Raw genomic sequence first — 60,948 nt, 5'->3', positions numbered from 1 at the left:
TCCTTGTGCACTGTTAGTGGGAATGTAAACTGGTATAGCCAATATGGGAAACAATATGAAGATTCATTAAAAAATTAAAAATAGAACTACCATATGATCCAGGAATTCTGCTTCTGGATATTTATCCACAGAAAACAAAAACACTAACTTGAAAAGATGCACCCCCCATGTTCACAACCAAGCTATGGAAACAACCTAAATGTCCATCAATGGATGACTGGATAAAGAAGATGTGGTATATATATTTTTCAGCAGTAAAAAAGAATGAAATGTTACCATTTGCAATAACATGGGTAAACCTTGAGGACATTGTGCTAAGTGAAATAAATCAGACGGAGAAAGACAAATACCACAGAATCTCTCTTATATGTGGAATCTAAACAAACAAAACTCCAAGCTCATAAATACAGAGAATGGATTGGTGGTTGCCAGAGGCTGAGAGTGGGGGATGAGTGGAATGAGTGAAGGGGGATAAAAGATATAAACTTCAGGTTAAAATAAATAAATCATGGAAATGTAATGCACAGCATAAAATCTATAGTTAATAATACTATCTCACATATTTGAAAGTTGCTAAGAGAACAGATCTTAAAAGGATCATCACAAGAAAAAAGATTCCACAATTATGTATGGCGATGGATGTTAACTAGACTTATTGTGGTGATCATTTTGCAATGCATGCAAATATCAAATAATTATTTTGTACACCTGAAACTTGTATTAGTTTACATTACATTATGTTGTATGTCAATTACACTTAAAAGAAAATACTTAAAAAAATTTTTTTTAAAGATCAAATTTTGAGCTGCTAGGTTGGTGGACATGTGGAAATTTGGAGAAAGTGGTGCAGGAAAGTTCTGCACCCTTTCCTCATACCTCGTCTTAGGCATCAATTGTATCTCTCTGTTCCTGAGATACATCCTTTTATAATAAACCAGTGATCTCACAAGTAAAAAAAAAAAAATTAAATTTTAATCTAGGTTGTTTAACCTTCTGTAAGAAATGGGTTCACCATATGACATGCCCGTCAAAATCCAGTATTCAGAAGCCCAATGGCCTGACCACCTAGCAGGTCCAACACTAAAGTCCCATGAATCTATTTGCTTCAGTCAATATCACTTTGTGTGCTCTATGGCCAATCGACATTAACCTTAACTGGTCAGAATCTCCAGTGCTATGGGCTGTCAGCAGTTTACCATCAAACAGTGGACGGGTGCAGCACTCCTTTGGATTTGCCACAATGGAACAGATGAGCTGTTCCATCAGTGACCCATGCTTCATTACCAGGCAGCATATCTGTTCTCATGTCCTAATGGCCAATGGTTTGGGTAAAGCAGCAGATGAGCACATCTTCTGCCCACCATCTCTTCATGCAGTTTACTGAGGCCTCTGCATCCAGGCTTGGCCCTCAAGTAGATGTGCCATTTCCATTTCACATGGGCACCTTTCCTACCTCTTACAATTTTGGCTCAGAGAATATCTCTTAGGAATGAGAAGTCATAACTTTTTCTTGGGCATGATAATTGTTATTCGTTAGGATTTGATAACACCAATGCAGTTACATCTGAAGGGGCTTCTATTCCTCAGAGTTGGAGGAAAGCCTTAAGTCAAAAAGCCCAGAGCCCACTGAATAATGGGAGAGTCACACTGTCCAAGGCCACAAGCAGCTGTCAGATTGGCAAGAGACACCTGTAATTTCATGGTTCTGAGGAGGATGGAGGACAAAGGCAGAGCTTGTTTCAGACTTAACAGAACTGCTTCCAAGGCCTCATTCAAATTTAGCTGTATTTTTGGAGACTTGAATCAAAGAATGTAAGAAAATTCTCAGGTGCATAACGCGTTGTCTCCAACACTAAAGAAGCAATCAGATGGAGGACGTCCTTCTCTGTCGCTGTGGGTTGTATAAAGTCAGTGATTCCCCTGAGGAGTTTGTGTGCCCAGACCCCAGGCCTAATCGTATTTCAGTTTGAGAAAACTGAATAGGGAATCTCTGGTGCCTGATCCATATTAGTCTCACAAGACCAAATCATGGGCTGTGACTTTTTCTCCCCCAAATCCTCTTTCAGGTGGGACTTCTGGTAATGGCAGTATGAGGAGGTTGGGCAAGTCTTCCCACAGAAGATAATTATGAAAACTGGACAAAAATATTGAAAGCAAATATTGAAGTCACTGAAACAAAGGCAGGCAGAAATACGAGAAGAACTTCAATCTCGAATAATTACTACTATAACGTGTAAGAACTGCAGGTTTGTAGCCTCCTTACCTGTGGATGCTTCCAATCCCCCAGCAGATGCCCCAGTGGCTCAAGGGGGCAGTTGATAGAACTCAGAGTGCAAAATGAGCTGGAAATTTAAAGGAGAAAACTTTGAAAGTCGAGCACAACAGCAGGATTGAGATACCAGATCTAAATATAAGCTCTGTCAAAACCCCTGATTGATCACTAAACGATGCATAGGTGTGGGACACTATAGAGAAACTGCTAAAAATCAGGGAGAACCTAGAGGAATGTCAACCTCTGACAGAAAGGCTGATCCTGGTGAAGTCTGCAAGTCTGCACATTTGACTGATGAATCCTCCAATCAGCACAAAGATCAGGCAACAAAAACCAAAAATCTTACTGGATTAAGGTATCAAAGGTCAGAATTTGTGGCTGGCAGTGCATTTGGAAATTTGGGGAAAATACCAGAAACAAGGCAAGCACAGAGAAGGTGAGTGCCAAAATCTGAATAGAAATGGCCCAAATCCTGTGTTGACCACTAAATCACAAGAGATGCAGGGTAGATCCCTCAAGACCCAGGATAAAATGCAGCAACTGGATACTGGAAAATGGAGTAGAGACATCAACTCTTGCACACTGCAGGGGTTCAGATTTCACAGAGTGGTCCATGTAGGTAACCACCTTCTACAAAAAAAAAAAAAAAAAAAAAAAAAAAAACAGTCTTCAGAAAAATAAAATAGATTCCAGATTTTCTAAAACATAATATCTTCAATGCCCAGTTTTAACTTAAATACTACCAGATATGAAAAGAAACATAAATGTGTGAGTATAATGAGAAAATCAACAGAAATGTATTCCCAGTGTGCCCTGATGTTAGATTTAGCACCCAAATAATTCTACACAGCTATAAGAAATATATTCAAAGAAATACATGAAAATATGTTGAAGGAATTAAAGGAAATCTTGATATTAAAGAGTAAACAGACAGGAAATCTGAATAAAGAAATGGAAAATATAAAAAGGACCAAACAGAAATTCTGTAACTGAAAATTAAAAAATGAAATAAAAGTTCGATGGAAGGTCTGGGAAGGCAGAATAAAGAATCAATGAGATTGAATGTAAATTCTTAGAAATTACCCAATCAAAAAAAAACAGAAAAAAGATTGAATAAAACTAATGAGCCTCAGAAACCCATAAGAGAATGCAAAAAAGATGAATAGACAGAGTCCAAAAATTATAAGAAGGAGAAAAAGAACACAAAAACGATTTGAAGAAATGTTTGAAAGTTCCCCAAATTTGGTGAAAAACTTTAGCATATAAATCCAAGAAGCTCAACATACACCAAAAGACAGAACCACAAAGAAGACCACATCCAGGCTCATCAATGTCCAACTGATGAAAACCAAAAATGAGAAAGAATATTGAAAGCAGCAAGTGGTAATCACACATTACATACAGACTGTGGTGTTTTTAAAAATGTTCACAAATTCTTTATATTCCTCCTTTCAAGTGGTAGAACTAATTCCCCTCCTCTTGAGTGTGTGGACTGAACTCAGTGACTCACTTTTTTTTTTGGGGGGGGGGGCGTGGAGGAAGATCAGCCCTGAGCTAACATCCATGCCAATCCTCCTCTTTTTGCTGAAGACCAGCTCTGAGCTAACATCTATTGCCAATCCTCCTCCTTTTTTTTCCCAAAGCCCCAGTAGATAGTTGTGTGTCATAGTTGCACATCCTTCTAGTTGCTGTATGTGGGACGTGGCCTCAGCATGGCGAGAGAAGCGGTGCGGCGGTGCGCGCCCGAAATCCGAACCCCAGGCTGCCAGTAGCGTAGCGCGTGCACTTAACCACTAAGCCACGGGCCCCAGTGACTCACTTCTAATGAATAGAATTAAGCTGAAGTGATGTTATGTGACTTCAGAGATTAGATGACAATGGGGATTGTGGCTTTCTGCTTTCTCTTCCTCTCTCCGTCTCTCAGATCATTTGTTTTGGAAGAAGCCAGGTGCCATGTCATAAAGATCCTCACTTGTGGGCCGGCCAGTGGCTTTGGCGGTTGGGTGCACGCGCTCCGCTGCTGGCGCCCAGGTTCGGATCCCGGGGCGCGCTGACGCGCGGCTTCTCCGGCCATGCTGGGGCCGCGTCCCGCGTGCAGCAGCTGGAGGGATGTGCAGCTGTGGCATACAGCTGTCTGCTGGGGCTTTGGGGGGAAAAATAAATAAATAAAATCTTTATTAAAAAAAAAAAAATCCTCACTTGTGGAAAGGCCCATGCAGTGAGGAGCTGAAGCTTCAGCTGAGTCAGAAGGAACTGAAGCCTCTGACCAATAGCCACATGTGTGAGCTTGAACACAGATCCTCCAGCCCTAGTCAAGCCTTCACATTATTGCAGGTTCAGTTGACACCTTGATTCCAACCTAATGAGAAACCTTTAGCAGAACTACCCAGCTAAGTTGCTCCTAGGGTTGTGATCCTCAGAAATTTACTCACATAATAAATATTTGTTGCTCCTAAATTTTATTATAATTAGGTACACAGCAATGGTTAACTATTACAGGCATTGGTGTCTGGAAATGGGTTGCTATTAATAGAAACTTTGAAATGAGGGAGCAGATTTGGATCTGGGCAGTGGGTGGAAGCTGGAAGGACTTTGAGATGACTTTTTAGGAGAATTAGATTAGCAGAAACACTGCAAATTTCCAATGAAAGGGGGAGAGAGAATATAAAATGCAAAGCGGCCTATAGAGCCCTAAAATTCTACTGGTAAGATGCAGGCTGAAAAATCATGCAACTGCAAACTCAGGCTGCCCTTCATGGAAAAAGATGGATCACTAAGAGTGTAGAACCAGGATCCCAAGTGTATAGCCAAGAGCCATAGAGAATTCCTCCTGGGCAGTAGAAGGACTGAGTCCAATCAAGAAACCTCCAGCATTTGCCTGGCTGGATGTAAACATTGCTATGCACCAGTGACTCTTTTGTGCCTCCTATTTCCCCCTCAATAGTGGTTATCCCATACCTGCCCCATAACTGTATGTGAGGTCTGTTGGAGGAAGGGAGGAGATAACTTGGCTCTTTAGTTCACAGGTCTTCAGACCATGAGGAACTCTACGTGAAGAGCTTCACTTACATAAATACACTCAGTGAGCCTCAACTGCACCTGGACCTGATGCAGAAGATGACATTCTGGACTTTGCACTGATTCTGTAAGGGAATGAGAGTTTTGGAAGCTCGGATGGGAGGGACTTTGTTTTGCATGTGGGAAGTAACAAAGATTCTCTCCTTAACAAACTTTAGTTAGGCTCCCCTGAGCCTTCTGTGTGACTTGGGGTTCCATGTCCATCTTTACATCACCCAGTTTTAGGAGAAATCCTGTCAAGTTGGTTTAGCAAGTATCCTCCACCCTTGATATCTGGTTAAATTTTTCATTCCCACCATCCCCCAGGTAATATCTGATCATCATGGTCTGCCTTCAGCAAGAATCCTGTTAGATCAGCCCCGGCTCCTTGGCTATAAATGCCCACTTTTCCTTGCTGTATTCAAAGTTGAGCCTGATATCTCTCCCCTACTGCAAAACCCCCATGGCAGTAGTCCTTTGAATAAAGTCTTTCTTTTTTCTTTCTTTTTTTTTTTTTGTGAGGAAGATCAGCCCTGAGCTAACCAATCCTTCTCTTTTTGCTGAGGAAGACCGGCCCTGAGCTAACATTCATTGCCAATCCTCTTCCTTTTTTTCCCCAAAGCCCCAGTAGATAGTGGATAGTAGTATGTTATAGTTGCACATCCTTCTAGTTGCTGTATGTGGGACGCTGCCTCAGCATGGCCGGACAAGCAGTGCCTCGGTGTGCGCCCAGAATCCGAAGCCAGGCCGCTAGCAGCGGAGCACGCCACTCAACCACTAAGCCACAGGGCCAGCTTGCTGAATAAAGTCTTTCTAACTGTTCTTTACAAAGTGTCAGAATGATTCTTATTTCTTTGACAGAGTAACATAAATAATTAGTGGCCAGAAGGTTGATTGTGGTAGTTTTCAAATGTCCACAAATTCTTTGATACTCAAGAGGTGGAGACTAATTCCCCTCCCTATGAGCGTTGGCTGGACTTATTGGCTCACTCCTAATGAATAGAAGAAAACAGAAGTGATGGTGTACAACTTCAGAGACTAGGTCTCAAAGGCACTGTGATTTCCTGCCTGCTTTACTCTCCTGGTCACTCTTTTTGAAGTAAGTTATCTGCCACGTTGTGTGGACACTTTGCTGTGAGACACCCACACAGCAAGGAACTGAGGATTTTGTCAACAAACACATGAATGAGCTTTGAAATGGATTCTTCCATGCCAATCAAGCCGTTCAGTTCTGGCTGACGTCTTGATTGCAACCTTATGAGAGACCCAGAACTAGAACCACCAAGCTAAGCCACTCCTTGTTCCTTCACCCACTGGAAACATGTGAGGTAATAAATCTTTGTTGTTTTAACTGCTCTGTTGTTTTAAATTTTGGAATATTTTGTTACAAACCATTAGATGACTACTGTACAGGGAAGCAACAATGTAATCAATGGCTGGTTTCTCGTTAAAAATAATGGAGGCCAAAAGAAATTGGAGTCACATATTCAAAGTCCCTATAAAAACACCTGCCAAACAGACTTCTTTATGTACCAAAACTGTCTTTCAAAATAAAGATGATCTTTTAAAGTATTCATATTTTCTTTATTTTTTTTAATTTTCATAGTAGATTTTGTTCCATTATTTTTATTTTTATAGTGATTGTCTGAGAGGTTACAATATACATTCTTAACGTTTCACAGTCTACATCCAGTTAATAATCTCCAATTCAAAGTATAGATATCTTGCAACCATTTAGACCTCTATACCATGCCCATCTTTTATGTTATTGGTGTGATATATGATACATCAATGTAGGTTGCAAACTCCAAAAGAAAATGTTATAATTTTAGTTTTAAAGAGTTACGTGTTTATTAAGTAACAGGAAAAGGGTAAAAAAAAAGCAGAGATAGACTTTTGCATTTAGCCAAATATATGACATTTCTGATACTCTTCATCTTTTCTGAGAGTCTGAGTCTCCTTCTGATGTCATTTGCTCTCAGCCTGAAGAACTTCACTTGCCATTTCTTATAGTACAGGTCTGATGGTGACAAATTCTGCTCATTTCCTTTACCTAAAAATCTCTTCATTTTGCCTTCATTCTTGAAGGACCTTTTTGGTGGGTATAGAATTCTGGGTTGACAATATTTTCCTTTTAGGACATTAAAGGTGTTGTTCCACTTTCTTCTGGCTCTAAGGTTTCTGATGAGAAGTCATCAGACAGGAAAGGAGAGACAGAAGAACCCAAAACAGAAAAAAATGTCACATTAGAGTTAATATCTATCGTATCAACAACTACAATAAACCTTACAGATCACCACTCCAATTAAAAGGCGGAAATTGTCAGAATAGGTTAAGAAGCAAAACCCAACTATGTGCTGCTTACAAGAGATGCACATTCAATATAAAGACACAGCTTGAAAGTAAATTGATCAAAAAAGATACATCATGTAAAGAGTAACCATAAGGAGGCTAAAGTGGCTGTATTAATATCAGGATAAAAACCAGACTTCAAAATAGAATCCATTGCTAGAGATAAAAAGAGACACTTCATAATGATAAAATCTAATAGATTGAGAAATTACACGATTACAAATAGAAAGGTAATCAGTAGTTGTCTAGGCCTGGGGGTAGGGAGAGAGGATCAAATACAAAGAGGCATGCAGATGCTTTGTAGAATAAGAAAATTTTTTAGAATGTGAGATGACATGTTCTATATGTTCATCATGATAGCAGTTCCATGATTCTAAACAATTACTGATATTCATGTAACTGTACATCTAAAATTGGTGAATTTCATTTTATGTAAAGACTCTAAGAAGTTTCTAAAAATGGGGATAAAAAAGGCAAAGATACTTTTAGATAAATAAAACAGAGAAATCATTGCTAGCAGTCCTGCACTGAAGTAATTTTAAAGGAAGTCCTCCAGGATGAAGGAAAATTACACTAGATGATAACTCCTACATACAGAAAGGAATAACTAATGACAGAAATTGTACATAATATTCTGTTTCTGTACATTTTTGTTAATTTCTTTAAAAGATATATGACTTTAAATAAAAAAAAGTATTACACTGCATTATTGTGCTTATAATGTATATTGATGTAATATATATGACAACAATAGCATAAAGGTGGTTAAACAGAACTATATTGCTGCAAGTTTCCTATTTTTTCCTAGTTGTAATTCAATGTCACTTTAAGTAGACTGTGAAAAGTTAAAAATGCAGGTTTCGGGCCGGCCCTGTGGCTTAGCGGTTAAGTGCACACGCTCTGCTACTGGCGGCCCTGGTTCGGAGCCCGGGCGCGCACTGACGCACCGCTTCTCCGGCCATGCTGAGGCCGCGTCCCACATACAGCAACTAGAAGAATGTGCAACTGTGACATACAACTATCTACTGGGGCTTTGGGGAAAAAAAGGAGGAGGATTGGCAATGGATGTTAGCTCAGAGCTGGTCTTACTCAGCAAAAAGAGGAGGATTAGCATGGATGTTAGCTCAGGGCTGATCTTCCTCACAAAAAAAAAATTGCAGGTTTCAATTCTTACAACAACAATAAAAAATCAATGAAAATAAATATAGCTAAAAAGCCATGGGAAGAATTATAATCATGAACAAGAAGTATTTGCCTGAAATAAAGGAAGGTAGGAAAGGAGGAATAGAAATGAAAGAGAGATGAGAAAATTCAAAAACAAATACAAAATGATAGACCAAAATCCTACCATATCAATAATGATATTAAAGGCAAATTGACTAAAATTCCAACCAAAAGATTGAGATTATCAGACTGTATAAATATCAAGATGGACTATACGCTATGTATAATAGAAAAACTTTAATACAAAACCAAAAATAGGTTAAAAGTTAAAGAATGGAAGAATATGCCATATAAATAGAAAGTAAAGAAAACTGCAATGGCTGTATTACTATGAAGCAAATAGACAAGGAATATTGCTAAAGACAAAGAGGCACTTTTTATAATGATAATAAGTCAGTATTACAGCAAGACAAGAGTAATGAATGTATAAGTACCTAATACAGAGCTCCAAAATAGATGAAGCATAAAGCAGCAGAAGTGAAAAAGAAATAGATAAAATAACAATTATATTTAGAGATCAGTACTCCTATCTCATTCATAGAACAAGTAAACAGAAAACAAGCAAGGATATAGAAGACAAACCATATCGTGGGCTAACTTGACCTGATTCACATGTATTGAGTACCACATCCAACAAGAACAGAGATTTTTTCAAATGCCCATTAAACATTCACAAAAATAGACCATATTATGGCCCTAAAACAAATCTCAATAAAATTTAAAGGGATTGAAATTGTAGAGTATATTCTCTGACCACAATAGCATTACATTAGAAATCTGTAACATGAAGATATCTGGAAAATTCCCAACTATTTGAAAAACACACTTCAAACCCATGATTTAGCATGGCTTAAAGAAGAAATTACAAGGGAAATTAGAATTCTTTTTAACTGGATGAAAATGTAACCAAAATTTGTGGGTGACAGCCAAAACAGTGTTTAAGGGAAATTTATAACATTAAATGGATAATAAGAGACTATTATAAACAACTTAAGCAAAGAGATTTGATAACTGATATGAAATGGACAAATTCCTTCACTTTTTTGAGTTATAATTGACATATAACATTATATTAGTTTCAGGTGAACAACATAATGATTTGATATTTTTATGTATTGTGAAATAATAACCACAAAAGTCTAGTTAACACCCAACACCATAGGTAGTAAAAGAATTTCTTTTTTTCTTGTGGTGAGAACTTTTAAGATCTACTCTCTTAGCAACTTTCAAATATACAATACAGTATTAGTAACTATAATTGCCATGCTGTACATTACATCCCCATGACTTATTTGTTTTATAAGTGGAAGTTTGTACCTTTTCACCACCTTCACCAATTTTGCCCATCACCATCCCCTCCCGTCCGTTGCCTCTGGGAACCACCAAACCACCAATCCGTTCTCTGTATCTATGAGCTTAGATTTTTTGTTTGTTTCTTTGTTTTTTAGATTCCACAAATAAGTGAAATCATACAGCATTTATCTTCCTCTGACTATTTCACTTACTATAATGCTCTCAAGGTGCATTCATGTTGTTTCAAATGGCAAGATTTCATCCTTTTTTATAACTGAATAATATTCCATTATGTGTGTACACATATATATATGTATATCATATCACATCTTCTTTATCCATTCATCCATCAATGGACATTTAGGTTGTTTCCATATCTTGGCTATTGTAAATACTGCTTCAATAAACATAGGGGTGCATATCTCTTCTCAAGTTAATGTATTTGTTTTCTTTGGATAAATACCCACAAATGGAATTGCTGGATCATCTAATAGTTCTATTTTTAATTTTTTGGGAAACTCCATACTGTTTTTCATAGTGGCTGCACCAATTTATATTCCCACAAAGAGTGCACAAGGTTTCCTTTTCTCCACATTCTTGCCAACACTTGTTATTTCTTCCCTTTTTGATAATAGCCGTTCTAACAGCTGTGAGGTCATACCTCATTTTGGTTTTGATTGCATTTCCCTGATGATTAGTGATGTTGAGCATCTTTTCATAAATCTATTGGCCATCTGTATGTCTTCTTTGGAAAAATATCTATTCAGATCCTTTGCCCAATTTTTTTCCTTCCTCCTCCCTTTTCCTCTAGTAACCATCAACCTATTCTCTGTGTCTATTTGTTTTTTTGTTCTTGTTTTCCTTATCTTCCACTTATGAGTGAAATTACACACTATATGACTTTCTCCACCTGACTTATTTGGCTTAGCATTATACCTTCAAGATCCATCCATGCTGTCGCAAATGGCAAGATTTCATCTTTTTTATGGCTAGTATTCCATTGTGTATATATACCACATCTTCTTTATCCATTCGTCTATTGATGGGCACTTAGGTTGTTTCCAAGTCTTGGCTATAGTGAATAATGCTACAATGAACATAAGGGTGCAAATATCTTTTCACATTTGTGTTTTCATGTTCTTTGGATAAAAAATCAGAAGAGGAATAGCTGGATCATATGGCAGTTTTATTCTTAATTTTTTGAGGACTCTCCATACTGTTTTCCATTGTGGCTGCACCAGTTTGCATTCCCACCAGCAGTGTATGAGGGTTCCCTTCTCTCCATATCCTCTCCAACACTTGTTATTTCTTTTTTTTTTTTTTATCTTTTAAAATTCTTTTTTTATTGATGTCTTAATAGTTTATAACATTGTGAAATTTTAGTTATACATTATTGTTTGTCAGTCACCATATAAATGCATCTCTTCACCCCTTGTGTCCACCTCCCAAACCCCCTTGCCCCTGGTAACCACCAAACAGTTCTCTCTGTCTGTGTGTTAATTATCTTCCACATATGAGTGAAATCATGCTGTGTTTGTCTTTCTCTCTCTGGCTTATTTCGCTTAACATAATACCCTCCAGGTCCATCCACGTTGTTGCAAATGGGACAATTTTGTCTTTTTTATGGCTGAGTAGTATTCCATTGTATATATATGTATATACCACATCTTCTTTTTTTTTTTTTTTTTATGGAAGTAAATCTGAGATTTAATGGTATATTGGTTTTTTTGGGTTTTTTTTTTTTTCTAATTGAATTTTTTTTTTTAATTTTTTGTTTATTGCAGTAACATTGGTTTATAACATTGTAAAAATTTCAGGTGTACATCATTGTACTTCTATTTCTGCATAGATTACATCATGTTCACCACCCAAATACTAATTACAACCCATCACCACACACATGTACCGAATTATCCCTTTCACCCTCCTCCCTCCCCCCTTCCCCTCTGGTAACCACCAATCCAATCTCCGTCCCTATGTGTTTGTTTATTGTTGTTATTATCTACTACTTAATGAAGGAAATCATACGGTATTTGACCTTCTCCCTCTGACTTATTTCACTTTGCATTATACCCTCAATGTCCATCCATGTTGTCACAAATGGCTGGTATATATACACAATGGAATACTACTCAGCCATAAGAAACGATGAAATCCAACACTTGTTATTTCTTGTCTTGTTAATTATAGCCATTCTGACAGGCATGAGGTGATATCTCATTGTAGTTTGGATTTGCATTTCCCTAATAATTAGTGATGTTGAACATTTTTTCATGTGCCTGTTGGCCATCTGTATATCTTCTTTGGAAAGATGTCTGTTCAGAGCCTCTGCCCATTTCTTAATTAGGTTGTTTGTATTTTTGTTGTTGAGTTGTATGGACTCTTTCTATATTTTAGATATTAACTTCTTATTAGTTGTATGTTTGCAAATATCTTTTCCCAATTGTTATGCTGTGTTTTCATTTTGTTTATGGTTTCTTCTGCTGTGCATAAGTTTTTAGTTTGATGTAATCCTATTTGTTTATTTTTTACTTTTTTTCTCTTGTCTAGTGAGACACGGTATTAAAAAACATACTGCTAAGACCAATGTCAAAGACCTTACTGCCTATGTTTTCTTCTAGAAGTTTTATGGTTTCAGGTCTTACATTCAAGTCTTTAATCCATTTTGAGTTAATTTTTGTGTGTGTGTCCAGTTTCATTCTTTTTCCTGTGGCTGTCCACTTTTCCCAACACCATTTATTGAAGAGACTGTCCTTTCCTCATTGTATGTTCTTGGCTCCTTTGGCATAAACTAATTGACCATATACATGGGTTTATTTCTGGGCCCTTTATTCTGTTCCATTGTTCTATGTGTCTGTTTTTATGCCAATACCATACTGTTTTGACTACTATAGCTTTGTAATATAGTTTTAAATTGGGGAGCATGATGCCTCCAGCTTGTTTCAAGATTGCTTTGGCTATTGGAGGTCTTTTGTGGTTCCATACAAATTTTAGGATTGTTTGTTCTATTTCTGTGAAAAATGCCATTGAAATTTTGATAGAGATTCCATTAAATCTGTAGATTGCTTTGGGTTGTATGGACATTTTAACAATATTAATTCTTCCAATCCATGAACACAGAATATCTTTCCATTTATTTTGTCTTCTTCAATTTCTTTCATCAATGTCCTATAGTCTCCAGTATAGGACACTTAGACCTTAGATGTCTTAGGTGCTTTATAGGTCTTCCATCTCCTTGGTTAAATAATTTCCTATGTATTTTATTCTTTTTGATGCAATTATAAATGGATTTCTTTTCCTAATTTGTCTTATAGTTTGTTATTAGTGTATAGAAATACAACATATTTTTGTACACTGATTTTGTACCTGAAAATTTACTGAATTTGCCTACTAGTTCCAAAAATTTTTTGGTAGATTCTTTAGGGTTTCTATATATAACATCATGTGATCTGCAGATAGCAACAGTTTTACTTCTTCCTTTCCAATTTGGATGCCTTTTATTTATTTTTCTTGCCTAATTGCCATGGCTAGGACTTCTAATACTATGTTGAATAAAAGTGGTGAGATTGGGCATCCTTGTCTTGTTCCTGATCTTAGAGGAAAAGCTTCCAGCTTTTCACCATTGAGTATGATTTTAGCTATGGGCTTGTCATATATGGCCTTTATTATTTTGAGGTATCTTCCCTTTATAGTCACTTTGTTAGAGTTTTTATCACAAGTTGATGTTGAATTTTGTCAAATGCTTTCTCTGCATCTATTGAGATGATCATATGATTTTTATTTTTTATTTTGTTAACATGCTGTACCACATTCATTGATTTGTAAATGTTGAACCATCCTTGCATCCCTGGAATAAATGCCACTTCATCATGGTGTATGATTCTTTTTATGTACTGTTGAATTCAATTTATTAATATTTTGTTGAGAATTTTTCCATCTATGTTCATGGGAGATATTGGCCTATAATTTTCTTTTTTGTGGTGTCCTTGTATGGTTTTGATATCAGGGTAATTATGGCTTCATAAAATGAGTTTGGAAGTGTTCTCTCCTCTTTTATTTTTTGGAAGAATTTGAGAAGGATTGGTATTAATTTTTCTTTCAATGTTTGGTAGAATTCACCAGTGAAGCCGTCTGGTCCTGGACATTTGTTTGTTGGAGGTTTTTGATTGCTAATTCAATCTCCTTACTAATCACCAGTGTGTTCAGATGTTCTATTTCTTAAGGATTCAGTTTTGGAATATTGTGCATTTCCTGGAATTTATCTATTTCTTCTAGGTTGTCCAATTTGTTGGTGTATAATTGTTTGTAGCAGTCTCTTGTGATCCTTTTTACTTCTGTGGTATCAGTTATAACATCTCCTCTTTCATTTCTGATTTTGAGTCCTCTTTTTTTTTTTCTGAGGAAGATCGGCCCTGAGCTAACATCTGCCAATCCTCCTCTTTTTTTGCTGAGGAAGACTGGCCCTGTGCTAACATCCATGCCCATCTTCCTCTACTTTATATGTGATGCTGCCACAGCATGGCTTGGCAGTGCGTTGGTGCGTGCCCGGGATCCGAACCGGTGAACCCTGGGCCGCCATGGCAGAGAACACTCACTTAACTGCTTGCGCCACCAGGCCGGCCCCTTGAGTCCTCTTTTTTTCATGATGAGCATAGCTAAGTGTTTATTTAATTTTGTTTATCTTTTCAAAGAATCAGCTCTTGGTTTCATTGATCTTTTCTTTTTTTTTTTTTTTTTGCTTTTTTTTTTTTTTTTTTGGTCTGTATTTCATTTATTTCTGCTCTGATTTTTGTTATTTCCTTCCTTCTACTAATTTTGGGTGTCTTTTGCTCTTTTGCTAGTTCTTTGAGGTGTAATGTTAGGTTGTTTCAGACTTTTCTTGTTTCTTAAGGTAGTTATTTATCGCTATGAACTTCCCTCTTAGAACTGCTTTCCCGCATTTCATAAGTTTTTGTATACTTTATTTCCATTTTCATATGTCTCAAGGTATTTTTCAATTTTTCCATTATTTCTTCATTGGCCCATTGTTTAGTAGCATGTTGTTTAACCTCCACAATTTTGTGAATTTTCCAGTTTTCTTCTTGTAACTGATTTCCCGTTTCATAGCGCTGTGGTTGGAAAAATGCTTGATATGATTTCAATCCTTTTAATTTTATTAAGACTTGTTTTATGTTCTTACACATGATCTATCCTTGAGAATGTTTCATGAGCACTTGAGAAGAATGTGTATATTCTGTTGCTTTTGGATGAAATGTTCTGTATATATCTGTTCAGTCTATCTGGCACAATGTGTCATTTAAAGCCGATGTTTCGCTATTGATTTTCCCTCTGGAAGATCTATCCTTTGATGTAAGTGGGGTATTAAAGTCCCCTTTAAGTCTGTTAATATTTATTTTATATATTTAGGTGCTCCTATGTTGGGTGGATAAATATTTACAAATGTTATATCCTCTTGTTGTATTGACCCCTTTATCATTATGTAATGACCTTCTTTGTCTTTTATTACAGTCTTTGTTTTAAAGACTATTTTTTCTGATATAAGTATAGCAACCCCAGCTTTCTTTTGGTTTCCTTTTGCATGGAATATCTTTTTCCACCTCTTCGCTTTCAGTGTGTTTGTCCTTACCTCCAAAGTGAGTCTCTTATAGGAGGCAGCATGTAGATGGGTCTTGTGTTTCTATCCATTCATCCACTCATGCCTTTTGATTGGAGAATTTAGTCCTTTCACGCTTAAAGTATTATTGATAGGTATGTACTTTTGCCTTTTTAAAATCGTTTTCTGGCTTTTTTTTTTAGTTCCTCTCTGTTCCTTTCTTCTCTTATTCTCTGCCTTTGTGGTTTGATGAATGTCTTTAGTGGTATGCTTAGATTACTTTCTCATTATCTTTTGGGTATCTACTATAGGTTTTGCTTTGTGGTTAACACAAGGATTACATATAATAACTTATATTCATACAAGTCTATTTTAAGTTAATAACAACTTAAGTTTGAATGCATTCTAAGGCTCTATATTATTAGTCCCCCCCTCAAAAGGTTTTAGGTATTTTATGTCACATTTTACAGCTTTTTGTTTTGTGTATCTATTAACAAATTATTATAGTTACAGTTATTTTTACTACTTTGTCTTTTACCCTTCATGTTAACTTTATAAGTGATTAATCCACTAATTTTACTATATATTTATCTTTATTAGTGAGATTTACACTTCCATATGTTTTCTTGTTACTAATTAGTGCCCTTTATATTCAGGTTAAAGAAATCCCTTTAACATTTCTTGTAAGGCTGGTTTAGTGGTATAAACTCCTGTAGCTTTTGCTTGTCTGGTGTTGAACCCCTCTAGTGTATTTTTCAATGCAGTTATTGTATTCTTCAGCTCTGTGACTTCTATCTGGTACTTTCTTATTTTCTGTCTCTTTGTTGAAGTTCTCACTATGTTCATCCATTCTTCTCTAGTGTTCGATGAGCATCTTTATGACCATTACTTGGAACTCTTTATCAAGTAAATTACTTATCTCCATTTCCTTAAGGTTGTTTTCTGATATTTTGTCTTGTCCTTTTGTTTGGAACACATACCTCTGTTTCTTCATTTTATTTGACTCTCTGTGTTGGTTTCTATGTGTTAGATGAAACATCCACCTCTCTCAGTCTTGAAGGGTTGGCCTTGTGTAGGAGATAAAACTTATCATTCAACCTTGCCATAGCTCTTGTTTATCTATCTCTCAAACCTTTATGACTGTCAAGCAGCCTATTTTATTTTTCTTAGCTCTCAGTAGTTGAAAATGTCTCAAGACCTACCACTGTCCCAAAGGGGAGGATCTCAGTCAGCACCTAGATTCAGGTTGATTGGAAGCCAAATCCTCAGGCAGCAGCTTTTAAAGAATGCAAATATATACAGTCCTGTGGGACCACAAGCATAAGGCTATGCTATCAGAGCCAGGCAATCTGGAGGTGTCTCCTGGATGACAGTCACAAAAATTCAGGGCGCCACATGAGTGTATAAGCTCCTTTTTGGGAGACACCAGTGAGCTGGAGCAAGGCAGAGAGAGAGTGCAAAGATGGCATCCCCCAGCCTATGCTCCCTTAGAGCACCTCTCTAGCCCACAGATGTGTACCAAACCTGAAGCCTACCCCTCAAACCAAAGTTCCAGGACAAGCAAGTAGGCCTCTTTCACAGAAAGACTGGGAGAGTGTTTCAGTCTGCTGTCTGTGCAGCACCCTGGGGGTCATAGCCTGCCAAGAACTGTCTCTCCAGATGTTACAGTCCTGTGGGACCCTGGAGTGCAAGTCCCCCTGTCCATCAGAGCCAGGCAATCAAGGGGTATCTCCTGGGAAGCAGCTGCAAACATCAAGGCACCAGACATAAAAAAATGGCACACAGACATGTATAAGAGTGCCCATCTGAGAGATGCTGGCACTCTGGAACATGGTAGAGAGAAAGCACAAAGGTAGTGCCCACCCTCCAAGGTCTCAGGAAAGGTTAACAGTCAGCCCTTAGATAGGTGTTTATTAGAAGTATGCCTCTCAGGCTACAGCTATGATGATAAGCTTAAAGCCCTTTTTCACAGAAAGACTAAGCTCCTGGGTCTGTTGGGTCTTGCTGTGCCCTGGGGGTCATAGCTGCTTAAAAACTTTCTCCATTGGTTATAATCTTGTGGGACCTGCAAACTTAAGCCCAGTTGGCCACCACAGCCAGGCAATATAGAAGTGTCAGCTGAAAAAATCAAGGAGCCAGACAAGGGTATAAGCTCCTTTCTGGAAGACACTAGCCTGCTGGAGCCAGGCAGAGGGAGAGCGCAAAGATTGTATCCACCAGCCTCCATTCCCTGAGAGCACCTCCATAGGCCCCTAGATGTGGGCCAATCCAGAAGCCTGCACTTCAGACCAAAGCTATAGGACAAGCAAAGAGGCCTATTTCTTACAAAGACTGGGGGTGTGGTCCCAGCTGCTATCTGTGTAGTGCCCCAGGAGTGGTAGTCTGTCAAGAACTGTCTTTCCAGTTGTCAAAGTCCCTTGGGGCCCAGCAACACAAGCCCCCTTGGCCTCCAGAGCCAATCAAGTGGCGTCCCTTGGGTGGCAGCCATTAAAACCAGGGTACCAGATATGTGTAGAAGCTCCCCACCAGTGGATACTGCTGCTCTGGAGCACAGCAGAGTGAGCATGAAGATGGCACCCACTGGCTGTAGTGAGGCAGAGAGGGAATGCAAAGATGGCACTCCCCCAAAAAAGGACAAAAAAGAAGAAAAAGATGGCACTCATTGGCTTTAGCAAGGGAGAGGGAGAGCACCAAGATGGCTTCCACCCGCCTTCATCCCTGGAGAGTATGCCAGCATGCCCCTACCTCTGAGACCAATACTTTAAAATTATCAAGAGTCTCCATCACACAAAGACTGGGCTCTTTTCAAAGGCTGCTTCTGCGCTGGGCCCTGGGGCAAGTGAATACACAGGCCAGCCCTTTAAGAACCATTTCTGGGCTCGCCACAGCCCTGCGGCCTCGTTGGTACGAGCCCCATTGGTTTTCAAAGCCAGATGTTTTGGGTGCTCGTCTCTCAAATGCTGGTCTTAAAAGTTGGGGTGCCTGATGTAAGGTACAAACCCTTCGCTCCTCAGGGAGAAGCTCCCGATTTTGATTTCTCTCCTAATTGTGGGTCTATATGCTGGGGATGGGATTTATGGTAAGACTTGTCTCAGCCTTTTCTGCCAACTTCAATGTGTTTTTTTCTCATTTTCCCAATGTGAAGGTCTCCCTCCACTAGTTTTTAGGACTTTTTCAGAGGAAATTGTTCCATATGTAGCTGTAGACTTGGTGTGTCCCTAGAAGGACGTGAGTTTGAGATCCTACGTTGCCATCTTGAACCTGAACCCAACAAATTCGTTTAAAGACACAAATTACCAAACTGAATTAAGAAGAAATAGGAAACCTAAGTAATCTTGTATGAATTAAAGGCATTAAATTCACAATTGAAAAATATTCCACAAAGAAAACTCCTGGTTCAGATGGATGCATTGGTGAATTCCATCAAGCATGTAAGTACTGACACCAGTCCTACACAAATTCTCGGAGAACAGAGAGGAGGAAGAAATACTTTCCAAATCATTTTGTGAAGCTAGTGTTATGCTGATAGCAAAACCAGAACAAAGATATCAAAAGGCAACTTCACACCAATGTCTCACGATTCCTAAAGTAAATAGCAGCAAATTGAATCAAACACATTCTGACCCAGTAAGTTTTATCTCAGGATGCAAGTTTGGATGAATATATAGACATAAATCTAATATATCATATTCACAGAAGAAAGAACAATAACCATAGGTTCATCTTTGAAAAAGGCATTTTAAAAATTCAACACCCATTTACGACAAAAATCTCTCGGCATACTAAGAATAAAAGGCCAGTTCTTCAATTTGATAAAGGGCATCTATGAAAAACTTACAGCTGATATCATACTTTATGGTGAAAGACTGAATACATGCTACTTAACAGTATACATTAATGCATACATATATTTTTCTGGGAAGAAAAATGAGAAATTTTTAACTGTAGTGGTTTCTGGATAGGGGACGTGGGTGACTGGGAGATGAAGGTGGTGATGTGACATTTATTTTTGTATATTCTTCAGTATAATTTGAATTCTCTTATGTGTGCAAGAATAATATTTTCAAAAATAAATTACATTAAAACCCCTTACACTTATAAAACACATGACAGATCACCCTCAGATGATGTGTGAGGACTCAGATTCTGATCCTCTACTCAAGGACCAATCGGCTTTTCAAGGAACTATTTTGCCTTAGAATTTCCATTTCTTAAAAAGGTGGGCTAGATTGTACAGACCAATCCTCCCACTGAAAATATCTAAAAATGCCGTGTTAACTACAAAAACCATCTTCTTAAAAGCATCAAAGAGCTGACAAGATACTAATAAATGACCACGTCCCAAAAAGAAGGGAAAGATCCTGCTTGGCCTCCACAGAGAACTGCATCCTGAGAAACGGAGAAAAGGCTCTGTGAGTTCATTGCCCAGACATGGAGCCCAGCACTTCCAGCCCTGTGCCCCGAGCTCTGGACTTTTTCTACCTATATGTTTCCCTTTTAAAATTTAAACAGAGCTTTTAAATTCTGATTTTGATGTATATGTAGAATGTAGAAGATATATGATATAATATATATTCACTGTAGGAAAATTATAAAATGTTAAAAGTTACACATGACAAAGTGAAAATAACTGTAATCTTCACACTTGCAGATATTTTGTTGCATTTCCTCCTAGTCTATTATATATCCTCCTGCTGCTGCCCCAGTGCTGGAACTCTCTCTCTAAGTTGATGAGCACAGAGCTCAGTGGCCCCAGTCCTGCTCTCTCCAGATGCCATTTCCCAGGCAGTTCACTCTCACTCCACCTGAGAGGGCTGTTTCTCACTTTCTCCTCCCTCCTCAATCCCCTCCACTCTCCACTTTTAAGTGATGAACTTATTTCTTTTTTCATTCAGAAAAAAAGAAGGATTCAGGTGAGAACTGCACCATCATCCCCTCACACCCCACATCTGTACCTGTATCCTCTGCCTTCACAGCAGTGATGTAGGATGGTCCTCCTCCTGTCTAAGGCCACCCCTCAGCTTGGGCACAGGATAAAGTCCCCTCCATCCCCTGCATCATCAGCTTCCAACTCTCTACTGGCTCATTCATTCCTACATACAAATATGCTGTAATATCTCCCTTTAAAAAACAAAAACAACAAAAAAATGAAACTGAATAAACCAAAACAAAATACTCCCATAAAAATCCACCAATCAGGGGTCAGCCCCATGGCATAGCGGTTAAGTGCACACGCTCTGCTGCTGGCGGCCCTAGTTCGGATCCCGGGCAGGCACCAACGCACCGCTTGTCAGGCCACGCTGTGGCGGCATCCCACGTAAAGTGGAGGAATATGGGCATGGATGTTAGCTCAGGGCCAGTCTTCCTCAGCAAAAAGAGGAGGATTGGCATGGATCAGCTCAGGGCAAATCTTCTTCACAAAAAAAAAAGGAAAAAAAAAATCCACCAATCAATCCCATGTCTCCCTCCAACTACTGCTCCATTTCTATGACACTCCTTATAGGACAATTCCTGAGTCCATTCTCTCACTACCATGTTGTCTTTTTATTTTTATCAAATGGATAATGTACATAGTTTAAAAAGTCCAATACTTCGACAAGGCTTGTTATGAAGACAGATGTCCCCTCCCATTTCCTGAATCTCAGAGACCACCTGTATAGTTCTTTTAGCTGACTCTCCAATTGTTACTTCTATGCTTCTAAATGTCATGCTTAATAATGAGTGTAACTCCTTTGTTTCTCAGTTTTAGTGAATTGGCTCTTCATTCACACACCCCCATCCTCCCAACATAATTACTTTACAATTGTGATAAGCTCAACGTGCAGTGTTTGCATTATTATGACCATGTAAACACTAGTCACAACTGAGCATTTACTAAGTTATGAGTATTTTTCCTTTCTTGAGTCAACTTTTTATGTTCCCTGGAGTTAGTAAATATTTTATTTCTTCATGTGCCTAGTTTCTGTTGTATTCATCACTAAATCATTCCCTTGCTGCCCCCAGAGTCTAAATGTTCGTGAATGTATTTGAGCACATCTGACGTTCTACCAGCTTCATCTTTGTGAAGACACCTGTCCCACAGCCCTCAGTCCTGCCACATGTGGACTGGTTCCCTGCACACCTGGGGCAGGGCTGACATCCCGTATCTCCTTCACCTCATCCTGGGAGCCCTTTGCCTCTCTCGTTCTGGCTCCCCTGTTGCCTGGATCCCATTTTTCCCTTTTTTGGTTTTCTCGGTCATTGTTCCCCACTTTGCTAGCAGTATCCCGAGGAAGGGAACATGGAAAATAAAACATTGAAACCCTAAACATCTGAAATGTCTTTAGGCTGCCCCAGCCCTTACTCACATCTTGACTTGGTATAGAATTCTATGTTGGAATATTGTTTCCTCAGAATTTGGAAGGCATTGCTGTAATGTCTTCTAGGCTTCAGGACTATGTTTGTTGCCTCTTGAAGTTTTCAAGGTTTCTTCCTTTCCACCCTCTTTCTGAAATTTCATGATTGTCATGGTGTGGGTCTGTTTTCGTCTACTGTACTAAGAACTTGGTTAGGCCATTCAAAATGAAAATTTTTATCTGTAAATTTGAGAAGTTTGCTTGATTTATATTTTTCTCATTTCTTACTCTCCATTTTTTTTTGAAACTGATATTATTAACGTGTTGGAATCCCTTGATTGATACACTAATATTCTTATATGTCTTCTCTCCTTCTTGCCATGACTTTTCCATCTGTACTACTTACTAGGAGTATAACTTTAATCTTCCAGTTCATCTACTGAAGTATTCATTTCTATTATCATATTTTTAATTTCCAAGAGCTCTTTCTTAATCTATGATTGTACACAATTGTATATAATTGCTTTTTGTTTCATATGCCATATATGATTCACATCTCTTAGATATTATTGATAGTAGTGGTGGGGGACCTGTCAGGTCTCCTGGTTGTCTGCTTTCATGTCATCATGAACTTTTTCCTCACAGCACTTGGCTCAGTAGTGATTTCATTTAACTTTGTCATTTCTGCTAAATGTCCATCTCTCTCAGGACAATGCAAGCTCCATGTCACCAGGGTCTTATTTTCCTCTTCACTGTACCTTCAGAGTCTAGCTGATCTGGATCCACCAGAGGCCTTGAAATATACTCTGGATGATGGACTTTACTGTGGTTTGGGCAGTTAAGTCACACTACCCCTTGATGTCCTTCTGAGCTCTGAGCCTAGTGGCCTCGTGTCATAAAAGATTCTGGAACATCGAAACAGTTCAGTTGCATGGGGTGCAGAGTCATCCTACCACCAACATTGGCCAGGGAAACCAATGGAAGACGAGTCAACAAAGCTCTGAGAGAAACTCCATGGGTTCCACCCTGGCTCCTTCCCCTCCTAAACCTCTCTGAGTCTCCCTATGCCTGTTCATACAAAGGGATCACATGTTGGGAGCCTCACAGGTTTGCTTTGAGGATTAAATTTGGCCCTCTATGTAAATGATGGCATCATAGCCTGATAGCATTTAGATAAGTTCCATTCTTTTGCTTGTATAAACCACAATTCAAGAAACATCCTGAACACATATTTTTGAGAACATGTATGATTATCTTCTTAGGATAAATTCCTGAAAGAGAAATTTCTGCATCAAAATGTAAGCACACCTAAATTGCTGTGGTGTTTTGCAAAAGTGCCATTTAGAAGTCTCATATTCCTTTTCTGTACTTCAGAGCTGAAGAAAGCCTAACACTTTATTAACATTTAATGTAATCATTAATTCTAGTATTTTTTCCTTCAAGTTTTCATACTTCAGGATAGAGATGAGCAAAAGACTCTGGGCTTTAGAAAACTTTCTCTGAGTGATTAAGAAAGTCAGCTTTGTGCTTGGCACACTTAAAAATAATTTTATATTATATAATCTTTTGGTAACAATATTTAGACCATGTCCAGGGAATCTAATATTCAATTACTAAATTGTGTCCTCTTTACTACTTATTTTGTAACCTTATAATATTGTGAGAGTAAATACAAATTGATAAAGTGCTAAGAAGAGGGGAAAAAAAGAAATTTTGTATTCCACTTTTCAATCCCATCAAGCTTTCAGACAGTATATTTTCCCTATAGTCTGGTCAAATTCCTCACCATTTCCTTTCATCTTTGCCAAGCTGATAAATTTTCATTTTTGTTCCCATTTGTTATTCCACATTCTCATTTTCGTTTACATTTATTGCCAATATATTTGTTTGACATTTACATTTCTCCTTTTCCAACTTGCTTTCAATATATTTAATTACTTTCTGATTGAGATGTGCATATTTAAAAATATTGAATTTAAGTAAGAAGAAAAGCAGCTCCTGACATCCGGGAACTGGTCTGACGCTTAAAACTAGACATCAGTGCCGTCAAAATGCGGCCTGGTGCTCACAGCTAAGCTATGTTGTTCTCCTGTTGGACAAACCATCTTATAAAACACTCACATGAGACAAGGACACTCTGAGACCATGACAAAATGAGACAAAACAAGACCACTACATCATTTTATTAAAGCACAGACAAAAACAAGGCACCGTGCAACTCACAAAATACCAAACGTCTCCCTGTAATGGCTCCTGTGAGCGACTGCTGCTTCTTTCCAGCTAGAGTTTTGTCCTTGCTCTAGTCAGCCCTGTCTACAGAGAAGATTTATTGAGATGCCCGGTCATAGAATTACTCCCATTTCCAGACAATATCCAATCTAGAGTGAGCCCCTGCTTCCAATGACCCTCCCCCAAATCACCCAACCAAAGCCCAAATCCTGTAATATATTCTTTCTAACAGCCTGATCCTAAGACTCCACACATTATCGCATGGTGCATGCTCCCCTCTCTACATTGAGTAATAAACCCAAAGTGTTCAACTACAGGTATGTTCCTGGTGGGCTTGGCTCAAGCATATTGACACATGTTACCCTTTTCTCTGTCAAATTTTTGTGTGTTTTTTAATTTGATTATGGGCATGTATTTGAATATCTGTGAGTTTGTGGTTGACAGAGAAATTTTATTTTTTCTTTATGGTTTCTCATCTTTCAGTCATGCTTAGAGAATCCTTCTTTAATCCACAATTATAAAAGTTTCATGTATATTTTCATCTGGGTATAGACAATGAGGAGAGAGAGGGCTGAGGGTGAAAGAAAACAGAATTGTTTGAATTTAGGCAAATGTGATGGGGGAGTGGGGAGCAATAGCCAAAGAATTCTAAGATGGCAGAATTCTAAGGTTTAAATCTTTTGCTTATATTTTAAATATATGTCTAAAGGGCCCACATCCCTGTCTTACCTTCATGTTGCATGAGGTGCAAATTCTTACCTCTCTATTGAAAAAACTAATCTGAATATAAACTTTTCTCAAATTCTTGCCATAAGATGGTATTGGTGGGTTAATAAAGGAAAGATTCTTAAAACTTGAGAGAGGAAATAAAACCTGAGAACCTTCCAGAATCTGCATGTTTGCTGTGCTGTCTGTTGCAGGTGGGGACAGGAGAAGGTTCTGAGCAGCCCAACATGGACGGGGCCTGTGCCCAGTCGGTGCTCAGTACATCATGGGCTTTTATGTGGTCACTCCTCTGCTGGGTCATCTCTCTGTTCTTTTGTCTTTGTCCCTTCAGTAGAACCTTGTCACACCAGGACATGTGATCACAGGGACTCGGGTATCACCTGGGTCTTGTAGTGTCTCCAAGACTGTGGGCAGCGGGGGCTTCAGGTGGCCAGGTCAGCCTAGGCTCAGGCTTGGGTCTGGCCCTCAGCCTCCATCTTTTGTGCATTTATTTGTTGTTTGTTTGTTTCTGTAGGAGGTTGTGCCTATTCTTGTTCTTGTGTGCGAGTTCGAGTCTCATTCTCCTCTGGATGTCCCCGTCTCTGACAGCAGCAGGAGTCATCTTGCCTGTCATTGTCCCCACGAGGCCCATGGTGGCACTGCGTGCAGGAGACCCTGTGGTATTGAGAGATATGTTTTCAGACTGTTCAGCTCTTTCCCTCTTTCTAGGGCTGTATCCTGGATTGTTCTTTCCATCTTTTCCCCAACCTTTTTAAGGAAACAGATTCTGAAATTAGCAGAGAGGAGAGATCTGATAGTTTACCATCTTGGATAAATTCCTGTTAGATTTCTATCTTCTCTACTCTCCTACCCTCTTTCCCTGTCCTTACCTCTAATAATCCGAGTGCTGGCTCCAATCCAAACTCAAAGACTTATAAAGCAGAGTCTCATTTAGATTTATATTCAGTTGGAAAATAGGGCCCATAAATCAAGGATTATTGTTTTCTGAAGAGAGAAATATAATGATTCACAGTGTGCAGGAGGGTTGTGGGAGAGAGGGAGAGATGGATGGAGGGAGGGGAGAGCAGCACTTGTGAGAAAAGTATAGGCGGTATTGATGGCAATGTGAGTGGATGTTGTTCTGTGGTTGCCACAAAATAACATTTGATCTGAGGCTACATTAATAAAGATACTGTCTCTAGAACAAGGAGATGCTCTACAATGATGATTCATTCAACCAATATTTTTTGAGTACTGGCTATATGACACACGATTTTTGCATCTAGAATACATCAGTGAACTACAAACAGGTGAAAATTGCTGGCCTCGTGGAGCATATATTCTACTGGGAAGGGGAAGACTATATACTCTAAGCATAGTGAATGAGGGAACGGTTTATATTAGAAGGTGGTAAGTGCTATGGAGAAGGTGATCCTGAGTGTGAGTGTGTGTGGAAAGGGGAGATGACTATTTTACTAGCATGGTCAGCATTGGCTTCATTGAGAAGGTGACCTTTGAAAGATTTGAAGGACATGAGGAATTCTTCACGAGGATATCTGGATCAAGTTCTTCCAGGCAGGCGGAACCTCCAGTGCAGATGCACTAGGGCAGGAGTGTGTCTGTGTGTTCTTGAAACAGCCAGGAGGTCGGTGTGGCTGGAGCAGAGCGTAATTAACTGAGGTAGAGGAATGGGCAGATCATGGTGGCTGGAGTTATGTTGGAAGAGTTTTGGCTTTGAGTAAAACAGTTTTGAGCAAAGACAAAGTACGACTTCCCTTTTAAATGGATCAGTCTAGCTGCTGTGCTGAGAATAGAATCAAGAGACAAGAGACAAACGAGGCAGTAGGAAAAAGTGTAGGAAATTTTTGCAGTGTTCCATACTAGAGATGTTGGTTGTTTTGACTGAGGTATTAGTGGTGAAAATAGTGGGAAGTGATTTGATTCCAGATACATTTTGAAGCATTTGCAGCATTTCCTAGTGGAATAAATGTATTGTATGAGAAAGAAGAGTCAAGAAGGACACCAAAAATTTTGGACTGTGCAAGTAGAAAGATGGAGTTGCAGTCAGCAAAGATGAGGAAGACTCTGGAAGGAGCATATTTGAGGAGGGGGCATCACAGGCATTCAGTTTAAGAGATGTTAAAGAGGAGAAGTCTGTTAGAAATACAAGTGAGGTGTTAGGTTGGCAGTTAAACAGATGAGTCTAGAGACATTTAGGAGAAATGTCTGGGCTGGAGAAATAGACTTGGTAGGTGATGGCATAAAAATGACATTTAAAGCCTTGAGAAAGGATGAGGTCACCAGGGAAGTGATGACTATAGAATAGAAAGGAAAAAGGACTGAACCCTGGACCCCCCAGGGCTAAGGGATCTGATCAGACAACACCCAGGGCAGACTGCACAGTTGTGACACCACATCTAGAAGTCTCAGAGCCCAGGGAGTCTCAAACTTTCCTGTGCACAGGAATCCCCTGGACGTTTCGTCAAGATTCAGAAAGTCTGGAGCAGAGCCTGAGATTCTGGATTCATAACAAGATGATGATGCTGCTGGTCTTCAGATCACACATTCAGTAGCAAGAACACAGACCAGGATTCCCACATGGCTGTGCATCAGCCTCACCTGTAGCTTGTTAAATAAGTGATACACGGACTCCATGCCCAACATTCTGACAGCAGTTTTGGGGAGAGGCCTGCGTATTTTGTAACAAGCTCACAAGCCATCCTGGTCTTGGCAAGATTTTCAACCACAAGTCAGTGATCAGAAGGCACCCAGGGCGGGAGGGGCCTTAAATCCACCTTTAAGTGTCATTTTATCCTGGGAAAGAAAAGGGAGTTCACATGAGACGATTATGAGACATGAAGGTAGGAGATACATGCTGTTTTCTCTGTCATGGTGTATAGCCAGGCCAAAGATTTAGGAAGTTGCTCTCAGTTCAGCATAACGAAAATCTCTGAATGTTTGCTCTCTAAAACTATTCCCCAGACTAATTTCTCACTTACTTCTTGGATCAAACAATGGAATCCAAATGTTTCTAATTTAAACATAAAAGGATTTATACATGTTTTGTCGGAGGCTTATTATATTTGAGGGAAGGCCACAGAACCAGGCGTGAGGTCAGGTCCCACATAGGAACCACTGCCCCTGCTGCTGGACACAGACGTCACTGTTCGCACCACTGACACCCTGATGCTGGACACTGGACCCTGAGGCGAGGACTGCTATCACTGCTGCTCCTGGCAACTGGCCATTGTTACTGCCACTCATGCCACAAATTGCCAAATGCATTCTACATAGTCCTAGCTTCTCTGTGTCACCACGTCCTGAGTCAGAGTCCAGGTAAGGTCACCTGACTGGTGGAGCCAAAGCCTCATGCTGTGTCCAACTACAGCAATGTTGAAGAAAGCAAATGTTCCTCTTTTACGGAAGGAGGTGGTCTCTGCCTCTTACCAAGACTCTTTGTGAGATTGTCCTAATGCAAGAAGCAAGTTCAGATGCTGGGGGTAGGGGAGTGAGGCATGGAAAAAGAATGACAAATTTCAATTCTTGGAGCAGTGGTCTGAGACCAGAACTTGATCTGGTATACTGTAGGCACTCGGGTTTGGTTGCATAAATGAGTGACTAATAAATGACATCTTTCAACTTATTCCCCTGATAGTTTGTTTTGGGGTCCAGCTTTTGTCTACTCCAGTTTATACTCTCAGATAAGTGGAATGAGATGGTGAAATGGTTACTCAGTGTCTTCTCCCTGCCTCTGTCTCTTGCTAGGATTAAAACACCCAGGTCCTTAAGACTTCAGAGGATCCGTGTATACACTGACATTTTATATTAATTTTTATATTTCTTTGTAGTTGCACATATTTCTAGGGACAGTATCCACAACATTCATCATTTTTACGTGACGCCCACAAAAGCCTAAAAAAAAATCCTACTTTAGACACCATGCTACTTAAACTCTGGCCTGTGAACAGCTGACAACCAGAGTGTTTTTAGCAGACCTGAGGACACAATATAAGTGCTCACCTTTTGCCTTGCTGTTATCAGTCTGGGACAAGATAAGGGAGAGGTTCACTTGCTTACTCTCACTCTCAATTTCTGTATGTATCTTAATGTGGGCTGATAACAGTCCTCAGACCAGTGCTGGCCCACAGACCATGCTCAGAGTTGTGTTGGTCTAAATGAAGTTGTATTCCAGCATTTACCCTGGTGTCAGATTAAGAGCAGGCATAATTCACTGATTAATGGGGATACTATTTCTAGTAATATAGTGGACTAAGACATAAAGCTGCCTCTCCCAATAAAAACAATTAATAAAATATAAAAAGCATCCAAAAGTATAAAAGAACAAGCAAGAGAACAATCCTTTAGGCCAAAAAATAATTGTGGGCAGGAATTCAGAGACAAAAATTGCTATTATCCTGAAGGCATTAGCCAAATCAAAAATTGTTAGCTTTGACTTTTTCGAGCTCACAGTCTATAGTAGACAGGATACACCCTCACAGCTTGTTTGTACAGGAAGTATAAAAGGAGACACTCTCACACTCTGGAAAATCTAGGAAACTAAAGATACATTTCCTCAGAGTAAGGGTGATGAAACAAAACAAAATCTGTTTCATCCTCCAACACAAGAGTATTCTGAGGAAATCTGACTTTGAGTCAGCAAAAAACAAAGCAAACAACTGTTTTTGTGAATTTGTAACCACAAGCCAGCCTTCCTATGTATTTGTTGTCCAACTTTGCTTTACTATTTTGGGCCAAGATAACCACAAGCCATGATTTTGTTTTATAATTGTGCTGAGTTGGTGGTGACTCAAAAACTGGAAGAAGAAAACAAAAATCTATAGAGAAACCTATATTTAACCTACGCGTCAAATGATTTACACAAATAATTACACAAGAAAAAAAGCAGCTCAGAGCAAGAGATGCATAAGTACAAGTGGAAAAAAGTCAAAATGATCAAGAACCACAAGAAACAGTAGATAGTAAAAAGAAGCTCCTAGGACTTCAATGTTGGAATTATGAAACATAGAAAATAAAATACTCAGGATTATTGTGTATAAAGAGAAAAATGACAAGCTTGAAAATGCCATGATGGAGTATCAAAGACCAGATTTACTCTCCCTCCTTAAACACTACAAATTCAGATAAGATATGAAACAATGATATTCAGACATTGGACAGGAGAGAGCAAAAGTACTGTGATCTCTAAGAGAAGGGAAATAAAAGAAGGGAAGCCTAGAATTGTCCAGCTTCCTTCCTGGAGAGAGTTTCCAGGACACAGTGCAGGGAGGAGGAGCCCTAACAGAGCCCAGCAATCTCACTGAGTTGAGGGGACTGAGTTGTGAACTGGGGAGGCCAGGACAGCCAATCGAAGGTGAAGGCACATAGAGAAGAGAGCTGGACAGAAAAGGCACTGGATGTCTGCTGAGGCTTCCCCTCAAGTCTTCAGCTCTTCAGTGCATGGATGTAAGGAAACTATCCAAGGCAGAGAAAGAATAATCCAAAAGGATAACATACATACTACACAGTGCTCCACAGAAGTGAGAATAGTGCCCATTCTGAGCCAGTCTGGGAAACTCATAATTCGCTGGGCATTGGATAGAGTATTCAGAAGGGTCTTGTGTCAGCATTTGGCAATAATTAGCCCTGGACTAAACACATTCCAGTTTTGCCTAACAAATATTAAAAGTAAGACCCAAAAAAGATCAAACCGCTTTTAACTAACTTAATTTGTCCCAGAACTGAAAGCTGAAGAATTTATGGAATGCAAACACATCTGGCATCTAACCTGGTAAAATCATAATGTCTGGCATCAAGTTAAAAATAACCAAGCATGTAATGAAAACAAGATAATACAACTTGTAAGACAGAGAAAAGCAATCAATCTAACCCAGAACTGACACACTTACACAGATGTTGGAATTAGCAAACAATGACATTAAAGCAGTTATTATAAATGTACTCCTTATGTTCCAAAAGTTATATAAGAGACATGAAAGATATTAAAAAGTCTAAAATCAAACTTATAGAGATGAAAATGTCTGAGATGGAAAATATGCTGGATATGAGATGACATTAATGGTAGATTTGATACTGCAGAAGAAAAGATCAATGACCTTTCCAAAATTATATGAAGCATGATTACTACAAGGTTTTGTTGGGTTTGTAATGTATTTAGCTATTGTGTGTATAATTATAACAGCACAAAAAGGAAAAAGAGGAAATAGAGATATAGAGCATAATGTTTCTATATCTCACTGAAATTAACTTAGTATGAATTGAAGTAGATTTTAATAAGATCAGATGTATATGGCAAGCCATAGTTCACCCACTAAGAAAATACTCAAAACTACAGTGATAAAACATTAAAGGAATTAAAATATTACAATAGAAAACATCCACTTAATACAAGAAGAATGAGTAAAGGAAGAAAAGTGGAACAAAAAGGACATGAGACACATAGAAAACAGGAAGTAAAATGGCATCATAACTCCAACTGCATCGATGTTAACACTAAATGTAATTGGAATGAAAAAGCCAATCAAAAGGCAGAGATTGTCACAAGGGATAAAAGAACAAGGTCCAACTATATGTTGTCTACAGTAGACACTGTTGAGATTTATAGATACAAATAGATTAAAATTAAAAGGATGGAAAAAGATATACCAACAGCAAACAAGAAAGCTGGAGTGGCTACACTAATATCATATAAAATAGAGTTTTAAAAAATTCTAGTAGAGATAAACAGGGACATTTTATAATGCTAAAAGGGCTAAGCTATCAGAAAAAAAGAGTATAAATGTATATGCACCTAATAACTGAGCACCAAAATACATGGAGATGGAACTGACAAAAATCAAAGGAGAAAGAGACAATACAGCAATAGTAGTTGGAGACTTCAATACTCCACTTTTGGTCATGGATAGAACAACTAAACAGAAGATCAACAAGGAAATAAAAGATCTGAACAACACTATAAACCATCTAGACCTAATGGGCATCTATAAATACTCTACCCAAAAATAGCAGAATATACATTCTTATCCAGTACAAATGGAACATTCTTTAGGATGGACCATATGCTAGGCCATAAAAAAATTAATAAATTTAAAAGGATAGAAATAATACAAAGCATGTTCTCTGACCACAATGGAATAAAATAGAATAGAAATCAATCAATAACTGAAAGAAATTTGGATAACTCACAAATATATGGAAATTAAGCAACACACTTCAGCATAACCAGTGGGTCAAAAAAAGGAAATCAAAAACAGAAATTAGAAAATACTTTGAGATTAAGAAAAATGAAGAGACAACATGCCAAAACTTATGGGATGCTAATAAAGCAGAGCTTAGAGGGAAATTTATAGCTATAAATGCCTACATTAAAAAGGAAAAAAAATCTCAAACCAATAACTTAACTTTCCACCTTAATACATGGTAAAAAGAAGAGTAAACTAAACCCAAAGGAAGCAGAAGGAAGGAAATAGTAAAGATTAGAGTGGAAAATAATGAACTAGAGAATAAACAATACAGATCATCAATGAAATCAAACATGGTTCTTTGAAAAGATAGACAAAATTAACAAATCATCCACTGAACTCACTAAAAAAATAGAAGACTCAAATTACTAAGATCAAAAATGAAACAGAAGACATTATTACTGACTTTACAATAAAGAAAAGACATGAACAACTGTATGCCAATAAATAACTTAGATAAAATGGAGAAATTTCTAGAAAGAAACAAATTACTGAATCTGATTCAAGAAGAAATAAATAATTTGAATATACCTAAAAAGTAAGACATGAAATCAGTAATAAAAAAACTACCCACGAAGAAAATCCCAGGTCCAAATGGCTTCACTGATGAGTTCTATCAAATATTCAAAGAAGAATTAATACCAATTCTTCACAAACTCTTCCAAAAAGTGGAAGAGGAGGGAACACTACCCAACTCATTCTATGAAGCCAATAATATTCTGATACCAAACTCAAAGATATCGCAAGAAAACTACGGACCAATATCTCTTCTGAATAGAGATGCAAAAATCCTCAACAAAATCCTAGCAAACTGAATTCAGCAACATATCAAGAGAATTATATGCCATGACCAAGTGTCCATAATAAGTAAATCTGTAGAGACAGAAAGTAGATTAGTGGTTGCCTAGGGCTGAGGGGATGTTGGAGGGAAATGGGGATGACTGTTTAGAAATATATGGGTATGTGGTGAAGAAAATGTTCAAAGAGTGTTTTTGGAGTGATGAAAATGTTCTAAAATTGACGTGGTGATGGTTGCACAACTCTATGAATATACTAAAAACCACTGAGTTTAAATGATTGAATAATATGATATATGAATTACATCTCAATAAAACTATTCTAACAAAAAGTGATGGCTCACGTTTACTGAAGTAGAGATGCCAGACCTGCCATGGCAGACTGTAGAGAAAGAGATAAAAAGGCTCAGAGAAGTGGGCGTGCTAAATAGATACATCCCATGAAACCAGAAAACTCACTAGATGACTATTTTCTTTGGAAGGGTCCAAACAACACTGTTTATCAGAGATTAAGGAATGAGCAGGTGAGGGGAGTATCAGCCTCACTGTGTCTGCCCTTGGTAGGCTGGGGCTGGCTCTAGAAGATTATGTTACAGAACTTGGCTCCCTAGCATCAAAGGGGATAATAGGATTCCAGAAAGCCAGAAGACAAGTGACAGCAAGGTAGAAGCAAAGTGAGCAAAATTGCCGAAACAACCAGCAATGTCAGAATGGAAGCTAGGAAATTTTGACTGTAAAAGATGTATGGAAATGGCTAATAGACCATTGTATTCCTAGGGGTAAGATAGTGAGGCAGTCTACAAGAGTGTCGCTTAATATTTTAACCAATAGATGAAGAAGGAATAAGGTGAAGGCTGAGATTAATGGCCCCAATAGAAAGTATGATTCCTTGCCTGGTTTCCAGACCTAAACCAGTTCTCAGATCCAGAATCCTTCAACTAAAGGAGAGGCCTTTACACACTAACACCACGGCTAGTGTGTACAGTAGTAATCTTCGAGTCCTTCACTAAAGGACTCAATGGCCACTTATCCATACACTGAAGAAAGGGAATACCCAGATATTTGCTAAGTCTATTAGATACAAGGTCCAATTTGACACTAATTCTTGAGGAACCAAAGAACCATCATGGACTCCCATTACAGGAGAGGCATAGGGGGACCAGAAAATAATTTGCACCATATCTCAGGTCCACCCAAATCTCACTGGGTTCTCTGTGTCCACATATCCACTTTGTGGTCATTCCCCTGGTTTCCAAATATGTAATTGGAATGGACATGTTTAGCAGTTGCCAGAATCCTCACATTGGTTCTTTGACCTGTGGAGTAAAAGCCTGGTAGTAAGACAGGCCAAGTGGGAGCCCCTGAAACAGCCTCCCAACCTCAGCCGGCATAGACAATAAAAACAACATTGTATCTTGAGAGTAATGAAAGAGATTAATACCACGGTCAAATATATAAAAGATGCAGGGGCAGAGGGCAGCCCCATATAATATAAACATTTCATTAACCAGTCTGGTTCTTGCAAAAATTGGAAGGATTATGGTTGTTAATAGTGGACTGCTGGAAATTTAACTCCAATTAGCCTAATTGCAGCAGATGTGCTGATTGTGATACGTTTAATAGAGCAGATTTATACAGCCTCTGGTGCATGGTAAGGTTATTGATGCCTAAACATATTCTTTAACTCAAGTTAGTTGCATAAACAAGTGGCTGAAACCCTCATGTCACCAGCACTGTTGTACCTTTGCCTTTTCCTCAGCTCTCACTTATGATCTAATGGGGAGTTCCTATGACCAGCTGATATAAGAAAAAACATAAACTTGGTTCACAAATGTGTCAGTTCAGTATGCGGACGTGAGCCAAAAAGGGACTGTTGCTGCACTATAGCCCCACTCTGGACAACGGAAGACAGTGTTGAGTGAACTTCCTTCCAATGGGCAGAGCTTCAGGTGCTGCTCCTACTCATCCATTTTGTGTAGAGAGAGAAGTGGCCTCAGGTAAGAATATGCACAAACTCACAGGCAGTAGCAACAGCTTAACTAGGAGGGTCCTGGAAGGAACAAGATTAGAAGATCAGGGACAAGCATATGTGGAAAGAGGCATATAGTAGACACAAAGTGTTAGGATCTTTTGTATCCAGTGTTAATGCCCACCAGAAATTATCCACCATAAAAGAGACACTAAAGTGCACAGGATGACTCAGCCAGTAAACGTTAGCCAGCCTCTGTCCTTAGCCACCCCAGAGCTTGCACAACAGTCTCATGAAAGAAGTATCCATGGTTGCAGAGAGGCGCAGGTCTAACAGTATGGGCTCCCTTTCACCAAGGCTGATGTAGCTACTGCCACAACTGAATGTCTGATCTTCCAGCAACAGATAAACTCCAAGGTGGTACCATCCCTTGAGGAGAACAACCAGCCACTTGGTGGCAAGTAGATTACACTGTTACTCTTCCATCCTGGAAAAATCAAGGATTGATCTTGATCTGGGTTGACTTGTATTCCAGGTATGAGTTTGCCCTTCCTTCCCAGTGTCTCACTCAGAAATATTATCTAAGGGTTCACATAGGTAAGATTTTCTAATATGGGACCCTACACAATGGTGCCCCAGACAAAGAGACCTATTTTATCGCAAAGGCATGACCGTGAAATCTACTGGTCCTACTCCATAATGCATCACACAGAAGCTGCCAGCTTAGAGAACTGGAATGATCTCTTCAAGGTGCAGCTGTGGTACCACCTTGCAGATGACACTTTGCAAGGATGGGTGCTATCCTTCAGAATGAAGTATCCCCCAAGATTTAAACCAATAGCTATTATATAGTTCTGTGTCTCCAATAGATAGAATAAGCAGGTCTCTGACAACCAGGGGTGGAAGAAGGAGTGACTATTCACCATCACTCGCAAGAACCCAATTGGGTGGGGCCATATGAGTGGCATAGTGGTTAAGTTCGCAGGTTCCGCTTAGCCGGCCTAGGGTTTGCCGGTTCGGATCCTGGGTGCGGACCTACTCATCGCTCATCAAGCCATGCTGAGGCGGCATCCCACATCCTACAACTCTACAATTATGCTATACAACTATGCACTGGGGCTTTGGGGAGAAAAAGAAAAAAAGAGGAAATTGGCAACAGATGTTAGCATAGGGCCAATGTTCTTCAAAAAAAAAAAAAGAACCCAATTGGTGTATTTATGCTTCCCACCCTCTCAATAGGCTCTACTGGATTAGAGGTTTGGGTTCCCAAAAGAGGGTGATTCCACTAAGAATCACAGTAAGAGTCTCATTACATGTAAGCGCTATAGTTGTCAACTGTTCAATTTGAGCTCCTCATGCCAGTAGACCAGTGGGCAAAGGAAGGAGTTACCACATGGGCAGGGATAACTGATCCCGATCATGAGGAACACACCATGTGATCCATGCCTCCCATGGGGCATCTCTCGGAATTTTCATGTCCATTTTTAATTGTAAATGAGCAGATATTGCAACCACAAATAATAAATGTCTAGAGGCCAGAGACTCGACCCCTCAGGGATGAGGAAATAGGTCAAATCAACAGGCGAACCTAGACCAGCAGATGTGTTACCTGAGGTTGATGGTAGAGGAGGAGGTGAGTTGTGGTCTGGGAACCAACTGCAGCAGGGAGAACTTTCATTTATGCCACTACTGGTCCTAATCGTTTTCTTGCAATTTCCTTAGACATCGTGACCCAACAAGATGGAGTAAACTTAATGTAAGAAGAAAGCGGAAGTGAGAGGTGCAAGGGATGGACTGTAGCAGGCGCTTTTGGTACCCCATCCAAATTCCCTTCCCCAGGCCAGAACACCCTGTTCTCAGCTGCAGTGAGTGATATTGCAGAAGACTCACAGCTGCCCCTTCTCCAGAGAATTGCCTTCAGCTCATGGAAGCTGCTGGTGACCACACAGCCAATTTTGAAGAACGAGGCTCCTCAAGGGCTATACAAAGCACAGTAAGCCCTGGCCTATAAATTGTGGAGACTCTTAAATTACAAAACAAGAGCTCTGAATGCTAGAACTCTGAATCATACTGATTCTCTTCTCCTCTCCCCATCTCTCCTTGCCTCCTTCTTCTCTTTCACATTTCTCCTCTCCTCAACGTCTGTCCTCTTCTCCACTTCCCCTCCACCTAGAAAATTAGAAGTAAATATTTTATCATCTTATGATAGCAAAAAGCTTTCTAAACATAATGCAAATCCAGAAGCAACAAAGTAAAAGGCAGATTGATCTGACATTTTATGTTTGAAATTTTGGTATGGCAAAAACAACAACATATGGAAAGGTATTATTATCCATAGTATCTATAAAGAGGATTTATAAATCAATAAGACAAGATCCATACACATGCCCTTGTGTGTGCTTTACTCTTCCTTCCTCTGGAAGAAAATGACCACAGCAACCCTAGGAGCCACGTAATAAACATGGTACAAACTCTGTCAGCCTGAATCCCTGAATGATTATGTGGAGCACATGGTGCTGCCTCCCAACCTCCCGAACACACTGCTCAGTTAGAACCACACTGGGCAGCTTATTAGAAAAAAATAACCTTCTATTGTGTTGAGCCAGTGAAATTTTGGAATTTATTTGTTATAACAAATATGTTACATATATATATAAGATATATATATATATGTAAAATGTGGCATATATAGTAAAATATATGTTATGTATTTAACAGAGATATGTTAAATATGTGAGATTTTAATATATATATAAAGAATTATCATATTTTATATATGTATATTCTTTCATCAACAGTCAGGGTCAGAACACTAACATACTGGGGAGAGGAGAAAAGCCAAGCTTTGCATTGTTATATTAAATTTGAGATTCAAGTTTTAACAAGACTGATTTTTAAAATACTGCAGTGAGACTATTCTAGTAACATAAAGTACCCATAAAATCACAGATGTGCCCAGAAATTTGTTCAGGGATCCACTATCCAGTAGGAAGAAAGGGACAAACAAAGCAGAGTTGGATGCCAATAACAGAAATACACATATATAATATTTTCATGGGTTTTTTTTTTTTGAAAATGGATTGAATAAGCTGTTTTACTTGTTTAGTGCAGCAGAGTTGAGCAGGTATAGTGCCCAGAATAATATGAATAAGTTGTAGCCATATCTGGAAGAAGAAAGTGGAAAATGTGGAGGTAACATTGGAAATAACCCCTTCTTATTCTTGGAAATGCTTGAGAGGGTCTTTGCAGGGGCTGGAGAGCCTAGTGAGCAGTTGTAGCCAGGGCCTGGAAAATGTGCTCGAGGCTCCTTCCCTCCCACTCTTGTTAGCAGAATAGGGAGCTGGGTCAGCAGGTCTGAATCTGCTCTTCAGGAGAACAGGCCGATGCAGCCACTGAGATCCAGGAACTGCCACTTTCTAACAAGCTTGAATCCTTGACCAGGGACCTGCTATTGTATCAAAGTGGCACAGATGTCTCTGTCTTGCTATCCCAGTAAATACGCAGAGTATTTGGGGGGGGGGGGTCCTCACTCCTGGAATGCTGGCCATGGGAATACAGTCCACTGTGCCAACCTAAGCACACTCCTCCAAGGGACAATGAGAATGTGGAGATCAGTGTGTTCTGGTCCTTCCCTGCTTACAAATATTCCTTGATATGTTTTACACATGCACCACGTGGCACTGAGGCATGTGTGCCTGTCCCTTTGAATCACATCTGGGTTATATATTGAAGGGCTTCTCCAGGATTATTCTGACTCCAGCTACACCATGGACTAATCCCTATCCTGATGTAACAAAGGGGCAGTGAACAGCATTACAGCCCAAGCACTGAAAAGTGGGCAGCATTAGACTGTTTAACACTTATGAGCAGGATCATTTAACTGCAAGACAGCAGGTGTTTCAGCTGTCAGTAGGAAATATGATTGTTTTTAAGGAGAAAGGACTTTTTTTTTTCAGTTTTAGGAGGACCAGACTCAAAAGAGTATAATGGCAGAAGAATGGATACAGATGCAGGAAGCCGCCTCATCCAAGTTGGGAAGACATCAGTAACACAGAGTCCCCGACTTTTTCCTCCTCCCTCTCTCCATCCTCCCTGCATCTCTGGTCCAGCAGTGGCGGCAGCAGTGTGGAGCTCACAACCCCAAGGGAGCAACTGAGGTCCAGCATCACCTGCAAAAGTAATGAGGAACCAGGACTTGCCCTTTAGATAAAAGAGGAAAATGAGTGTCCTCAAGGTTTTAAGGGAGGGCTGGTCCACGCATGGGGTGTGGCCGATTCTGTAGCTCTTCTATATTCACCATGCCAAGTAGGGAGCAAGCTCAAGGTAGAATATATTAAATGATAGCATTTGCACCCTCCCATAGGGTCTCAGAATGTCCCATGATCGTGTCCTTACTGGTCCTTGAATGGAAACTTGGTAAAGTGAAGAGCTGCAGGGACTGGCAGGATAACATTGCAAATGTGTATAAGAATATCTTTTGAGATCACAGGAAATACAAAAGAGAGAGAAACAATTTAATAATACCATGAGAAAGCCATTCACCAAATTCAGAATACGAAACATTCTGCAGGACGAGTGACCTGGTTTCTCCAAGAAATGAAAGGCTAAAATAAAGGGGGGAAGGGGTGTGGGGGCTGGCGTATTATAGAAGAGAGGACACTAAAGAGACACAACAATCAATTGCCAAGTGTGGACCTTGTCTGGATCCTGTTCCAAAGCGCCCAAGTGAAAAAGACAACTTGAAGATCACAAGGGACATTTGAACACACACCGAGTATTTAGTGAAATTAGGGAATTATTGTTCATTTTGTTAGGTATAATAATAGCATGATTATTATGTTAAAAAAATAACCTTATCTATGAGAAGTGCACACTAACCTATTTAACTTTGAAATTATTTGTAAAGGATTTGCTTTTAAAATAATCCAGGAATGAATCCACACTGATAGAGATAAATGATTGATTGCATGTATATATATATATATATATATATATATAAAATAGAGGAGACAAAATCTCCTATGCAGAAGAATTCCAAATAATTTATATTCATACTCTGTCTTCAAGGAGAGAGAGTACAACTCCTCCCTCCTTAATTGTGGGCAGTGCATAGTGACTTCTTTCCAAAGATAAATTATGGAAAGGGAAGGGAGAATAACTTTACAATGGAGAAATCTGATGAACGTGACCTCAGCCAGGTCATCAGGGGCTATGTCAATAGTGATAAATCATGTTAACAGTATACACTCTTGCTATGATGTAATGAAAGTGGTACTTCACCTCTGTGGTTTTCATTCCCCAAACCCATAACCCCAGGCTTATTATGAAAAAGCAAAAACACCACCAAATTCCAATAGAGGCACATTCCACAAAATACCTAACCTCTACTCCTCAATACTGTCAAAGTCATCAGAAACAAGGAAAGTCAGAAATTATCACAGCCAAGAGGACCCTGAGGAGACATGACAACCAGATGTAATATGGCATTCTGGATGGGATCCTGGAACAGAAAAGACTATTGGTGAAAACTAAGGAAATATGAAAAATTTATGGACTGTAGTTAATTATAATGCATCAATATTGGCTCGGTAATGGAACAAATGAACCATACTAATGTTAGATGTTGATAATACTGGAACCTGGGCGTGGGGTATATGGGAATCCTCTCTACTATCTTCTCAATTTCCCTGTAAATCTAAAACTATCATAAAAATAAAGTCTAAAATAAATAAATACTCCAGAGGGAAAAAACTGGGAGAAATAGATGAAACATGATGGGTAGAATATTGATAACTATTGAAAGTGATGATGGGTAATATGGAGTCATTATACAATTCTCTCTACTTTTGTATATTTGAAAATTTCTATAATAAAAATGTTGAAAAAGATATACAGAGACAGGGGCCAGCCCGGTGGCATAGCGATTAAGTATGCACGCTTCACTGCGGCAGCCCCGAGTTCGCAGGTTCAAATCCCGGGCACACACCAATGCACCAAGGCACCACTGTCAAGCCATGCTGTGATGGCATCCCATATAACGTAGAGGAAGATGGGCACGGATGTTAGCCCAGGGCCAGTCTTTCTCAGCAAAAAGAGGAGGACTGGCATCGGATGCTAGCTCAGGGCTGATCTTCCTCACAAAAAAAAAAAAAAAAAGATATATAGAGATAAGTACAAGACCAAGAAGAAACTGTTTAAAGCATTAAAAGTGGCTGCTTTTTTTATTTTGGTAAAATATAAACATAAAATATACCATTTTAACCATTTTTTAAGTGTACTGTTCTGTGACATTAAGTACATTCACATGGAGCAATCATCACCATCTTCCATCTCCAGAACTTTTTCATCTTCCCAAACTGAAACTCTGTACCCATTAAACAATAACTCCTCATTCCTCCTCCCACCAGACTCTGGTATCCACCATTCTACTTTCTGTCTCTATGAATTTGACTACTCTAGGTACATCATATAAGTGGAATCGTACCATATTTGTCCTCGTGTCTGGCTTATTTCACTTAGCATAATGTCTTCAAGGTTCATCCACGATGCAGCATGTCATAATTTCCTTCTTTTCAAGGTTGAAAAATATTGCATTGTATGTAAAACACATTTTGTTTATCCATTCATCTGTTGATGGACATTTGGGTTGTTTCTACTCTTTGGTAACTGTGAATAAGTCTGCTATGAACGTAGATGTACAAATATCTGTTTGGTCCCTGTTTTTACTTCTTTAAAGTTTATGCCCAGAAGTGGAAGTGTTGGGTCATATGGCAATTCTGTTTAATTTTCTGAGAAATCAGAAGTGGTTGCATCTAAAGAATAGAAATCCCAGTAAGGAGCGTTGGAGCAGGGAATTATTCCTGTCCCTGAAAGCTTCAAGTTTTCATTATAAGCTTTGTAGAACTGTTTTTAAATGATATATGATGAAAATGAAAATAAAGTGAACACTAAGCCTCATTTGGGCTGGGCACTGGAGATACAGGGAGGGAGCCCAGAGTCCTCTGGGGAAGAAGCTGGTTACAGAACAGTGTGAGCACAGGTGCCATGCAGAGGGGTCTCCAGGTGCAAATGTACGCAGACATAGCCATCTAGGGAGATGCTTTGCAGTGGCATGTAGAGGTGCCCTAGAGGAGGTGGTGCTGGGAATGGAGGGGAGAGGGATGACATTCTAATTTGAAGAACTGGCCATTTAAGCTCAGGAATGATGACAACAATGAAATTCTTGAATTACATTGTGCAATTGGCCTGTCTCAGAACTAACGCTTTAAAATCTTGCCTTCTTCATGTCCTTTAAATTTGGTCTCAAATTTAGCTTCTGTATCTTCCTTGGTCTGAGTCTCAGTTCTAAAATTGGTCCTGATTCCAGGGTAGGAGTTTCTCTGACTCCTCTCCTTTGAAATCCCAGAGCCTGAAATTTCCCATTGGTCTCAAAGAAGACCACATTCAGGAGAAAACCCAGGAACCCTGTGTCCTACCCAGCATGTGAAGCTGAGGGCCATGGGGTGCTAATCCAATTCCAAAAGAACCATCTGCCTCCTGTGCTCTCAGATCCTGATGGAATGCCCAGCATGCCTGTGGGAATCCAGGTGTCTTCATAAAGGAGAATATGTTCCAGCACTTTGATATAATAAAAGTTTTAGAGAAAGGCGTGTCTTAGTGATACTGCACAAACTAACCTGTGGCCAAAAACAATTCAGAAAATGTATTAAGACTCTTTAGATTTGTCAAAACTATGAAATCTTAAAATCGGATATTGATGGGAAAACACTATATAATTGAATGGATAAATGTACGGTAGGTATGACAATCAGCCAAAAATATTGCATACATTTAATGTAGATTTAATTTTTTCCTTCAAAAAGTTATTAAAAAATTAAATGCAGCTTAGAAGTGATGAAAGAGATGACATATTTTGAAGACTTTCCAGGTGCCGGGTGCCAGGCAAAATCAGCTGTTCAAACCACCTGGAGAAGCACAGACTCCCCATGGAACCCAGTGACAAACGACCCTGTGTTCCTTGTCTACCTGAGAGGTTGCTCCTCTAGATGTCAACCTCCACAGACCCTGCTATCAGACAGGTGATGAGGAGGAGGTCGCCAGCAGTATTTCTGATCCTGGCTAAGATGAAGAGGGGATTTGGTCTGCAAAGACAGGAAGTGAAGAAACAAAGACTCCCAGATCTAACACCTGGTGAGCCCAAACACTGCCCCAGGGAAGGCTCATGGCTAGAAAGATGAGGAAGGTAACAGTCTCCAATCTCTATGCTGCCCCATGTGGCCAAGCTCTCCCTTACTCCAACTTAGAATAGTGTCCCAGGGAGCCCACAGTGGTGAATATTGTAAATATGTCTTTGCTCAGCTCCAGAACAGATCACCATGGCCACCCACTCCTGGGAATTCCTGTTCTCTTTCTGTGTATTAGGCAGGATATTAATTCAGGTGTGTTCATCAGATACTCAAAAGTGGTCTAAATAGGATAGAAGCTTGTATGTGTCGCACACGACAGTGAGCCATGCGCTCCAGGGCTGCTAAGGTGACTCTGCACCATGAGGTTGTCCAGGGATCCAGGTTCCTATGACCTTCCTTCTCTGCTGTTTCTGGGATGTTGCTCTTATTTGCATGACTCAAGGTACCTAAGGCCATGTCATGGTCCATGAGCAGGACAGGGAGAGCAGGGAAGGAGAAGGGAAGCCCTTCAAAGGCAAAACCCACAACTTCACATCTGCTTCATCATATTGGCCAGAACTTAGTTACACGGACATAGCTACTCTCAAAGGGGGCTGGAGAATGAATGTAGCTTTTAATCTGTGTGGCCCTGTGCCCAGATAAAATTCTACTACTACGGAATAATGATGATTTTTGCTATACTTTGTAGATTTTTAAAAATCATAGCACCAGAATTGTCATTATGAATATCTTAAACTGAACCAGATTTGTATGTAAAAAATGGAATAATCTCAGAATATATTAATTGAAAAAAAAGTACAGGTAGAGTGTGTAGTGACCTGAAAGGGAAATCTCTGTAATACTGTGGAAACTGGCAACAGTGGTTGGCTCTAGGAAGGAATTTAGAACTGTGTATGGGACTGAAAAGGAAATTTACCTTTTACTGTATACAGCTTCATTATTTGAATTTTTTAAACCGTGTGCATGTATGTTTTGACTTTGTTAAATTAACGCTTGTTAAGTGGAGCACAGGGTGTGGGACAGTGGACTAGTTCAACAATAGACCAGAAGAGAAACTGGAATAGAGACGTTTATTACTCACAGCTCCTGGAGGAAGTACACGACATGCCTCAAGGGGACACGCGGGGAGATAAAGTCAGGGTGCAGGCAGATTGATAGACGAGACCTGTGCATATGCCTTTATTAGGTTCCATGGGTGGAGTGCTTTGGGGTTCCCAGACTAAGCCCAGATTGGTCAATTCAAGCCAAAAAGAGCAGAGTTTGGTGAGGTCCTCTCAATACAACCAATCTATAAATCAAAATTGGGGTGAGTTTATTATGAGCCAGATCTAAGGCCCATATAGTCCAGAAGAGTCCTTTCACAAAGGAATGGAACACTCCAAAGAAGTGGGGGTGTACAGAGTGGTCATATACCATCAAAGAGCATGTATCACATATGATTGGAATGTACCTTTTACAACAGTCATGAGATTGCTTTGCCAGCACAAGATTTCACACAGCAGTTGATGAACACAGCAGGTAACAGGTCTGTGGTCTGGAGCTGGGTGGTCACAGCAGATCAGCAATCAATCCCTAGCATAGAGAGAGATGCTTATTTTTAAGGAAATGCAGATGTGGGGGAAGTTACTTTATCTTTAAGGGCATTGTTCTTGTCTATGGGACATAGTAAATACTTAAAGCAGATATACAAAGCATGCTCAATGGCCACATCAGACCCTTTTGGAAAAACAAGGTCAGGCATTAGTTTTACAAAAATGGCTTCCTCGTATACTCCCATATATCCTATCCCTTGTCATTTATTTATCAGTCCTAAGGAGCCACAAGGGGAAAGCCCTGGGAGGCAAGGGAGACTGTTGCTCACAGGGCTGATCAGGAAGTCATATCAGGAACTCACATCTCCTTGAGAATCTTCAGGCTGTTATGTAGGACATGCAATTGCGGGAGGGGCTAGTGTCAGTTCAAGGTCCCTGCAGGCCCCTTGGCCACACAAAATGAATGCTGAGGCAGGAATATCATGGAGTAGTTCAGCTAAACTCTAGACAATGTATTGGCCAGTTGAAATCAATTCTGAATTATCAAAGAAAAACTCACTTTTTTTAGCAAACATTTATTAGGCCGTTATTATGTGTCAGATTCTCTGCTGGGCCTCCTTGAGTGAAACATCAAGGAATTCACAATGGGGCTGAATCAGCTGGTAAATGCAGCATATAATTAGTGCTAGGAAACCACTTCCAGGAGGAAGCAATGTCTAACCTGAGACCTGGGGGAGAAGTAGAGTGAGTCCAGGTAAATGGACAAAGGAAACCTTTTAGAGAATCAGCATCACAAACAAAGGCGAGAGAGAGAAAGAGAGAGAGAGAGAGAGAGAGATGGAGGGAGGGAGGGAGAGCTCCTGCACACACTTGAGGAGTGTGGAGGAACTGTCAGCAGATCAGTGTGGAGATTAGAGAGAGAAGAGCACAGGGACAAAAGCAGGAGGGGAGTGGTGACCATGCTCCAGATCTCAAAGGTCATCTCAGCTTGAAGAGATCCTTGGCTTTTCACCAGAGAACAACATGCAGCATATGGCTGCACTGAAGCTAGGGAGAACCCTGATCAGATCTGCATTCTAGAAGAATCTCTCTGTAGAAGTGTGAAGAATGAACAGAGACACTAGACTAGCTACATGGAGAAGGGGAGTGGGCAGGGAAAAACATCGCAGGAGCAAAAGGGAGACTACTAAGATGGAGGAAGGGAGTAGAAACAACCCAGAGAGTTCTGAGGGATCAATCTAGTGTTTGGCGTTGGAGCAGCAGCATGTGGAAAATGAGGTAGGAAAAAAGAATGGTCCCCAAATGGTCAGCATTCCACCTTGGGAAATGACATAGGACAAGGGATTCTGGTCCATAACTTAAGGATGGGGTGGATTCTTATGTTGTTGGTGATCAGGCAGGAGTTAAGTTTAGTTCCACTGTACAATTATTGAGTGCCAGGTCTGCTGCTCCCTGCTGGAGACATAAGGAAATCAAAGGTATATACCTCATCCCTTTGTGATTTATATGTCTGGTTCTGATGAGGAACTTGCCAATCCACGACTTTCCAGGACTCCCACTAATTTTGTGGAGTCCCTGTTTGGGAAGTGAGCTGAGACTTGGAGAGTTTCATTTGGACTAAAACTTGGTAGGAAGCCTTGGTTAGAAGACACCAATTTCCTAATATAATTGACTAATTAATACAGGAGAAACAAAATGACCAGAAGATAAGCTGAATGAAGGGAAGGAAACAAAGTGGAATCACAAGAAGTGACTTTGTGGGATCCCATATGAGAGGCTGCTGGAAGAAATCGTGGGACCCAGGATTTGCTGGCAGGATGACACATGGAAGAGAAAACCAGTTCAGTTTAGTGATGGTGCTTTCTTAGAGATGTAGGACATCTGAAAAGTGAAGGGGAAAATGTTCAGAGACGATGCTGTCTCAGGTTCACACAGAACTGGGGAGAAATCTTTCCAATGAAAACTTTGCTTCTTGTATCCAGGATTGTGCTTTGATAAACACAGCTCAGCTCTGCAGATCATCTTGTCCAGTGTGTAACCCACAGTTATAATGACCTTGTTCAGTGATTGTCCAGCCTATCTGTGAACACATCCACGGCAGAGGCCTCGATAGCTCCCGCTCCTGCTTTCTCTGACCTGGAACGTCCTGTGCAGACAGAGTCTAAGATGGTGCCCACTGATCCCTGCCTCCTGGGACTCACATTCTTGTGGAATCTCCTCCCACTGAGTGTGGGAGGGACTTGTGACTATCTTCTAACCAACAGAATATGGCAACAGTGATGTCACTCCTATGATTAGATTATGTAAGACCATGACTTTCATCTTGCTAGTCTCTGTCTACTGCCTTCTGTTCTGGCAAGCTTTGAAGTGAGCTGTCCTCTTGGAAAGGCCCACATGGCAAGAAACTGATGTCAGCCTCCAGCCAACATTCAACAAGAAACTGAGGCCCTCAGTCTAACAGCCGACAAGTAGTGAATCCCTCCAACAACCACATGAGCTTAGAAGTGGATCCTCCCCCAGCTCAGCCTTCAGAGAAGAGCCCAGCCCAGGCCGACAATCTGATTAAAGCCTTGTGGGGAAGTCTGAAGGAGAGGACCCAGCAAAGCCATGCTTGGACTCCTGACTCATAGAAAGTAAGAGAAAATAAATGCTTTATTTTAAGCTGCTAAGTTTGTCGTAATTTGTTACAGAGCAATAGATAACTGATAAAACCTCCCATAGGTTTTACTCAGTTAAATGACCCTTAGGGACATTTAAAACTACTCTCACTCCTCTTCCCTAGGGCAGCCTTTCCCTTTCTTGAAGACACACATCCTGCTTTCTCTTTACCAGCATAAATGTCAAGTTCTCTTACTGTCCTAGTTGCTTTCCTCTCACCATCCAGGAGGCCCCAGTGGGGAGCAGCAGGCAGGGTGAGAGTAAATGGCTAGTCCTTTCCTCACGTTTTCACCTTGGAGAGCAGACGTGGCCAGGAAGTCAGTTGGAAGAAGAGAAGTTGGGCGAGCAGGGAATGGAAGGAGATGAGTGAACACCTCAGTGTCTCTCAGGCCCATGTGAGGCTGTGCTTTCGAGTTGTGAAATAAAACAGTGAGGAGTAAACTCTGCATGGCCATGGCTGGTCTTCACCCCTTTAGCATTCTGGACAGCCCACCTCACACCCTAAATGCAAACACCATTGATTCCCTGCAGCCCAGATGTGACACTCCCTTCCTACCACCTCTAGCAAACACACTCCATCAGCCAACAGAACCAACTCTCCTGTCATTTCAAACCCATGTCTCACCTGTAGGCACTGTGAGAAATGCAATAGACTCCCAACCAGTCTCAGGGCCTGGAGGGGAAGGGAAGCTATCAGAGTCCACAGGAGGAGGTGACCCTTAATGAGGCAGGTGAACAGTGTACAGGAGTCAACATGACAGAGTGGGAACTTGGGCTCAGCAGTCAGACTTTTGTTAAAGTCATGGTTCAATCATTTGAAAGCCACTTCACTTTTTGGAGGCCTCAGTTTCCTTGTCTGTAAAATGGAGTTGAAAGCTGTCCCTATCTCCTTTGGGTCTTATGAGGTTTAGATTATCTAATTCATGTAAATCCCTTAAATCAGTGCCTGATACTTTTATAATCCTGAATCCTGTAAAGGGAGGTGTCCACCCATTGAGCTCCTGTTTCTTTACTCCAAGTGTGATGAAGACCAGTTCTTCCCAATAGTCATCATTCTGACTCCCTTCTTATTTGCTTGCAACTGGAAAACTATTATGTCCCTTACAACCCATGGGGTGCAGATGGGGCCACCAGTAAAAGGCCAGGGTGGAGCCCAGGATGAGGAAGTCTTAGAGCAGCACACAGACAGACACACACACACACACTCTCACACACATAAACACCCATACATGCTTATGTATATACACATACAGACATACGTGTTTATATACACACATGAACCCACACAGAGAGACACACATACACATTATACACTCCCTTCAGATTTGACAATTCGGTTTGGGGCCTGGTTTACTTTATCTCTTATAAGAAATTCTGGATCCTAATGGAGAAAGACCTGGGAATTTTTGTCCAATGAGAATGAATTTCTCTCCCCAGACACTCTGGTACTTCTGGGCCTCATGTGGCCCTGCTCCTGGAACCCTCACAGGCATTGGAACTTAGATCAAGATCCTGGAGTCCACAGGCAGCCACATGCACTGGCCCACCCTGGGAATTGGGGCTCTGGGAGTCCCACAGGTCACCAGCCTCCCACCTCACCTATAGCTTCTCAGCCCGCCCTCCCACAGCCAGGGGTCCCTCCTGGGCTTTGCTGCACAGCAGGACAGCTGCACACTGGCTCCAGAAGTAACAGCAAGTAACAGAAGTAAATTGCAGGATTTGCAATTTAACTCCTTGGGTGAGACGCCCTTAGATCAGAATGAGGAAGCCCAGATGCTCTTCCCCACCTGAGCTCTTGTGCCTCCAGAACACAAGCCCTGTGACCACAGCTCCGGCAAACACAACTCCAATGACGAAACCTCCAAGGAGATCCTGGCCGGCAAATGCTCCCTGAATTGGGAAGGTGGACTGAGAAGGTGGCTCTGAGAAGGGAAGGAAAAGTGAAGGACTCTGATCCCCAGATCTGAATCCTGACCCTGCTGAAAGCAGCCAGAAGGGCTCCTGCTTTCCCTAAGAAGAGGCTCCACCCCTCATCCCCCTCCTTATCCCGACAGGCTTGGGCAGCCCCTCAAGCTGCATCTAATGAATGGATCTATCATGTTGATACTATGTATCCTTGGCATGATGTGATGAAAACCACAATCTACCTCTGTGGTCTTCCTCCCATTAACCCATTAGCCCAGTCTTAGGAGAAAAACAAATTCTGGTAGAGGGACATCCTACAATATACATGACCAGTATTCCTCAAAATTGTCAAGATCATCAAAAACAAGTCTGAGAAACTGCCACAGCCAAGGGGAGCCTAAGGAGACATGAGAACTAAATGTAATGTGGTAACCTGGATGGGATCATGAAACAGAAAAGCAGTTAGGTAAAAACTAAGGAAATCTGAGTACACTATAGACTTTGGTCAATAATAATGTACCAATATTTGTTCATTAATTGTTAACATATGTGCCATACATTTTTAACATAAGATGTTAATAAAAGGGGAAAAGGTTTGGGCTATACGGGAACTCTGTTCTATATTCATAATTTTTCTATAAATCCAAAACTGTTCCAAAAACTAAAGTCTATTATTAAAAAAGAACAAAATTGCAATTTGGGAACATAAAAAAAGCCTATTTTTTTAAAAGCTGATTCTTTTAAACTTGGGGGAAAACATCCTATGGATTATGACTTTAACTAACAGTTAAATAGGAGGCTCACCATGGCCCCGACACTGATATTTGCTGTATGTATGAACGAATGTCATTCTCCCCTCTTTTGAAGCGCACACAAGTCGTCGTGGCGTCCAAGTCTGAAATGCACTGGGAATTTGGAAGTGTCTGCTCCACAAAGATAAATTTACACACTCTTTTCTAAGGCCAAATATGGAGAAAATCAGCAGGGAAACGCTAATGTGCTAACGGGCTGGAGAAGGGAGTGAATGTACAGCTCTACGTACATGTGGCAAAACCTATTTATTATGACCAAAAAAAAAGTAAATGAAAGAATACAAGACTCTGGTCATGAAAGAAAACAGGACTCTGGTCATGGAGCCGGATTGGCCGTCCACTCGGCTCTAAGCAACCAGACCGTCCTCGCGGCCCCGATTACCTTTGGCTCTGGAGACAAGAGTGGATCGGTGCCTGAGCTGGACACGGGAAGGCGAGGAAGACCCACGAGGAAGAGGCGAATGGAGGGTCAAGCAAGCAGGAGGGATCAGGCCTGGAGGGAGGACACAGCGAACTTCACGCTCCTCCAGAGCCCGCCCGGCGGCCCGGCCCCGTCCTGCTCTCGGGCCGGCGGCCGCGTTTGGTCGCCCGGACCCCGGGGCGCGTGTGACCGCTGCTTTGCTGCATTTCTCATGGACGCCCCCTACTCACCGGTCGTGATCTCCGGACCGCGAATCCGGGGCTGGTGTCGCTTCTCTCCCGCGGCGGTCAGTTCCGGGTCGCGATCCCCCGCGAGACCCCAGCGCGACGGCGCGTCCCCGCCGCTAATCTCCGGGGTCTCCGGAGCCCCCATCGAGATGCCCCCGAACCAGCGCCCGGATTGGCCCCTGCCGGACTCCGCCCCCCAATGGGAACCTTAGTCTCCTCACGTCACCCACCACCGGGCAAATCCCCGGGCCGCGGCGGGGGGTGGGGCGGAGGAGCAGAGAGAAGGAAACCGAAATCAGGCGGAGCCGAGGCTGCGCGGGAGCCGCAGCCAGAGTTTGGCGTGTAGTGCGAGCTTCTGGGTTACAGGGTGGGAGGGAGTCGAGTTCTGGGACCTAATGAGACCCTTTGTAGGACTCCGGGATGCCAGCATGTCCTCCCCTCCTCCCGATTCCCGTCTCGGGCTGGATCAGGGTCAGAGGGCGACGCAAGTGGCGCTCGCCAGGTGCTCAACATTCAATAGGACTCCCTGCCCCCAGCGTGGCCCAGATTTGCTTCCTGGACCAGGCAGGATCTTAGCAAGCAAATATTCTCAGGGGGCTGTTTGCAAAAATTAACCACCATTTCCGAAGCACCTACGATGAGTAAGGGGCTTTACATAAAATATCCTTAAAGCAGGCGGGCTTTATCGTCCCCATTCGACAGAAGGGAAAATGGAGGTTCCAAGAGCTTAGGGGCCTGGGCTCGGCTCAGTGGGCTTGTTTCCCTCCTCGGCCTGGATTCGGAAACCACAGAGCCCGCAAAGCGGGCCGGGACTCGGTTCCCAGGGTCCTCGGTGGGGAGGTGTCCTGGAGGCTCCCGCGGGTCCCCGCCGCCAGTGGCCCCGGAAGCTGACGGCGCCGAAGCGGCCCAGCTGCCCCCCTGCACCCGCTTCCTGCTCTGCCTGCGGCCGCCGCACCCGGTCTGGTCGCGGGGCCCCGTGTGCAGCCGTTGCTGTGTCCCAGGTACTGTCACATGAAAATCCCCGTCTCCCGGGGCCAGCGGGGCTGTCGCCGCGTTCAGCGCGGGGCTAGGGAGGGCAGTGAAGGTTGTCCTGGTCACCCTGTTCCCTGCCCCTACGGGGGGTGGCCGGGAGATCAAGGTGGGGACAAAGGTCGTCCGCCTAGGCGGGGGTAAAGGAGTAGGTTGCAGGTATTGGGGGTATTCATGACAGGGTGAGCTCAGGGTCCTAAACCCTAAGACCTGCCCGGCCTCCACCCCTCCCCCGCAGGGGGTGAAGGAACGAGGTGAAAACTCAGGGTTTAAGGTGGAGGGCGTGGAGTATTCAGAAGAAATACATGCCCATATTTTACATCCCCGTCCGCCACCCCACGCCCCGCTGTCTTTTCTCCCTTTGTCGAGCGATGTAGCTCTCCAAGCCCCTCTCCTCTGGGCGGGAGGGGTGTGGGCCTCACCTGTTGGCCACGACTCTGGTGGGCCTGGGTTCTGGCTGTGGTCTCAGCACATCCCAGACCCTCCAGCCACGTGCTCCCTTGGTTGGTGTTGTGGAAGAAAGCCTGTTTAAGTGTTCTTCAAATGATTTCCTGCAACTAATCTGCTCTCTTTCTCTGTCCCTAGGAAGTCCTTCCCCACCCACAGGCCATTCTGTGCTTCCTCCAGCCTTAGTGGTCCCTTTCTCCTGCTTAAAATTCTCCCATATCTTCCCAGCCCACTTAGAGAGTCCGGAAGGCCTCTGCAGGGCCTGGGGGGCTGACATGACTGCCCTGCTTGTCTTTCTGACCGCCCTCTTGCCACTTCTCCCTCAGTCCCTGTGCTTCATCCCTTCTGCCCTAGCCCCTTGCATGGCTGCCCCCTTCTTGTCAATCCTGTCTCTGCTCAATTGGCATCTCAGAAAGGCCTTCCTCCACCATCCAGTCTTCAGTCAGTTCCCCATAAGGCATCATTCTGTTTCACTTTCTTCATGCGTTTGTCATCATTTGAAAGCATGTTGTTCATTTCTTTCTCAATGTATTTATGTTCCACCTCCCCCACCACCACAAGTGTCAGCCCCGTGAAAAGTGGAGACACACCTGTCTTCCATGCACGTGGCTGTCACTCAATAAATGTATGTTGAATCAGTGAGCTCTGCTTGGGCATTTCTGGAAGCTTTCTGAAGCCTTATGGCCCTGCTTGGCTGCAGTATGTCATGCACTCCTGTCTTCCACCACACTACACCTTGGTTGGTGCGGCTTCTCAAGTCCAAGTAAGGGTAATGGAAATGATGGCTCCAAGGCTTGCTTTGTGCTCAGAGCAGTATTGTAACAGCACACTGTGGTACCTGCCTGGTGCTCAGACTCTCTGGCCCCCAAGGTTCTGAGAGCAGAGTCAAAATTCCTTCCTCCAGCTCTCCAGCCAGGAGTTCATACCAGATGGAGACCAGAGTGGTATACGGGGCTGGCTGGGAGTTTGGCTTTGGAGTGTGGGGGAAGAGGGAGAATCCCCCTCTGCCCTTTCCCTTAAGGTTCTTATGGCTGGCCAAATAATTAACAAGACAGGTTGGCAGGAGAAAATAATACAAAGTTTAATAACATGTATACATGGGAGAAAGCAGGGACACTGCGTTTCTCAACACGATAGCAGAAATTCTCATCTTAAATACCATGTTCAGCTAGAGACAAAGGAGGATGTTGGGGGTGGGGGGAGTCAGTTACAGGAGATTACCACTAAAGCACAGTAAACAAGAGTAAGGTTATTATGCAGATTTAAGGCCTCACTTTCCACATTGATAAGTTTCTAGAAATGAGATCATCCCCCCTCTTCCCAATACAGAGAGGGAGATACCTTTACAAATGGAGATTTCCCTTATAAATGTAAATGTTTGTCTGGCAACTCCTGGCAGGGCCATCCAGAGAATGTGGCCAGAGAGACAGAACTTTGGATAAGGTGGGCTTGTTGGTGCCTTTCCTATTGTAACATCTATTTTACATTATATTACAGCCATCAGGTAGAAGATCTGTTCCAGGAAAGAGTTACTATGTCAAATTCTTTAGGCAGTTAGTGGGGGAGGTCAAATGTCCGTCAGAGAAAACAGTCAAGGTAAAGAGAGAGATTTCAGGGTGGCCAAATCTTGATCTCCCACAGGAGTCATAGCTCTGATACCAAACCAAGTGGGCTCGCCTCCTGGTGAGTTAAATGAGACTCTACACCAGCGGAAGTTGTCTCACAAAGTAAAGTGTATTTGCAGCAAATAGGAGACCATGAGGAATCATTTCCAAAGTCATGGAGTCGTGGAACAAAGGGAGGTAGGAACTTTTATTTCAGTTGGGGAATGAATATTCAAAAGGGAGAGGCAGGTACACTGCAGATTATGGTAATGAGGCTTAGTCTCCTTCTATGGAGATCTTCACATTAAATATAAGGCAAAGTCATGGGCATAGCTCTTGTAGGAAGGCTTGGCTAGCTTCAGGGTGGTTGCTGGTTGTGTCTCCTTAACATAAAAAAACAACTTGGAAGGGCCGGCCTGGTGCTGCAACAGTTAAGGGTTTGTGCTGCTCTGCGGCTGCCCGGGGTTCGCAGGCCCAGATCCAGGTTGCGCACCGTCGCACCGCTTCTCAAGCCATGCTGTGGCGGTGTTCCGTATAAAGTAGAGGAAGATGGCCATGGATGTTAGCCCAGGGCCAATCTTCCTCAGCAGAAAGAGGAGGACTGGCAACAGATGTTAGCTCAGGGCTAATCTTCCTCACACACAAAAAAAAAAAAACTTGGAAAAACAGTTAAATGCTTCCAAACCCACCCTTGAGTTCCTCATGGCACTAGTAGGTGCCAGCTCTGCTCGGCTCTACATGGGCTTGAATCCTCCTCTCTGCCACTTTCTCCATGACTTTGGGGAGTTGCTCAGCCTCTATGTGCTGCAGGTTCTTTCTCTGCAAAGTGGAAAAGATAATTATATCTACTTCACAGAACTTTTATGAGGATTAAATGAGCTAATACATGTAAAGCCTTTGAAACAGTGAATAAGTATTGACTAGACCAAAGGGTATGAAAATGTCAATGCAAAATAACCAATAACCATTCCATAAATAAGAGAAATAAGGTGAGTTTACTTGAGCCAGAGTGAGGATTATAACCCAGAAAGGCCTTAGAAAGTGTTCCAGAGAAGCATGGTTTTCAGTACTGTCTTATATCTTTTTAGAACAAAGAACATACGTTAAACACACCCAAGATACATTTCCATCAAAATTTCAAAAGGTATTCAGTTGCAAGTTAGAAGGTCAACATGACTGTGATGTCAGGAAAGGGACTAATCTGGGCGTTACCAATAGGGCACAGGAGGGGAAGTGTGCATTCTTATCTTAAGAGAGTGCATTCTTTACTTTAATGGTTAAGCAGATGTACAATGTATGTTTGATAGGCCATAAGTCAGGCTTTTTAGTTCAAGCCAAATCAGTTTTGAACCCAAATAGTTAACCCATATACCTCAATATGTGAAAATCTCTTGTCGTTTTAACCATTTGATCAATAATCTTTCGATAGAAAGCATTGCTGATGAAAATATTACCCCTAGGTGCCAGGGTGGTTGCTGCCTGCCCTGGGTCCATCATGTCACTTGGTGCTAGGCTTTGTTTGTTTGTTTGTTTTTGTGAGGAAAATTAACTCTGAGCTAACATCTGATGCCAATCCTCTTCTTTTTTGCTGAGGAAGACTGGCCCTGGGCTAACATCCGTGCCCATCTTCCCCTGCTTTATATGGGATGCCACCACAGCATGGCTTGACAAGCGATGTGTTGGTGCACGCCCAGGATCTGAACCTCTGAACCCCAGGCCACCGAAGCAGAGTGCGCACACTTAACCGCTATGCCACCGGGCCAGCCACCTAGGCTTTTATTTCATCAATTTGCTCAGTTATACACGTTGGGGGGAAATAGTCAGATATAGTGGACAAGCATAGAGGTATATAGTAACAGGAGAAGTGTTTCATAGGTTATGTAATTTGTCAATTATTTTTAGATTATTGCACAAACGTTGCACATGTGCTTTTACATGACTTCCCATAGTTACATTGTTTATAACAATTATAGAACAGGTAATGCACTACTTGAAATGAATTTTAGGCATAACCTTAATAAGAAAAGGAGATTCGTCCAAGTTTGTAAGATCGATCAACCGTCTCAAGTCGCTGAGTAACCAGTAAGTAGTTTGGATAGTTTGCCATACAAGAATTCCAAGGAGTAACAGAAATAGGAATTGCAATCCAGTTCGCAAACAGAGAACAATACTGGAAGGGAGCCAATTAAACAAATCAAGATGGGGTGTAGGATCACCTAAGGCATTCACCTGTTTTTCTCATGTGCTTTAGCAGAGATGACACATTGGAAGATTCATCAGGTATAAAAACACAGCATTCAGTTTGATATGAAGATGCTGTATGGGATCTACATATGGGATGCTGTAAGAATATCTAAGGCCATTCTTTTTTTTTTTTTTTAATTTTTTTTAATTTATTTTATTTTTTTTACCCCAAAGCCCCAGTAGATAGTTGTATGTCATAGCTGCACATCCTTCTTCCAAGGCCATTCTATTTTGAAGGACAACCTTTCTCATTAAAGACATTTCAGCATCTAATAAGGCTATTCCTGCTTGACTACTGTTAAGGGCATCTGTATGTGATATGACATCCTCTAGCCCCAAAGAAGGAACAAATATAGCTAGCTGCTCGGTTGTCATGCCAGTGGAACACTGAAAGAACCCATCTGGCTTTAAAGGAAGGAAGATTGGCAACAGTGTGAATCCTTCCCTATATCCCAGGGAAATTCAGGGTGCAGTGTTTTAGCCATCTAGGCAGTAGCCAAGGCCAGAGATTTATTCCACATAACCATTGAGTTCCATTAGGAGCCACTCAATAAATGCCTGGGCTTTGAGACCAGTCTGTTCTAAATCAATCACTTTCTTTAAGTATGATAGTATTTTGAAAACCTTAAATGGAACAATTATAAAATAGGTATACAGTTTAAGCATAAGAAAGGTTTAAATGAGCAGATTTAAAGTTGGGAATACAGACCTGGTCTGGAGTCTCGGGACTGCTGTCTACAACAGATGCTGTCTTCTTCTCATCTTGGTTTGGAGGTATTTGCATTGGTTAGTTAAAGTCGGGTATCAGAAATAGGAAATGAAACCCACTCAGGTGGGGAAGCCTTTTTTTTTTTTTAATGAGAAATGTAAATTCACGAGTCTATACCTTTTGATTCTGCAGTGCGTGAATTGGTTAAAAGAACCTGGTATGGTCCTTTCCCACAGGGCTGCAAAGGGTCTTTTATTTGATGCCTCTTCTGATAAATAAACTCTCCAGGTTATAGTCCATGATCCTAAGGTCTGAGAGCTCTCTGTGAATAGAATCAGCTACCAGCCTCTCTCTCTCTTTTTTTTAAGTACCTCAATAAGACCTTGACAATAATTAGGATATTTCCTTTAAGCAAAGTTGGTTCATACATTTCTTTGTCTAATTGCATAGGCCATCCAGTTATTATCTCAGAAGGAGACCGCTGATGTTTACCAAAGGGTGTAGATCTAAGATTAAGGAGCACGAGTGGAAGAGCTTTTGGCCGTGAGAGATTAAATGCCTCTGAAAGCTTTGCCAGTTGAGTTTTGATTGTGCTGTTAGTTCTTTCCACCAAACCTGAGGATTGGGGATAGTAAGCACAGTGGAAATGCTGCATTATTGGCCAAATGTTACAAATAGATTTAACTATTTGTCCAGTGAAATGAGTTCCCCGGTCACTATGTAACTCTGTAGGAATTCTCCAAACAGGAATTATTCTCTCCAACAATAATTTTTCTAAAGCCATTGCTCTTCTGCAAGGAAACGCCTCAACTCAATGTAAGAACACGTAGATCACCACAAGATATATTTACATCCTTGAGATGGTGGCATTTGGACAAAGTCCAATTGCCATACCTCAAAGGGTCCCTTAGGAAGGGGAAAGTGGCATTATGATTCATGAAATAGTTTCCCTAGATTATATTTTGGGCATGTAACCATGAGTGTAGGCTTTCTGGGCCACTGTGGGAGAAAGTTTCCAAAAATATTGTTTTCCCCATAAAGTCATCCTTTCTCTTGCCCAGTGGTTTGTTTAATTGGTGTATATGCTAGAGCAGTGGCAATTGTGCTCCAATAGGTACTAGGGGTTTCTCATTGGGCCTGAACCACATCTGTGAGGGGGTGTCAAAAATTTCCCCTTTTGACTGCCATATCTGTTTCTCTTCTTCCGTGGCGATTTCTTGAGCCTGTAGAAGGAAGCCTTTTACTGAGTTAGCAGAGATAATACAAAGTAGCAGGCGCTGTCGAGGCTAGACAGCATATCCAGCTTGATAATGTCTTGCTTATCATTTAAGTAAAACCCATCTGGCCGGCCCCATGGCTTAGCGGTTAAGTGCGTGCACTCTGCTGCTGGAGGCCCAGGTTCAGATCTGGGGCGCGCACCGACGCACTGCTTCTCCGGCCATGCTGAGGCTGCGTCCCACATACAGCAACTAGAAGGATGTGCAGCTATGACATACAACTATCTACTGGGGCTTTGGGGAAAAATAAATAAATAAATAAATAAAAATTAAAAAAAAAAAACAAAAAACCCATCTGTAAACCAAATTAGGTAATAGAATGCAGTCATGGTCTTTTCCTCTTGTGATGTTGAAAGCAAGGTAGCAGGGTTAAAATAGTGAATAATATTTCCCTATGCAATATAGCCTAAGAAAGTTTATCATCATTTACTTGACAATGCTTCCCATACAATTTAGCATACGAAACAAGCGTAATTAGTATCTCCCCCTTTCTAGGAAGAGAGAACAAATTTCTTTGAGAAGTCCCAGGGGCCCTCTGAAGATTCCCAAAGAAAAAGTCAAAAAGACTTCATTTAGGATATGAATTTTCAGGAGCTTGGTCAAACAAGATCAAAGGGTTGCTGATCTTGTCACTGTGAAACAATGCTTGGTTATCCATTCAGTCAAAGTGACAACAGAAACAGTGAAGTGCAAACAGAACATTAAAACAGTAAAAAAAAAAAAAACCCTGCTAGAGAAACCTCAGTCTTTTTGTAAGACCTCAGTCTCACTTTCCTTGAATACAAACATATTTTCCTTAATTTTTAGTAGCTTTAATCACATATATTAGAATTTTTAACCCTTAGAAACCTTAATTTCTAAGTAAAAACTAAGTAAGCAAACAATTGTGAATGTCTTTTACATTAGCATTCTTTGGCTTGGAAAATTTATAAATACCTTTTATAATTTCTAAAAACATGTTACTTCATAGTACAATCTTTTAATAAAATACAAGACATGTTTACTAATAGACCTAAACACCTTTTAGTTTTCTGTAATAAGCCAAGAGTAGATAAACTTATATTTAATAATTAATATCTAATATTTTACCTTATTGAGAGATGATCTAGATATTTAATGAATTTTTACCATTTAAATTAACCTAGCAAAACTTGAAAGTTTCATGTTACCAAAGAGATTTTGGAAGCTGTTTTAAATATATATACCATAACATATAATTATTCTTAAAAGTTCACCCAACACTCATCTTTTTCACCTCTATTTAGTTACTTGTTTCCAATAATTATTTAGATTGCCCACAAGATTTCATGAGACATTAGGCAAGATTAGCCACCATTTTAAGTTATTATTTTTGTTAACCAGTTTTGTAATAGAGATATAACATCAGCTTATTTGACCACTAAACAGAATAAAGGCTGCATGTCTGATCATCTCCAATGCTGATAACTGAGGACATGCCTATTTTAATCAAACCAACAAACTTAAACAAGCTTTTATTTACCAAAGATTATTTCATATTGCATTAACTTGAAAGACATTTGGGTTAATTGCATTTAGAAATAAATTTTGTAAGCGCTTACTTTAAGCCAATTGAATAGAGCTTTTGAGAAATTATACCATCCGGAGGTAAAATATCACACATTTATAACATACATGTATAGACACACAGTAAACAGACAGATGCAACAAAGATTTTATAGCCCCTATTTTAAAAATTTTCCCTTAGAATTTTGGGCAAGGGTGCCTTCATAGTAGACTGCGTCTACAAAGACTTCTTTTCCCATTTTTTTCTTTCAGTCTTAGGAATCTGGGATGGGCTAGATAGTCCCCTTTTGTTAAGCACTTGCACAAGTCTTTGGAGTTTGGAGGCGAGGCTGGCCATTTGGGAAGTGGTCAGGCTCTTAGAAGCTCAATTTCCCGCTTTTCTTTTAGTTTAGTTTTGCTATAAAGTCTGAACAACATCTAGGGACAGTGTAGTGGGTCAGAAGTGTGCTGCTTGAGAGTGTTACTCCCTAAAAGAAGGTTGTAAACACGCTCTTACATGCCTCAGTTTCTCCTGCTGGCAGCCTAAGACTGCCGTGGGGGCTTGGAACTCGTGGGTGACCAAATCTCATATGCACTTCCCCAGACAAGCCTTTAATTAATTAACATGAATGATAGTGGAGTTCCCTGTGGGACTGCTGTGCATCGTGAGGATTTGACCCTCCAACACTCCCACTGAGGTTCTCAGTCACCTGAGGATGCCTTTCGGCTGGGAAGAGCAATGTCCCTTTTCTTCAGAGCCAAACACGTTCAGTCTCTCATTTCTCTATCAAGCAGTTTGTTCAGACTTTATAAACACAATTCTTTCCAATTTAAAGCCAAATTAAAAAGGTCAGCCTGCCCCATTCACTCCGAAGGTCCCCCTAGGCTCCCCTGGCCTAGGATATTCCCCTTCGGTTTCTCTTTCCTAGGAATTCTCCCACTAGGTTCTTCTTACCTGGGGCATGTACGGGTACCCCCTTAAGACACCAAGTCTTAAGGTTTGAAATAGCTCAAATAAACTCTGGACCATTGACTTAAAATAAGGAGGTCCAGGTTTCAGGAGAACTCACCAGAGTCACCTGAAGAATACCATGATCCAAGGGGAACCAATGGGCCTGAATGCTGGTTCAGTGTAGATCCAGATGGTCTCCGGTGAGTTTCTCTGAAATCTTGTCACAACTATGCCAAGAAATCTCGTAGAAAATTTTTATGCAATTTTAACCAATAACTGTAAAATAACCAGTAACCGTTCTATAGATAAGAGAAATAAGGTGAGTTTTACTTGAGC

At 40.9% G+C, this 60,948-nt stretch overlaps 1 long non-coding RNA gene across 5 annotated transcripts; it reads right to left on the bottom strand.

Annotated features, from left to right (window-relative positions):
- Positions 1-6,912: 6,912 nt before the first annotated feature.
- On the bottom strand, positions 6,913-49,148 carry LOC131413919 (uncharacterized). Of its 5 annotated transcripts, XR_009222062.1 has the most exons (6): positions 45,363-49,148; positions 44,722-44,843; positions 36,695-37,254; positions 35,041-35,166; positions 27,680-27,874; positions 6,913-7,510 (listed from the first exon to the last, which is right to left on the bottom strand). It is a non-coding gene; the product is annotated as an uncharacterized LOC131413919 (long non-coding RNA). The 5 variants fall into 5 exon arrangements; XR_009222061.1 differs by lacking the exon at positions 35,041-35,166; XR_009222063.1 differs by lacking the exons at positions 6,913-7,510; positions 35,041-35,166 and adding an exon at positions 21,055-25,735.
- Between the last annotated feature and the right edge of the window lie 11,800 nt (positions 49,149-60,948).

This window comes from Diceros bicornis, chromosome 14 (assembly GCF_020826845.1).
Source record: "Diceros bicornis minor isolate mBicDic1 chromosome 14, mDicBic1.mat.cur, whole genome shotgun sequence".
NCBI lineage: Eukaryota > Metazoa > Chordata > Mammalia > Perissodactyla > Rhinocerotidae > Diceros > Diceros bicornis.
Note: the sequence above shows the minus strand (reverse complement) of the source record. Positions and strands in the feature narration are given on the sequence as shown.